At 37.5% G+C, this 57931-nt stretch overlaps 3 protein-coding genes across 3 annotated transcripts; 2 read left to right on the forward strand and 1 right to left on the reverse strand.

Annotated features, from left to right (window-relative positions):
* The first annotated feature begins 11037 nt into the window (after nt 1-11037).
* Nucleotides 11038-16280, forward strand: LOC140230703 (uncharacterized). The gene is made up of 4 exons (XM_072310844.1): nt 11038-11334; nt 11884-11982; nt 12541-12763; nt 13377-16280. Exons 1-4 carry the CDS (start codon nt 11038-11040, stop codon nt 15233-15235), a joined length of 2478 nt encoding a protein of 825 aa, XP_072166945.1. The 3' UTR covers nt 15236-16280.
* A 590-nt stretch (nt 16281-16870) lies between these two features.
* LOC140230345 (splicing factor Cactin-like) lies at nt 16871-35261 on the reverse strand. The gene is made up of 18 exons (XM_072310495.1): nt 35093-35261; nt 32646-32855; nt 31678-31801; nt 30866-30931; nt 30148-30228; nt 29413-29484; nt 28500-28562; nt 27810-27864; nt 27064-27155; nt 26165-26318; nt 25223-25366; nt 24491-24600; nt 23283-23533; nt 22494-22683; nt 21675-21830; nt 21046-21129; nt 20279-20392; nt 16871-19526 (listed from the first exon to the last, which is right to left on the reverse strand). The coding sequence occupies exons 1-18, from the start codon at nt 35203-35205 to the stop codon at nt 19401-19403; spliced, it is 2205 nt and encodes a 734-aa protein (XP_072166596.1). The 5' UTR covers nt 35206-35261; the 3' UTR covers nt 16871-19400.
* Nucleotides 35262-44639: 9378 nt separating this feature from the next.
* On the forward strand, nt 44640-50973 carry LOC140231330 (uncharacterized). The gene is made up of 2 exons (XM_072311485.1): nt 44640-44708; nt 50648-50973. The coding sequence occupies exons 1-2, from the start codon at nt 44675-44677 to the stop codon at nt 50971-50973; spliced, it is 360 nt and encodes a 119-aa protein (XP_072167586.1). The 5' UTR covers nt 44640-44674.
* Nucleotides 50974-57931: the final 6958 nt, after the last annotated feature.

The raw sequence follows: 57931 nt of genomic DNA on the forward strand, positions 1-57931 counted from the left end.
TTCACAAGCACCGGCACTCGATTTAAGTGATTTGAAGCAGATTTCTAGTAGGTAAAACTCAACTACCAATATTGGTACCAGTGCACGACCATCATACCACTTTATAGCCCGACCAGACGCTGTAAGTTCGCTGTGTCACGACGTACCTACGTACAGCAACTGGGTTGCGTATATGGGCATTTCCGTGAGTTGTGCGACATGACCACCAAAATTTTACCCACATATTTCAGGACAACTGATGATCTTACTTTGTTAGCCATAGTTTGAAGTGTGTGAAACCAACTTTACATTTAAGAAAAGTTCTCTTTTGTGCATTTTCATACCTTTTGAAACCAGAAAGCATTTTTTGACCTAAAAATCCCTAAAAATGCATTTTTGTTGCTCTTTGCAATTATTTTTTATATTTGAGGCTCAAATCAAACTTTGTTTGGTTTTACAAATCAAAAATATATTAATCTAGCAGTAAATAAAGTGGAGACCTCGATATAAGATATTACTTCGGACACCAGCGTGCTCTTACATAGCTCGAGAAGCTGCTGTAACGTGAGTTACCGAAACATGAACTTTTTAACCTAGCAATTTTACTATGCCCAACTGAGACATGGTATTTTGGATTATCAAATGACTATGCAGCACACATCCAAGAAATATGATGGGACTTATAGTCTTCGCTTCAAATTCTCATAACAGAGGTCTTAAAATTGTAACGTGAGTTACCATGTAACGTGAGTTACCACAATGTAATGTGAGTTACCGACATGATTTTTCTTTAATACCAAGAAATGATATGAAGGTTGTGATTGTAAGTAACCAATGAGTACATGATTACTGAACTCTTGTGGTCTATTTCCAGTAGATTGTTATTCTCTTGGTCTCTCTCTCTGTCACCAAACCAACTGGTCTACATGTACAATGTATTAATTACACATCACTTGTTCATCGTTAATGTTAACTTCCGAAAGAAACTGTTCCATATTTACTATTTAATATTACAGTGCATGTATACTGATCTGTTACGAAAGTTGTTAAAAGACAATTCCAGGCTTTCAAGCAGGATAACGTAAAAAAGTAGGAATAAAGTAGGAACAAAATCTTTCAAAAAGTAGGAAAAAGTAGGACATGAGAGGAAAAAAGTAGGGCATTAAAGAAAAAAAGTAGGAATAAATGAGGACATGTGCAGGCTTTTTGGAGTAGTTTTCGTCAATACTCACCAGAACTCTTGATGTTACATGTAAATCTTAATTTGTACTCACAACCCTGCTGCCTCAGCCTCACTATTGCTCCTGGGAGAGCCTGAAAAATACAACAAAGGCAGACGTTCGTTAGAACAATGTCAGGTAACAAGCACAAATGCATGTTCAACCGTACAGTCAGTATGAATCTTGATCACTTATTACAATACTTACATAGAAAAGACATAATTTTGTGATTGACATGAACACCTACCATATATATGTGATCCTGCATCGCAACACCAACAAAAAGTTGCCAAACATGGATTTTTAATTAAGAGCAGATTCTGAAAGAACAAACTTAAAGATGAAAATGATGTATATCTCGATTCAAATGGACTCTCCTAACCGATCCTAATATTGGAATGAAAGCACACACTCCGGAAAATGTGAACTGAGAAAAGGGGCTCCTGGAGTATAGCATTTATTCAAGCGCTCAATCTTTATCAAGCCGTGCTAGCTGTGCAATGAATGGAACAAATAACAGAATGTTAACCACTGGAGCTACAACAATGAAGAGATTATCAGATTAAGCTGTGCATGCTTTATTAACACATTCTGTAGGTGATCAATGCCAACTTTCAAAGCAGAAGCATCGTCCTTTGTAAAGTTATTGGAGTTGAAAGTTAAAAGTATGGACAGGGTTTTTAAGAAATGAAAAGATGACTATGAGAAACACCTAATCACATTATTCTACCAAAAAGTGCATGTTCCAGAAAAAAAAAAAAAAAAAACTGCTAAAAAACACAATTTCCTTTTCGTTTTATGATCCCAAACTTTATTATAATATATAAGAAGACTTGCCCTTTCAGAAAATATGAAAAACTCAAGACTGGCTGGATTGGCCCATATCATCTATTTTCAGTCCTAATACAAAATCAGTGCATGCGACTTTTTGTTAGTTTTGTGATGGACGGTCACATATCATCCCACAAAATATGACATAAACATTCCATGATGTGTAAGTTATACATTTATGCCAAAGGTATGTTATACACTTCCATAATTAAAAGATGGCATCTTTTATCTACATTCATTTGAATGTTTTGAAGTTGTGAAGATATGTGTTTCATTCCAAAATGTAAAGATTGGAAATAAGGATATTTGACAAAAGCAATTTTAAAAAAGATGACACTTTTATCTACATTCATTTGAAGTTGTGGAGATATGTTTCCTTTAAAAGTGTGGATATAATGGATATAAGGATAGAAGGATGTTTGACAAAGCTATTAAGTGATGCTCACAACAACTTAGTATGCTTTCAAGTTCCAGCTGAATGACCATGAGATAAGAAATATACTTACTTTCCAAGAGACTTTCAATTTCAAATGCATGTAAGCACTTAACATGTGTTCAAACATTTCAAAATAACAGGATAATGTAAACTACTTATATGTAGCACTCAGTATTAGTCTCTGAGAGAATGGAGCTACTAACAGTAGCTCCATGCTGAGAGCATGTGTTATCATATTACATTTCTAGCAAGACATGCATGAAGAATGGGTTGTCTCATGACAGTGAGGCCTTATGAAGTGAAATTATATCTTTCCAAGAGACTTTCAATTTCAAATACATGTAAGCACTTAACATGTGTTCAAACATTTCAAAATAACAGGATAATTTAAACTACTTATATGTAGCACTCAGTATTAGTCTCTGAGAGCATGTGTTATCATATTACATTTCTAGCAAGACATGCATGAAGAATGGGTTGTCTCATGACAGTGAGGCCTTACAAAGTGAAAGATCTACCAATGCATTGACATCTTTATTTTGCAAATCCTGGCCCACTACAAATCTACACACTCAGATACTGTGAGTTTATGGCACAGTGTCCACAACTCAATTTCAAGTGATATAGATTATCTTCATAATCATATGATATAGATGGAAACACAAGGCAAGCTCAATTTAAAACACTTAAACCAATAGAACACAAAATATCCAAAGAGAGAGAGAGAAAAAAAGTAAATACTTTACATTTCAGCATCAGGGAAATGTAGTATTCTTGCATGTAGAGTAACATAACACTGCAATATAACCAAATGACTCCACTTTACAAGATGTGAGGAGCATACATGTACATACTGCTTTTTGTTTCTCACTATCTGTAGTCTTACCGACTTTATAGGGAGCAAAAATGACTCTATTTTTTGATAATTTTCTGTAGATAACAAATAAATATGTTTTCATTTCTTTGGTGTTCTGTTGATGCTAGATTCCATCAATTCTTGAATCAACTTACATTTGTTAATTTAGAAAGAGGTGTAAAAAATAATCATTCTGTACTTTCCAATGACTTACTACTGTTTGCAATATTTGCCACATTTACTGGAGATAGTTTATAGCTCTTTACATTCAACTGTTTTTTCAGCTCATCATGACCCTTTTTGTTGAATACACATACAGCTATTTGACCTTTTCAAGAAGATTCTCCATTTTGCAATTATTCCAGGCACTTTTAAGTTCATTCAATATTCTTGAAATCAAACTTCTTCATATATTTTGAGAATATTACATCCTTCCGCCTTTGAAATTTTGCATGGTTGAGATTCTGCTTTTCATTCTCCAGATATTTTGCTGGCTCAGTATTTCAGCATGTTAATCTTATAAACTACTCTTTGCAAGATCTGGAAAATAAATAAACAGTGACTGTCATTATCATTTTAGTCCTTGCTAGCTTCTCTGATTTCTCTGGTTGTTTGAGAGCAAATACACTCTAGAAAAACTGTAAATTTACCATGCAGTTCCCATTCCCCCCCCCCCCCCTTAAATACAGTGTATTTGTGCCCTTTCAATTTTGATACTCTCCACTGTTCTGTTGGTTTTCACCTTCAACTTACAGTTTTGTATGTTGACACAATTGGCATACACATCCATCCATTCACTTTTTTCTTCTTTAAAAAGTTTCCCTGTCTCACATTTTACCAAGACTCTTTCAGACGGTTCAATATTTTGGATATATATGTCACTTCAAATGACTCATCACACTGTGACTACTTTCATTACGAGATTTCTGTTCTACCATTTTCTCACATCTTGTTCAAACTAGCTGGGTAATAAAAAGATGTTCAGCGTTAACTAAAATTTGCAAGATCTGTGGAATAAAAAGACATCATGGCTTCTACTTTTTCTGCAAGTTGTTTCCTCCAAACTTAACAAACTGTTCTTGGCGGTTCAACTTAAAACATCCACACACTTGCTCTTATTTGTGGAATATGCATTCATTATCTTTCCTAAATGCTCTAGATGGTTTTTCTCTCTACATATTCCTGATAGTTTGTAAGTGTCGTCAGGAAGTGAACTTCAAAGTCTCATGGTTTAAACTTCAATCAATCTTTAAACGTTACTGAATTATTATTTTTGTGTTCGTTTTCTGTGAAGTTCCTCCATTTCCTACTTTCTTTTAAGTTCTTCGAGGTAGAATGTCTCACCTATGATGCAATTCAACCTCTTAAACAATACTTGCAAGATGTATACACGCCATCAACTTTTAAGATTGTCCATAAAGAGGTTTCTGCTCTATTAGTCTTTATCTTTCACGATGGCTAAGTAATTACTGTTGTTCTCACTCCTTGTTAACAATTTGTGGGATCTGTTAATTAAACATTTCTTTTTTGTTCATCTGATCTTTCAGCAACTAACTTTCCTCAGCTGTTTACCTTCAGATGAATTAAGGTTTTTAGTAGTCATATCTACCATCTGCCCATGATTCAAATAGATATCACAAGTCATATGTCTCATGTTAAAGGTCCAGTTTACCTTTGGGAGCAGTGCTTTTGATTTAGCCTCAGTAATATGCAAGTTTCATACAAATGGGTCCCTACCAATCCATGCTTTCTTGGGAATAACTCATCCTCACATCAACCAGATCTAGTTTCTGTGGTGAAACCCTTACTTTTATATTAAGTTTTTCATATTGCAATCACTGTTAATTATTATCAAAACATATATTATTGAAGGATTTCAGGCAAAGGGGATCTGAAGGTGTCATTTCTTGTTTTGACATGACCTTTACGATTTACGTAGTAAACCATATTTTAGCAAAGGAAATTTCTGGTTTCTGAGGATTTGCATTCCAGCACATGCATTAGACATGATATGCTTGAACTCTACATCCATTAAAACTGGCTGTAGGCAGCATTTTTCCCTCAGTTGTATTCTTTGGAAGTCACATGTCAAATTCTACTTTTAAGTATATGGCAAGCTTACCTGGTAATTTTGAGCGATGATGAGAGCTTGTTGAGCGCTGCTCCAAGTCCTAGGCTGCAATATAAGTGGGATCAATCACATCTGCACAGGAGCAAAAACTGAGGCTGGCAGCAGTCTTGTGGTTGATTGGTTTGTGTTATCCCTCTTTCATGCTGAAGAGGCTCTCCCCACCAGTAAGAATCTGCAACTAGAGTCTACTCATCATTTCTGAATATAAACTATTCAAGTACCGGGTAGCCTTGCACATTTTTTTTTTTTTTTTTTTTTGGCGGGATTTTTCACCAAAAAAGTAGGAAAAAGTAGGAAAAAGTAGGATTTTGAGCAAAAAAGTAGGAAAAGTAGGGACAGCAGTAAAAAAAGTAGGAAAAAGTAGGAAAAGTAGGGCCACTTGAAAGCCTGCAATTCTTCTAAAGCTGCATGGACCTTGTTCCAGCAAATTATCAAAATTTTGTGATAACTATTAATAGCCTCCTGATTGGGATAGTCACTGCATGATTATTCTTGAAAAGTTTTTGTAATTCAAGTGATTACTATTTGACATTTCATAGTTTATACCTACCTATATAGACCAAAGCCATTGTTTATGAGGCTGAAACATTTACATGTATGAACAGAATTTTAAGATTGGAGCTCGCTTCCTGCTGTTTTTTCTGAGATTTTTGAGAACTGAACATTGTGAATTTGACACGCTTTTAAATGTGTTTTATACTATTCTACTCTGAGGTTTTAGCTATATTGTTGCAAAATCCTACAATGAAACTTTTCCATGTTTTCTGTAATTTACTTTGCATGCTGATCTATTACCAAAAACCTGTTGAATGTGAACCTCATTATCAGACATTTTCTTTAAGAGCTGGACAGTCATGTACAAAAATGTACCTTAAAGCAAACTATCAACATTTTGTGATATTAATAGTTAGCCTCCTGATCACAAAATATTTACTATTGATTCATGTTTTTCATTGGGATTTACTGCTTCAGTCTGCTTGATTACTCTAGAAGATACTGGTATACTTTTTACATGTATGTACAATTTAAATAATGGGTACTTGACATTTCATAGACCAAAACCATTGTTTTTTAAGGCTTAAACATTTATGAACATGTTTTATTAAACTGATCAATACTGGTAGCAGATAACTAAAATTTATCTGCAGTTTCTGTAATTCAATTCTAATTTCTGTACCAGTTTAGTATAAGAATTTGTAAACAAATCAAACATACAAACAATTGATTTTTGAGTAATTCAAACAATTATCAAATAATTGGAATATAAATTGCATTGTTTAAAAGTTAAAAGATTTATTGAAATATTCATTTCTGAACCTTTAAACTCTCCACAGACTACATGGACAGGTCTCTAGTCTCGTGACTCAGTGTATTAAATGGAATAGTTTATGGATGACTTGTTTTATCTAGATAGCCTGAAATCCATTTAGTAAAATAAAAAAAAAAAAAAACTCAAATCAAATTCTCAATCAAATCTTCAATTTCTGATGCATTTGTTAACTGGAAAAGAGTGTAATTTAATGAAATAGACTCTGTTTCATATCATTTTGTTGAATACAATTTTTGTCTCAGTACAAATGAAAGCTTGGAACACGACTCAATTAAAAATGAAATTTATCTTCAAGTTGGTATTCTAAATGTAAAGTTTCCTGCCTTTTGGTAATCTCATGGATAAAATGGGATTAATTACTGTCAGATCAATGTTCAAATCAATTTAGATTCTTTATTCATGGAGTTTGTTTGTGAAAAAAAGTTGTCTTGGTAAGTTTTCTTTGGATTATTAAGACAAAAAATCGTCTTGTGATCATGTGGACAAACTGTAACGTGAGTTATCGTAACGTGAGTTACCGCTTCACATGACGATACCTGGAGAATGTAAGACAATTTGAATTTTTACCATACTCGGTGATGTATGTTGTTAGTCCATGACTTTGACACAATAGACTTTAGGAAAGTCTCTCTGTTTCTTGTTTGAGGAAACTTTTGAATATAAGACATGCCAAATTTTTGCATGTCTAAATTATGTAACGTGAGTTACCAACATTTGTAGTGTTTTTTCTCATAGTTCTCATAAGAGTCTGTGGATGTAATGTTGCTGTGAGGTAGGATGGAGGTGCATGATACTCAGTCACATATAGTAACTCATATCACTAATTAGGTTTTAAGGATATTGATCTCAGCGACCTAATTTTGAGTTCAAAATGTAACGTGAGTTACCGCGGAAATGCCCATATACATACTGTAGTTAACCACTTTATTTCGGTACCAGTTTTACCAATGACAATGTGTCCAACTTCCTGAATTTACATGGAGATTGAGTCCTGTCTATTCACTACTGATAGTAGGCCCCTGGCTCAACACTACAGTGGCCCGGTGGCCCGGTGGCCCAGGGCCACCAAAAATGAAAGTCGGGTGACCAAATTTCAGAAAAGGGCAAATTTTTTGAAAAGTGTGTCAATAAATTTGTAACTTTTTGCGCCGGAAATGCATAATTGCATGCAGTGAGTGTGCGACTTATCAAAAATAAAATGGACTTTTATGAATGTTTTTTTTTTTGGGGGGGGGGCCACCAAAAATTTGAAATTGATGATTTTGGTGGCCCCATCGGGCCACCGAAAATTAAAGTTAGTGTCGAGCCTTGCCTAAAATATATTTGTTTTCATTATTTTAGGGCCTATGCCACCTGAAAGTGCCATCAATAAAGATTGTGAAAAATACCAATTAGTCTAGAATACTATTATTAGCAAGGGTTCTAACCATGGTAACGTTAGTAGTAAATTTGACTGTAGCATTAGTATTACATGTAATTTATTGGAAAATGTTTCTCCATTTTCTAAATGCTTCCACTTGTTTGGTTTCAACAACAAAATTAAACTTCACTGAGCTGAAAGTGAAAAAGAAGGGTTCACAACAACAGACGACAGAGCCTCTGCCTGCTGTCCTCTGTCAGAGGACAGCAGGCAGGGCTTACTCTACTTCACCAGTTCACTGTCACTAGTCCTAGGCTTATCATCATTTATCATATGCCTAGATCCTCATTCTACATGCTTCTTTTAGAATGGAATATAAATAAATTGAAGCAAACTTACTAACACTAAAATAGGTGTTACGACTTGAGTTCCAAGGCCAGGTCCAGAGCAGAGCAACCGGGCATTGCCATTGCAGACCGTGCATTATGCACCTCACAATCAAACGACTACGCACATACTGTATCATACACTCAGCTTCGCGTGCAGTGCTCTCAGTGTGGTAAAATATAAACACTACGTCATGACAAACGTGCACTTTGTTCCCCAGTTGAGTGCAAAGGTTACTCTGCCACACTCGGCACCCCATACAGCATTCATTGGCTTACCATAGATTCTTGTTGACGTTGATTATGTGAGAGATTGCGCAATGAAGTTCCCATGGTCCCATCACATCAAATCCAAGCCCGCGGAAACAGGTGAACGTGTGTCTGGGTCTGGCCTTGGGGGCGTTTTTTTTTAAGACGGCACAGATTGGGGCATGGCGCGTGTTAAACCTATGGGAAAAACGTTGGGTTAGGGTTTTTGGTTATGGTTATGGTTAGGGTTAGGGTTAGGATTGGTGTTAGGGTTAGGGTTAGTGTTAGGGTTAGGGTTTGATGGTTAGGGTTAGGATTAGGATTAGGGTTAGGTTTAGTGATAGGGTCCCCGATAGATTTTTAGTTTCCCCAATCTGTGCCGTCTAAAAAAAACACGCGGCCCGCCTGCTGTTAGCTGCCGCTGCGCTGCGGTCGCGAGAGCGCTAAATTATAGCACTGGCGTGTGCCTAGAATTCAATCCACTTTCACTTTGCACTCACTGGCTAGAAGAATCATTCTGCTCTCTCACTGCACTGCAGGAAGCTGAAGGGCTGCAAAAACATGTTACCGCGGTGTTTGCTGGCTGAGTGAGGCGTCTGATTTCTTTTGAAGGTGAGAGAAGATTTTGGCAATGCTGTCGACTAAATTTACCCCCATGCTACCCCCGGAGACCCGCCGCCAACACTGTACGTTGTACGTTGGGGCTGCTGGTCGCAGTTACCCCCATGCAGGCTTGGAAGTTGGATTTGATTGCCATTTATAAATTTATCTGATCATGCTGATTGACAGCTGATTGATGCACATGAATTTATATGATTTATATATAAATTTAACGTTTAATTTAGACCACAACACTCGAGTTACATTATCAGTGCAGGTCATCAGCTGTCAATGACCATTTGGCATTGTAATATCAATGACATTGTTTCTTGTCTCAGTCAAGAGTCTCATCGGCCGACCATTAATTTATATTAAATGGGTTAGTCAAATACCGGTTAGTGATTGGCTAAACACAGTCACGTGATGGAGGTACATTCGTTATGAACATTCTTCATTCTTCATTAATGATTGCGAACATTCTTCGTAATGTTCTCCCATGCAGGCCATGGGAAAACATTTTCACGTAACAATGACGGAAGGCCTAGGACCGCGCGCGCACAGTGCATTTGGCTCTGCGCGGCGATCAACTGGCGAGCGATCGAGTGCGTTGTGCTGCTTGTGGTTGACATTGACGTATTTGACGTACATTGTATTTGGCTAATCCATTTAATATGACAGATGATGACTTTCGTTGCCGGGAGCATGTACCAAACGTTCCACCCTCAGGGTTTGAAATGCTATTTCGGGAGGCTGTAAGTCCCTCGACTTTGTCTTGGCCTTGGGACTTATTTCAAACCCTTCGGGCGGAACATTCGGTATGTTCCCTCCCCCGCCAGTCATCATCTATATGATATAGAACTCTTTTTTTGCGGGGGGGAGGGGGGGGGGGGGGATAAAGGACTGTTTGTGTTCGTAGTTCTGCTCATGGTTGGATTTAGGGTCAGTTCCCCCCCCCCCCCCCCCCATGGAGGTCATGGTTTGTTTATTTGTTTGTTTGTTTGTTTGTTTGGGGGGAGGGGCGGTCAATGTTTCTCTTTTCCTTTCTTTCTTTCTTTTTTGGCAAAGCCAAAAGTGATGGGGTAGGGGCTCTACAGACAGCAGTCCCTATCTGCCCCTCCCCCTTCCCAGCCCCAAAGTAATAGGGTATCAATTATTCTTCATTCTTCATTCTACAAACAATTATCATCTTCAAACATATCTAAGAGTGTTTCTAGTACCGTGTTGAAATTGTAAATAATGTTGGTTGTGGAGAAACCTATTGTAAGCATTATTACTATTAGAATTTTATATATTCACATGTTATTCATCATTTGATTCACTGTATGTAGTCCCTGATGACTTAGATTTTGTACCAAATATGGCGTCTGTCTTCTTCTACAATTATTCAGTTGAGCATAAAACTGATTTATCAGCTGGAAAAAAATTTTTTTTCTTAAATATTTTTATGTATAAAGAGGATGATATATGATTTAAGCGAATTAGTAGAGAGTTAGGAGCTGTCATTGTTATTTTCTGTTCAGTACCAAAGTACATCTGTATGTATTTTGTTGCGTGAAGTGGAGAGTTACTGTCATGTTATTTTCTGTACAGTACCGGGTACATGTACTCTATTCCTGTGCTGAACCAGCAAGTATGACCTCTGCGAACCAGGATGAAGCCATGGCCAGCCTATGTACATCCCAGGAACTCCATGACAACCTGACCACAAAGCAATGTCTCTGCAAGTACAGAGAGCAGGACATTCTTGACCAAGTCAACCTTGAAATGGCCCAAGGGTTCCAGGCCACGTCACTGGGGTCAGAGGTCTACATGAGTGCACAGGTTTCAACCCAGAAGAGAGATGAAATTCTGTTGAGAGTTAGCTTCATGACCAACATAATGGAAGTTGGACAGTACTGCAAGAAAGTCTGTGAAGTTCAGGAAGCTCTTGGAAAAGATGAAAAGTTGCAGGATATTGTAAGAACAAATTACCTGTAATACACATTTGTAGATGGTCATATTTGGTGAAAACAAGACAGATTCCATGTGCTTGTCAATTATATGGTGTCCTGCTACAACTAGGAAAGACATTCTTAGGCATATATTATAACTGGTCTTCCTTTGTTAGATTCTGTTTGTTCCAGAAATATTGTTACTTAATTGTGTCCTATGTGGACTTTGGTCATTATCAAACCATTCTAGAAGAGCAGTTTAACCCATTTAGGGCTGGCTGACTTTGCTACAACACTCATTTCCCATAGACACATTCCAGAGTATACTCGAGACTTGTCTTCAACGGGTTAAGGCAGCTATTTCTTTGATGTTTAACTTCATGTGAATAGAGCTATCACTCTTCAGACTGTTGACAAATGTATTTTGTATCCTTCAACAATGCACCATTCAGATACTAGCAATAGGGCACAAAATATGGAGTTAATTTATATTTGATGAATGCAATGCTATTGTTCAATGTTCTGATCAGATGTTGACACTATCGACTGAACATTTTGCTTTCTAACTCCCTAGTGGGCACTGGTGTCTCTTCCGGATCAGCTGGTGGCATATTGTGCAATGAAATGCACCAGGGCTCTGCTGCTCTACCTGACCCAAACTGGTAGACATCATGTAAGTGCTCACAGCAGAAGAGATAGTCATATCACAAAATATTCTACACATTTTGTAAGCAGAGTGTTTAGCGATGGAGGACTTGAAGGCAATTTCATGAATGGCTAAATTCACAGGACTCAACAAATACATTGTACATGGATAGTATATTAGTAAATACATGACAAAATTACTATTTTTCAAGAAGCAGACATATTATTTTCTAAACTTGGTGACAGTGTGCATTGCATTTGTTTTATGTGAGTCGATACTTTGTTCAGTTAATTTGGCTTACTCTCAATAATAATCCACTTTGGACATTGCTTGCATTCTTCTTTTTTGTTATTGAATAGTAAAAGGTGTTTGCCTAATATCAGTCAGTGGCTTATACCATACTTCGTGCAAACCACAAGGGTCAGTGTCACAGATCCACCATCAATCCAGAGTATGAGTGAAATAGAAAACCTCACAAGGTTTTTACCTTGCTCCTGTGCAAAATTCATATTGGATTTTTTTACAAATGAGAATTACAACCCTCTCACACCTGAAACTCAAAATAAATTTTGCTTTGATTCTCAGGTTAGGAACTTCCTCTGTCATGTTCTTCACTGTATCCTTGAAAACAAAGGACATACCAACACCCCATCAGATGTCTACAGACACATCTTCACCTTTGACCTCTTCAGTGAGCTGTTACAGTTGACAGGGGATACTGAAGGCAGCTCCAGTGGATATTTGTCACCATGTATGACATCAGTAAATGCAGATTCATCTCTCAACTCTCAAACATTACAAAGTGAGAGTAAGTTTTTACAGAGTTTACTCTCTTGTAGGCCAGTGCTCTTTGAACTTGAAGGATTGGAAGAAAGTTTGATGCAGTACCAGGGGTAGTGAACCTTGTTTGCATGAAAATCATTGTCAAAAAACTTGATCAGTCAATACTTGTATTATGATATTGATGATGAGAGTGTCATGTCTTTATATCTCAAATAACTGTGGATATTAAATTTTTAAGGTCAGATACATCCTCTTGATTTTTTTTTTAAGTCCCTGGATATGCCTATTCTGTGTTGTTTGAAGGTTTGCCTGGATATGCCTACTTGCCAGTGACTCATTCAAGACACTTTTTGTATTTTTATTCTCTCTGAAGCCAAGTGTCAACAAATTGAATTAGTCTCTCCAGTCATAGACACACTGCCTTTTTGTCCCAGTATGTCCTGTGGTATTACAAAGCCTCAGAATTGTTTACATTAATATAATCAAATCGTTTTTGTGTCAAATAATGAAACACAGAAGCCAGTGAGAATCTCTGGCTGCATGTTAACAAGTAACAATTGTCTGATATGTTGTATTTAAGATCATTGGAACTCACATGCCCTCTATTTGTATTTTTGTCACTGTTCACCCCTGTCCAGGTATTGCAGAGACGTGTTGTTGTACTATCCGAGAAGGGATCCTTAGTCTGTGTGAGATGTTGAGCACATTCTTCAGTGCTTTTGCTCCGAGACAGGCTGTTGAGAGTCCTGCAGAAAACCTCCTTGCCTGGCTGCTTTCTGTGGAGCCCAGCTCGGTGCAGACTGTTTGCTTCTCCTACGCAAGACATCTCCATGTACTCACCAAGTATGTCTGTCACAAAGCTGACGATGACCAGATGTTCTTATATGTTTCATCACTGTTGCAGCCTCTGTGTGGGATCCTGACATCGGGTGGCTGCCGAGATGCTGCCTTTGTGAAGATGCTTCTCAGTACTGCCATCACATGTGTGGGTACCTGTGTGAAGAAACTGGTCCCAGGGCATCACATGCTAAGCCACGCCCAATTTGGCAGCATACCTGCAACACTGAATACCGTCATCATTGGCGTAGTTTCTGCAATACTTGAGCCTGCCTGTCTCCACAGTCTTCCTTATTTCGACGGTCATGTTGGATTTGGTGGTGCACAATTTGACGAAGATGCCAGAATACCCGGGGATCTGGCAGAATATTGCAAAGGGGATCGAACGTTGCTGAGGAGACTTGCAACTTTTGTAATTTTATGTGTTGAATATGCATCTCATTTAGTGCCAGATTATTGCAAAGATAGCGCTCGTCATCTCATACAACTGACAGCTTTCATCAGGGCAAAATTAAAGGCAGCTTCAGGGGCTTGTGCTGACAGTGAGGATCGTGATAACTGGATCTTCCTCTTGTTTGGGGACCAAGACGATGCACTGATTGCAACAATGCACAGTCTCCTCAAAATTCACTGTCGTCGAATGAAAGTCATACAGGCTACAGCTACGCAGGTGTGTGATGCCCAGCATCATACAAGAAACCATGGTCATGGAAGACAAAAGACAGAAGACACTGTGGTGGGGTCTGGTGATGATAAGTCAATGTTACATCCACACGCCATCTTCCTTTCTTTTTTGGATCACATCACCCACGATCACAGCATTCTCCTAGATCTGGTTATTTCCACCGAGACAGAATTTCTGGAGTACTTTGTCCGCTTCCTTCGATATGTGTCATCAGATTGGCAGGGTTTCACGGCGTTTCATGCATGCAGAAGGAAGATATCTGAGGAGCCGTGCAATGATCCAGCCAGTCATGACCTTCATTTTGATAAGGAGAAGGAAGAGGATGATGGGGAAGGGGATGATGAGGATGGAGATGAGGAGGATGAGAAAGATCACAAGGAGGAGACAATGGATACATTGGGTGGGCATATTTCACTAGAGGATAGATACAGCACAGACTTTTGTAGCTCTAGCAAGACGCTTGGTAAAGGAAAGGTTTTTCATGACAAAAATTTGATGGTGCCAAAAGCAGTGGACAAAGTGAATTCTCAGGGAAGTGATAGTGGCAGCTCAGCAGAGGAACATGATGTATATGGTGGCCTTGCAAAGAGGCAAAAAGTAGATGGATGTGTAAGTGACCCAGCACAGAAGACACAGTGGATGTGTTCACACAAAGAAACACTCAAAGAGCAAGAAGTGGGTGAAAAATCACATGAAGACAGTAGTGTGCATCATACCCCAACGTTAAACTTTCAAAATGTGGAGCAGCTGGACAGTTCGAAGAGCAATTTTGATTGCAGCAGCAGCTATTCTGATCAAGATGGGCAGTTTGCAAATTCCTCCCTCTGCACTTTAGATGACACGATGACTGTATTGATAAGGCTTCGATTAGCTGTAGAGAGGCTGGACTCAAAGGGACTCTTTCCATTTTCAGCAAAACCTCTGGTTAGGTTGCTGGTAAATGTTGAAGACCTGTATGAAAGTGGAAGTGCCTGAATAAAAAACTTTTCCAAGCTCTATAGCTTAGGTGACTTGACTCATTGCAGGAAGATACATTGTACATGCATATTTCATGCATTCCACATCATTGCTTGTAAATCCAGTGTGGTTCTTGACCAGAGGAAGACTGGCGCCAATGTATTTTCATATCCATGTTGATTCTTCAAATTCAAAAAAAAAAAAAGACACACAATGCACCCAAATCACAGGAAATGCTTAATAACTTACTGTATTTCCGATGCCTCAAGTTAATTTGAACCAAGTCAGCTATTGGGAAACGTTAATATCGAGGTCAGCTTTCATGTCGTCAAAACAACTTTTCACAGGCCTCTTAAATTCAGAAGCACAGCTCATATTGCCAAAACTATCTGAAACTGAAGATAGCCATTCAATGTTATGTTACCTACATTTTGTATCTTCAAAGAAATATGGAGCTAAAAAACAGTGTGTAAATGATTGTACATGTACAGTGCACTCCTGTTATAATGAAATGCTGTTATAATGAAACGATCATAGTTATAATGAAATGCTCCTAGTTATAATGAAATAACTCCTGTTATAATGAAACGATCATAGTTATAATGAAATGCTCCTTTCAGCAAAGCAAAAATTAATCAGATCAAAAGACTATAATCTATGTACATTTATTTACTTTAGTGTTCAGCTATGATGAAATTTCAATATAATGAAAGAAAGCCACCAATCTCAAAGACTTTGTTATAATGGGAGTGCACTGTAGAAATGTAGTTCCCAGAGTGCACATGAATATGCAGATAACATTTCATAGACAGAAGGCAACTTGTAGTTTCACTTCTCGCATTCGCTGTTCACCCTCTATGTCTCTATACCCGTACCCCCCCCCCCCCCACACACACACACACTCTTTTCTATGTACACTGTACTTCCTTACAATGTGCATGTGTGCATGAGCAAGTGAAATGAATATCCAGGCTGCATCATACAGGATATGACCTCTGCTTTGGTATTGTCAAACCAAAGGAACTGACATTTTTATGTAAAATACATTTTCTTACCCAAGTATGAAAGTACAAACTTGTACAGAGTTTACTTTGTGTTTGTTACTTGTAATATACTTGTAATTTTAAAGGGAGGTATAGTTTTTGTTGAGATGGGGCTTCAGGTTTACAACTTTTTTGTGAGATAATTACATGTATAAACCACTAACAAAATGTTAAAGGGCTTACAATTCTGAGAGGAATTCAGTCTATTTGATGAAAATTGGTTTTGAAATGGCCGAGATATCTAAAAACATAGCAGTTTTAATAATACATGTAGGTGGGATGGACCACTTTGTTTTACTTTGTTTTTCAAAACAATTTCCATCAAATAAACTTTGAATTCCTCTTAGAATTGTATGCTCTGTAACATTTCAAAAGTCATTTCTAATTATTTCACAAAGAGCCAAAATCTGAATCCCCATCTTAACCAAAACTATACCATCCCTTTAAATAATATTAGAGACTCAATGCCTCTGCACATTGTGTAGGCTTATACAACCATGCGTACATGACTGACTTGTCTATTAAAAAACAAAACAAGGAAACCCAAACTGCAAACACAGTTGATGTCTCTCTGGCAATACAAAATGAAATGAAATGGGAGAAATGTAAATACAGAACATACCCATGTTTTCATTTTATTAACAAAATTTCAATATTCACATATATTTTACATGTTAAAAGGCAACATGTAGTACAATTGAAGGGGTCGGTGCAATATAGTGCTAACCCACGCTTTTGTCAAAATTGAGTTACATGCATTTTCATAATCCTTAGCCTTCACTCTAACCTCTGTGAAAATATATTTGAATTCAACCTATAAGATGGTAAAAAATGCATGCATTCATGTTTTATTAATGTACAATGTATGGACTTTTCAAACATTCAACAGCGATTATCTCAAAATGACTATTGTGTGGGTTAGCACTATATTGCACCGACCCCTTCAATTGTAGCCTTTATATCCTGCAGTTTCACAGTGTTCATTCAGATTTTTCGTGGATGTACAAGGTAGATTGTAGCAACTGCCTAGAGGTGCCCAGACCTATTCTGAAATGTGAGGATACACATTCATTTTTCACATGTGAATATAAATGCAAGCTCCAATTTCCACAAAAGATACACAAAAAAACTGTAAAACCAGAAATGTTTGCATGCATTTTATTTTCGTGAACTATATGAGAGCCAAGATTCGTAATATTAAAATGCATGTGAAAGTTCGTCTACGCTCTATGCACTGAATGCCAGAGGCAATTCGCAAAAAATGCTGCAAAAAAGGCTGTCGGCTCCAAATCACAAACATTTCTCAATTTACGATACATTATTTGATGAACAACCTTGTTTTGAAATATAATGTGTTGTTCCAATGCCAAGTTCAATTGTATGTATATAAATGTTGTGAGAATACTTCCCCACCCCCTCCCAATAATTCATGTACTTGCAGCCTTATCTGTATAATCTGCAATGGGCTTTTTCTTCTTCTTTTTTTTTTTTACAACGCGACCATATTTTTCAAAAGCACACTGAAATTGCCTTTCACCACATAGTCTAAATACATTTTGAGTGAATTCATCATGAACAGTGAGGCTTGGAGCTCTTATAGCCCGAATTCACAAAGATGGTTTAAACTAATAAACCATGGTACAAAATGTGTACCATGGTATAGAATTAGCATGAACTAGGCATACCTTTGACATGCGCATATCAATGTGCATTTGCTACTGGACATCTGTTGGCATACACAATCTGTTAATCATATTCACGCAGAAGAAATATGCATACTCCATGGTTTGGTTTCAATTGTACCACCTTCATGAATTCGGGCCTGAAAGTTTGGCCGGCAGTGTGGGTTAAAATTGAATGAGAGTGTAGGTTGGGCTTTACATGGAACCTAACTTACATGAGGTACATGGAATACCTGGTAGGAAGAGACATTATGATGTTGAAAACCAGCAATTCTCTTTGCTATGCCCAACACAGGAACAGTTCAAAGGTGTAACACACATGAATATTCATACATGGGAAAATATGTTATGAGCTCTACAGTCATTGCCAAGTTACATACATATAGGCTGGAATGTCACAATGACATACACTGTACACTGTCCTACAAAATAAGATGGTTTATATTTAGATTGCACTGTCAACATATTTACTGTGTAGTGTTTATGATGCTGATTGGTCTGATAAGTTTCTATCAGACATAGATTGAGTAATAGCTTGTTCAAGAACCGATGCTCATTGTCCGGATACTACAAGCCCAAGAAAACTGTTGATATGAGTATACATGCTAATTTTGCTACCTACACAACTTGTGTGTGATTCATCCCAACTTCTTGGAAGTAAAGAGGTACATGTATGGTACATGTAGTTTGGTGGGCTTGGTGGTTACAAGCTTGGAATAAATGATGCTCCAAAACAAGGAAAGGTTACAATATGGGGTTTAAGAAGTTGTGTTTTTTCTTACTTCAGGGGCATCAGATACACCTTATTACAGGACATATTTTAGTAAACCCTCTAATCACATGATATGGATTACACTCCACTTCCCCTGTATTGGATTTTGCAGTCCACGTATGCAATGTTGGTTAGATTTTCCTGGCATTGGTGCCAGATGGTACCAAAAAAAAAAAAAAATGAAAATAAAAAATAAAAATCTCAATTAGCATAATGCAAAAAATCATAAAGACTGTAAATCTCAATGATATCTCGAGAATAAATTCATTAATTTTGGAGTTACAACTGATAAGATAGGCACAAAACTTAACAGACCTGACATCAATAGATATCAGTTAACACAAAAGTGTGTTGAACTGGCAAGGTTATTATCCCTGTCACATTGACCAGTACACAGCATCACTTCCTGAAGATGAACTGGATAATGTAAACACTTCAGACAAAGTCTTCGTAGAAACAATGCCATGAACAGAAGGAAACCCTGGCAGAATGCCACATGTTGCAAGGTCATAGTTTCTTTATGGCACCTCTTGAAGCAGAAATGCAGGTAAGAGCTGGGGACAAATTGCTGGAAGAAATGACACCAGTCTATTCATCTGGTGACCGATAGCAAACAGACCATCAGCCTGCCCAGAGTACCACTTTGGATGATATTCAGTCCACACAGACGGAGCAGTATCCTGACCTCATCGCCTGTAGCGGTATCTCTTGAAGCGGAACCAGAGCTGGAAGATGCTATTGGTGAACTGGCAGCGGAAACCATGGCGATGGGAGTATTCCCATTCTCTGTTGACGATCTTAAAGGCGATGTCCTGAATCGGAGGAAAGTGCAATCGAATAAAGAGTTTTATTAAGCATTATGTCTTTGGGACTTGTACAATTCACTGTTAATACATAAATTCTCATTTGAAGTTTACCACCAGGTAGACTGGAAAACATGAATTACCTTAAGCATTTACTGCATATGAAACTAGATTATTCTTGTATTTCTTTCTCCAAGATGGAACTATTGATAGCAGACTGAAGAGGAAGCTGCGAAACACATTTGTACTTTGACGATAATCCAAAATTTCAGAAAAACTGTTCCATGACTTCAGCCTATGTGCCACACATATGAATCCATAATAAGGTAACCATACTTGAGTAGCTCAGCTTGCATTTAGTATATGGAATTAGTGACAGCAACATATTAAAGTATGATAATCACAGTCATAGACATTCCTCGACCAGTAATGCATTGTAAAATATTTTCATACATAACAGATTAAACAAAGGATGTTCCTTTTGTGATTGCAATGATGTCCTGGTCACTGCATACATGAGATATGTCAGAATTTTTGTGTAATAATACACTGATGAGGGAAAGCACAATCTATGTTCCATGTCAACAGTTGCTAGTAATATTTCCACGAACATGAGATGATAAATCATTAGAGAATGTGCATATGCAGCTGCTAACACATTCAAATATACATGTACCCGCATTTACAAATGCAGGAAGATCTAACATTCAAAGCTGAAAGTGGCAATACATCTGTGGTGATCACTGTATCATTCATCATACCTCATATGGTGGGCCTGCATGGAACTTCAGAATGCCAAAGTCTGGATTGTCTGGGCACGGTGTGAGAATGTACTCCGGTGTTTTCCTCTTGTCAATCAGATCAGGAAAGAAAATCTGTACAGATATTCAACATTTCATGTCATTAGCATTCCATAGACACTGAAGTGAATGGACAATACACATGAATAATAACATGATGTCGGTACCGATGATATCTGTAACAGTCAAATATTGTTATTTCATCTAAGTCTAATGTTAGTTGCTTCTATAATGAAACCCAGGTCAATTCCTGAAATTAAAAGCAACCCTTTCTGAAATATGAGATCTTACAATGCACAACAGGAGAAAAAAATGAATGTGGATACTATATAAGTGTTGTCCTTACAATGTTCTTATAATCTATTCAAGTTTGTACGATAACTTATCTCATGATGAATGGTCACCAGAATTCATTACAGTCAACTTCGTCTATGACATATCCACTGGGACTGCAAGAAAATCCTTTTTTGTGACTTTCACAAGTTTCTACTTTACACGATAGCAAAACATGTAGCACACGTTTAACATATCAATCCTGGGGTAAAGTTTACTTTAACTTCAACATTTGTACAAGTTGTGCCTGGTCTTTGGTGTCACATACTGAGACAAAAATATTTACATCACTCATGCCTGACAGGACAGCATAGGACGACTTCCAATCAATCTGATGTGAGAAAAATTATGCAGTCAATTTAAAGCCACAAGGCCCAAGATGGAAGAGTACTCACATTGAACTTGTAGCCCTGAACAATCTTTGGTGGAGGGTTATCCATGTCGTAGTGAGTCTGGTTGTACTTATTCCACTCAAAACCCTGTCAAAGGAAAAGACAATATGAAATCAGAGTAAAAGATTGCCATTTCAATTGTAAAATATTTCTTGTTACACTGAAGTGAGTAGATGTCTCTTTCCATCTCCTCCAAGTTCCTTCTGCAAAAAAACAAGAGCTCCAGGAATAGTTGACTTCCTATAATTTCTGTATTGTCTCCTCTGATGTGGTGGGAGCAACAACTAAGACAAAAGAATATAAAAAAGATCACAAAACAAAACATTCTAATAATGTGTGATACAACCAGGATTTCAACAAAATGAAAAAGAGAAGAGGGAACCCTGTAATAAGGAGGACCTCAAAAATCATGACAATTACCTTGGTATATCCGGTTCCTCACTATATCAGGTAATACAAATAAAATATATAAAGAAATAATAAAGAGTTGAGACCTGCAAAATCACCTTATTATAGGGGGGCTCTTTTACATACAGCCTCTTTAAAATGAGGTTCAACTGTATTTCGCTTGCACGTAACATTATTGTAACCTACATAAGACACAGAGAGAAGAAAGAAATAGAAGCACTCACAGTGTGAACGCGATTGAAGAATCGCGGCTTGCGAGGGCGGTACTTGTCGGCCCACATGTATGGCTTCTGTTCAGTGGTGACCTCCACAGCAAAGGATGCCTCATCCTTCCCCATGTCTTCCTTTGCCTTCTTGATGAACTCGGTCTCAGCATCCGTCTGCAAAATGACACAAGTTATCGGATTAACAAAAGTTGACAGCTTAATTATGTCACTAGAGATTAACCAACGAAAAGCTTTGCCTTTTATCTCACATTCTCATTAAATGGAAACTATGTTTATGTCATGTCTATGACATGTCACAGTCAAGTTATCTTATGAAAGGCAAAAGCTTTCTATATCAAATGATCTGAAATGTTTCAAAACCTTCGATCAAACAATGTTTTCCCATCATTGGGTACCAGTTGCATATACACCCATTTGGTTTGGTGGTGTTCAGAAGTTATTACTAATTTTTGAAACTTAACTGTGTATTCTTGGCTGTTGCCTGACATGATCAAATCTTCATATTCATGGTAACATTCCTCTCTCATATCAAAATGCTGGGCAATACTTTCTAAAAAGTTAGGCAATGTACAAAAAGAGTTTCTTACGGCACTATAATTCATGAACCTAAAGTAAATGAAAAAAGCTGAAAAAAAATGGTTGTGCAGTACCCTTGTGTGTGTGTTCTAGTCAGCACAAGTCGCTACAAGGATACACACTCCAATAACATTATCTGACAGTATCACTATGAACTTATATACTTTTGCCATATCGCTGCTTTTATTTTCTTCATTTTCTTGTTCCATTTTCCTGTGTCCATAACACCTCTCTGCTCACCTCTGCTGTCCCTGTGCTGATGAGGAGCTTGCGAGCCTGCTCCAGCTTGAGTCTGTCTTCCTCGGGATCCTGGACGAAGACCTCGATGGAGAGATCCTTCTGCTCCAGGAGCCGTGGGCTGTAGCCACCCTGGTAGTACTCCATGTAGCTCTCCTCCGCCAGGTCCTCCTCCGTCAATATCGACTCTGGTCTGAATTCATATTTATGGGATAGAAGATGGTAATAATTATTAACATGAGACCCAGTAAGTCTAGTGCTCACAGAAGTGGCACACTTTGCGTTCTTGGCACTCTGCCTGGGGCACAGTATATCAAAAATCTTGAGATTTTGGGATTGCTGCAGGCATCTTAGGTAACATCCTCCAAAGTTTGGGTATTTGGACCCCACCCTGGGGGCCCCCTATGAGGTACCATCACCATTCGCACAAACAGTAAAGAGTTGACAGACATTGATCGGCCATACGATTTTAAGGTAACATGGTGTTTCATGGGTGGCCCAATTCATTCGCTGCCCACCGAGGTACATTAAAAAACATGAACAGCACAGGTGAATGAATATGTGCATCAAAGCTTAAGCTCATGGGTAACAGTCAATTTCAGCCAAGATTTTTCGGTTGTGTGTGTACTTAAAAAGAGGTCAGTAACAAAGCTATATAGATAATTTGTTACAGGGATTCTCATTTCCCAGCGAGGCCAGCCACAGATGACATGAGACAGGTGATATAGGAGAAAGAGCAACACATAGCTCAGATCAGTCAGAGGCCAACATAAATGCATCAACGATTCTTACTCCTCTTCTTTGGCAGCAGCCCCTCCTGCAGCCCCTCCTTCCTCTCCACCACCAACGGCGCCCTCTACCGCTTCCTGCAAACTTTGACCTTCTTCTGTCCTCTGTGATGGCCCTTCGTCGTCGTCGTCATCATCCGGTAGCTCTATCTCCGCGCCCTCTGCCGACGCCGGATTTGTCAGCTGAGTGGAGGGGTCCCACTCTGATGATGTCGCCCCAGCGGAGGGGAACAGGGGCTGGGCCTCCACCCCTTGCTGCCATGGAAAATGGAAGAAAATATCACAAGATGTTCAACTCGCTGAAGACTAGTCTGAGTCTCGGAGCAAGCTCTTCAGGTCACAACACAGAGTTGAGATCACTCAGGGCAACAATATCGGCAATGCACTGGAAAGCAATCCATATCTGTACACTATTTTTAGTTTCAGTCTCTGTGATCACACACGGTGTTCATTCATGGAGAAATTATTATGAAATGTTTATGACATATCTTTCCTGTGTCTCCTTCTTTCTCATGTGCTGTGCAGAAACATTTCGAGAGTGTACTTGCACATTTGTGGTTAGCTATCATGAGTTCTAAATAAAAGTCACAAGATATGAAAGGGTATATCCAGCTTTGTTAGATAAAAACATGGTGAACAGTACCCCTGGACTATCTGGCAGCACTGATGCCTTTGTTTGTTGGTTGGTTTGTCTTTGTTTTGTTCTTTCATTTGAAAATGAGATGGTGACTTTACTACCACTTGGGGTAGGCTGTTCAGGATGGGGGCTTTCTGCAAACTCTCAAGCTACAGATTCAGCCAGGTCATGGATTTCAGTCTCACGACAAATGCATTGTGAATTCTTGTCTCCATGTGCATGTAGGTGTGCATGTGTGTCTGTGCCTGTGCCTGCATCTGTGTCTGTGTCTGTGTCTGCATCTGTAGTCAGTGTCTGTGTCTGTGTCTGCATCTGTAGTCAGTGTCTGTGTCTGCATCTGTAGTCAGTGTCTGTGCCTGTGTCTGCATCTGTAGTCTGTGCCTGTGTCTGCATCTGTAGTCAGTGTCTGTGTCTGTAGTCAGTGTCTGTGTCTGTGTCTGTGTCTGCATCTGTAGTCTGTGTCTGTGTCTATACTTGCATCTGTAGCCTGTGTCTGTGTCTGTGCCTGTGTGTGTGTGTGTGTGTCAGTGCCTGTGTGTGTGTGTGTGTGTCAGTGTGTCCGTACGATACCTCACCTGTTGGCGAAGAGCAGCCAGCTTGCTCCTCAGCTTCTCCTGATGTAGTTCCCTCAGCCTGGCCCGGGCCATGTGAGCATCCAACTGTTGTTGGAGTGACTCCCAGTAACCTGTAGGATGAACAGCAGACTACATTAAAACTCCTCCCAAAACATGTCTATAGATACAGAATTCACCTGGAGGATGGCTACCCGGTATTTACTGTAAAAACCAGAAACATTCGCAGCAAGAAACTTTCAGGAATTGGAGCCAACAGTATTTTTCGTGACACAAAACTTTCATAAATTGTCACTGGCACTCACTACCCTGTGCACACAAAACCTTTTGCATGCATCTTACTTTTGCAAATTTTGCGTCCTCACGAAGTTCGTGAAAGTTTCATGCATGCAAAAAATTTCTGGTTTTACATTAATCAAAATCTCTCAAAATGTTTGCTTTCTCTTATTTACTTCTCTTACAACTCTTCATTCCATTGTATGAATTTGCTGTTCTTTCCATCCCGTTTCTATCATATCACACCTTTGGACTGAACATACAAATTGGAATTAATACCAGTTACATCAGCCTTAAAAACAGCATACGAATATCTATTCTATCTTCACATAAAATTGAAAACAGTAGAAAAGCCCAAAAATGACACTGCCCTGCTACAAGACATCACTATACAAAGTCAAACATTCCTATGCTTCAAACTTAAAATAGCATTTCACCCTTGCTGATAATTGTGTGTACCTATATCTAAGGCATTGCCACTCTGTATCCTGGCGACTATCTGAGCCTTCAGTGCCAGCAGCTGACCATGGGTCTTGTTCTTGAAGACATCCGCAACCTCTGAGCTGACCGAAGTATTGATGCCTTCACGTCTGTCAATGGCTTCTACGGAGTCACACATCCAGTACAAAATGAAAATAATGATGCAGTAAATCAAATAATGATCTAGACAGCAAAGATGACAGCAGAAATGAAATCATAAAATATGACAATAAAAATGTATACAGCATATGATCATAAGGAGCTGCCATGGCTCAGTGGACAAGACCACAGGTAATCAATCACGAGGTCCCTGGTTCAAGTCCCCTGGCAGCAGCATTTGTGACTGTGGGCAAAGCAAGTTATCCTTCTTTTCTAGTCCTTAGGAGAGGACATAAAGCCATCGGTCCTGTACGTTGCTTGCATAGAGATATTCATTGTTTCCTAATAGCAGTTATGCAAAACAAAATCATAATTCAAATATCACTGTCACATACGCAGGCGATACATCTTCTATGCTCTTCATCTTCTGTTGTCACTTTTCATATTGGTGACACAACATTTGCTCCTGCGACAATTGCTCCAGTTTTATTTTCTCCAAGGACTTAGGATTAGGGTTGTGACAGGGTTTTAGGTTTATTTTGATGTGAGGATTACGATTAGTGTGAGGGTTATGTCTGTGGGTAGGTTTTATGATTGCCTTAGCGCACAGATATTTCATGGGAACAATTGTCACAGGAGCAAATTTCATTGAACCTTCATATTACCATTTTCTTTGGGGGCTAATCCAGGCTACTATCTGTTTTCAATTAAACTCTGTCATTACTGTATTAACATGTAGTACAAACATAATGCCTACAGAACTTTGAGGTGGTGGTCCCGAGAAGTTAAAGACAGCAAGAAAAGGAATGACAGTCAACTTACCTTGCCCCTCTGGTGTGATCTTCTTCAGCTTTGTAAGCTCATCTTCAGCAATCACTGTGATGTCCTTCCAAAACTCTAAGTTTTTTCCCTCCTCCAACTCCACATACACTTTAATGTCCTCCAGCAAATCCTCAAGGTCAGTTATTGTCAGTCCCTACAAAAACAAAACAAAACAAGTTGACAAAAGAAACAAGTTTAACTTGCACAAGTTTCAAAGACAACAACAACAACAACTGAATATTACTAATGCTTGAAAATATAGAAATCAACTTTATGGCCCAAATTCACAAAGGTGATTTAAATCTAAACCATGGTCTACGCAAATTTCTTCTGCGCAAATACGATTGACAGATTGCGTACACCGACAGATGTTCAGTAACATACGCGCGTTGATTTGCTCATGTGAAGGTACGCCTACTTCACACTCAGTTTAGACCATAGTTTAAATTTGTACCATGGTCTAAGTTTAAACTACCTTCGAAAATTCAGGTCTATAAGTCTACACTACCTTGCTGACATAATTATATATATTTACCATGATAATTTGGGAACATGCATGAAATGAACAAAGAGAAGAAGAAGCAGGAAAAAGCTATGAAGAAGAAGATAAAGGAGGAGGAGGAGAAGGAGACAGAAACTAAAGAGGAAAAGAAATATGAAGAAGAGAAGATGAAGGATGAGAATAATGGAGACAAGGGATTCGTTTCATCAAGTCATCACATAAAAGTCTTACATAAATCGCAGAATGACCAAAGTCGCTCGTATGTAGCTATATGAGATTTTCAACATCCATTTCATGAAGCCTCTCATAGTGTGTCTTATGAGCAAAAAGTCTCTCATAAGACTTTCATGAAACAGACCCAAGGAAGAGAATAGGAGGAAGAAAGCCCGTCACAAACCTTGAGGACATTGTATGGCTCTTGCATCTCCAGTGATATATCCTCATCGTCTTCAGCGCTGATGTACTGACCCAGCAGATCAATAGGTTTGGCTAGACATAGGAGAGGTGTGATGAGCAAAGAATTAGCATTTAAGACAGCTTTTTTGCTTCTTTGTTATTTGTCAGTTCTGCCTTCTTTCCTTTCATTGTAACTTTCTTCCATTGACTATTTTGCTTAATCTCTTACATTAACACATATGTTATTATCATTGTTGCCATATTTTTCCTCTAAACTTGATATTTTTGATGACCATTTATCTGAATCTACTTTGAACCTGCCATTTTATTTGCCAAATCTATTAACAAAAGTTTGATGTATAATTTGCTTCCTGGTCTATTGCAGGAATCTTGCATGATACTTATTTGAGTAATTGCTATTGTTTGCACATCTTACCATAACTTTGTGTTACGAGTCTACTTGTAGCCTAAAAAATAATAATAATCTTTAAAAATGCTAAATATATGGTAATATACAATGAACATGAAAGGAACAAAACTTCATTACAACGAAGCAAAAATTAAGGTCCCAAAATTATTACCATTAAAGCCGTGGTGCAAACTTCCCTTCCGTTAAAACAAAATTTTGATACAATGACAGAAAACAGCCAGTCCTAAGGACTTGAAAAAATCTTGAAAACAAAAAATCATGTGCAATCATAGCAATGTAAGTGTGCATGCATAAAGAGTACTTTGCATCATGCTCACCTCGTCCATCTTTGATTCTCACTTTTGACCTCAGTTTGGCTTGATTTATGTGAAACTGCAAAATTAATATAAGATCAAACAAAAATAAGGAGTAACAACATAAATCAACTACAATTCTGCTTCTTCTTCTTCTTCTTCTGGTGCATTTTTACATACATTTTTCTACTTTGAAACATCTGAAAATGATCATCCTGGTTTTATTTTGTTTGAAGAAATTGTGTTCACTTTGAACAAGGTGTCGTATAAGGTCTTCTTTTCTTCATTCTAAAAATGACAAGGATTGCTATTCATTTTTAAAATCCTGTTTGTAGTAATAGAACATCAGAAAGCATTGTTTTAATATTTGCATGTCTAGAGCACGGTTACAAAGAATATTTTCAAAGGAAATAGAAAACTACTGACATTATTGAAAGATAAGAACCATCAAGCTTGCATGTTTGGCAAGGGCTCCTTGAATAGTGTGTATTTACGAATAATAGCTCAAGAAACAGGGCAATTATACCTTGGAAAGGCATTTGCAAAGAGTGCTGAAAAACAATGACTGTCATGCAAATGTAATAACATTGATAGTTAATACAGTCGATGACATGAGGGTAGGTGAAGGTTACACCATGAAATTGCTACTATAGAGCTTGTCATCCTCGTATCATTAGTGTTTAGTCTGAAATAAAAGAATAAGGAAATACGTACAGTGTCCTCTTGTCGCTCCCATTCCTTGAAATATTCCGCTTCCCTGGCCCTTTGTAGCTCCTCCTGCAGAACAATACACAAATTTAATCACAATTTGATGAGTGAATGCATCCTCAAACTTTTTCGTCAAGTATAATCTAAGTACAGTTTTCTGTCCAACCAATTCCATCCATGTCCCTCATTTATTTCCTGTTTCTAATAGGAAGATTTTCTCTAAATAGCACATACATGAAGGTGAGATGTATATCAAAATGGCTTGTTTGGACACAGAGCATATAATGATTGAGGAAATAAAGAGAGATATTCTATAAACTACAAAACATTGTGTTCATAATATGTTATCCCATGTTTCCAAATCTGCACTGGAGAATTACAGAATGCAGCAGTCTCAAGCAAGCACACCTGTATTGGTGAGTTAGGACTAGTTCATTAAATCCTTCAGAATGTGCAGATTTAAATTCCATGCACTACTATCCACTGAAAATCAATTGGAGCAGTTTCCCTGTATAATGTTATTTCTTTTATATATAACTCCATAGGACCTTTGAGCATTTACAGAATATTTCACAATTTTCAGTCGAATGAAGAAAATTTCATTATAATAACAGACTGTCAATATGCTTCCACTGGTCATACAGTCAATGGGCAAATGGATGCACTACACTGATTTGCTCTCAGCCTCATCAGAACATTAAATCAGTGCATTCATAAATATGTAAAACTCTTTCACATTTAAAATCTCAAAGGAGAAAGCAAGGTGGCAAGGACAAGTTTGACATAACCATACAGATTCATAACAAAGTGCAACAAAAAAAAAAAAAACTAAAGTGAAGCATATCATGGGCAGACTGAGATATCTAAATATACCAAATTTACTCAGGTCAAGATGAACTAATTTTTATGCAAGGCTTACCAATTCTTTGTCCCTCTGCTCTCTCTCCTTCTCTCTTTCAATTCTACGCTGTTTCACCTTTTGAAGTTCCAACTGTGGGTGAACAAAATATTTGAAAGAAACCATAAGTAGGCTGAATTACAACATCTTTAAAGTACTAGTGAAAGAATGCCAAGCAAAGAGTCACTCAAAGTATCTAGAAACATCTGAACATAGTGATGCATTAGATTGATTCCTGTAAGAATGCTCAAGTTTAAGATTTCACAGGCATTTACAGGTGGACCAACAATTGTAAATCAGCACTGCAGAATGAGATTAAAACTCTAGACTCAAAAGAATTAAAAAAGAAAAAAAAAATGCAATTACAATATTGCATTTATCTAACGCATTATGAAATAAGAGCTGTTTTATATGTTTAGTATTGCCACAATCGTTGCGACTTCATTTTTTCACAACTGATTTGATAACCCACTTCTATTTTTAGTGGGATGATACATGCGGAGTTTTGAGTGACAGGGATACCATTGTAAAAGGTGATACATTATTAAGACATATGTTATGAATATAACAGCAGACAATGTTTATCCCTGAAGATGTTTCTCAACCATTTTATCCATTATGTATGTATGAATTATGTATGTACCGGTATGTTTCCGGACCAATGACTTAATGTCTCCTACTACTCATGATCCTACAACCATCTCAACTAAAGGAGTCTGGAACAAATCCTACTGGCAATCACAAACCAAAACTTACCCGATTCTCAATTTGTTTTCGCTTCACCATTCTCTTCATACTGTCCGGGTCCACGTCACCAATGCCCAACTTTTCATTTTTCTGCAAAAAGATTAAATAGAGGAGCGCCACTGCTAATTGATGTTTCCAACATGGTTCACACCCATGAAGATGACATGTACACTTTTGGGAGACCATAGAACATATTAACACGCTTTCTCTTTTTTCACAAACATATAAAGTGTGACACATGTGAACTGGAGAAGGAAGTCCTATATACTTCGATCACACAATCTGCCACATTCTTATTTACAGTTCCTTTTCCTCTGTAGTCAATCCACACTAGTAGTCTTACAATATGCCTATTGCATGGTTTGTTACCTAAAAAAATTGAAAAATCATAGTTCACTTGTTTTAGAGAAAATACCAGAATGTTTCATCAGCCACCAGGAAAAGGACTTCAACACTTTCTCTTAAAATGCTGTTACAGTGGTTCATCTATGGTTTAACAAATCATATTCTATGTCTTCTATGTTCACAAAAATGGAATGCTTATCTTCGAACACAGTCATTGAAATTGCGAATCCCTGTAAAACAGTTCTGTGACTATCAACAAGAAACCTATCATGCGCTCGTTTGAGCTTCTCTAAAAACAATCTTTTGCATGCTATAAAGCACAGTAAATCTAAACTACAAACTTTGAGAGTGAATGTTTTATGATTTCAGGAGGAAGACTTACCTTCTGCCACACAAATGTATCTAGAAGATTTGGGTCACCAAATGGATTGTCTTCATTGGTATATCCCTGCAAATGAAAACGAGCAAGCAAATATACATGTAACTACCAGTAACCTCTAATTCAAAGACTGCCCCATTGTAGTCATGGACCATGACAACAAATTCATTTATTACATCAAGGAACAACTTCAACTATCAAATCCTTATAAACTACAGCATATAGGCACTAAGTAACACTGAATTCAAACCCATTCTATCATAGGGAGTATCAATAAACAATATCATCTTAACTACGCAGTAAAGACATCAGACTTTACAATATTTGTTATCAATCAAAGAAGTCACAAAACACAGAGATTAATTCAAAACAATTATCTGCATGCTAATGGCAATTCCAATGGCAAGTGTTGGGATCAAATTTAAGAAAAAAATGCTGAGCAGAAAATATGAAACCAAGAAAGGGTTATAACACTGTACTACACACTGCGTGTCCTCACAAACACAAGCCACAACAACAACAACAAAATGATAAAACTGTCCCATGCCTGAATAAAAAGAAAGGAGGGTGAATACTCTAGGGTGCAGAATCTTTATCAAGCCAATGTACTATCACAAATCTGCTAACGACGTAGTCTGGAAGCATAGAAGTACGGCCCTCACATTTGAACCTGCTAATAGTGAACCCAAAGTAAACGGCATGGACACCTCGCGGCCTGAAAATCTTCACAGTTTGCTATCATCATGCTAAGTGAAATAGTTTGGCTGGATTCTGGCTGCATAAAACCTAGCCTTTTTCACATGCATGCAACATACCATCATTTCTTCGTCCCATCCCATCTGTTCTTTCCTTTTTCTGTCCTTCAGCTGTTTTTTGGCCAGCCTCCTGGCTCGTTTCTCCTCCATCGTCTCTGTAGCCTTGATCAATGCTTTCTGGGTTCTGCAATTAACATTTGAATCATGACGAGAAGACAGTCATTCAAAGACAAATGTTGAATCATGGTGATGGGATTTGCAATACCTTTGTAACAATCCCATTTTCTGGTTGAATTAAATGGCATTGATTTACCGGTAAAGGTAATTTCCATTAAACAACAAGTACAATATTTCAATTCATGCAATGCTTGATTCATTGGCAGTGCAGAGTGGGAAGGTGCCGATGGTGTAGGTATGGATTTGGAGCAGTGAGTGGAGAATAGTAGTCGATTAGCTTAGGTTCTTTCAAACATATAGAATAGTGTCACACTGATGCTTTAAATTTTCCTTTCTACCCACAATAACATGTCATGATAACATCAATTTGTAAATGGTGTACATGTACATTACAGTATACCATATACCCTACTCTCACTGCATATAGTGCATTTACACACACACATATAGAGAATTGTAAGAGAGATCTGAAGACACACAAACTAAAAAGAAAAAATACAGGTATATATCATGCTCTACTGATTTCTTAGGCTATTTAGTACTTTTTAATCAAGATATGGGTTTTTCATGCAATGTATACTATGAATGCACTCACAACATTTTATCTATAGATACAACTTCTAGGCAAGCACAGAAGTCCAACCCTTCTGCAAAAGTTCATACACTTGTAGGTTTGGGGGATGAGACATCCTGTTGTAATTGTTCTTCTCCATAACTTTGTTCTTCTTTTGTGTGACTCCAAGTCAAATGCTACAAAGATCTATGCACCTACTGCACACATAACACAAATTAATAAAATAAGAACTAAATCAAACAAAGAACTAGGTCTACGGCCTTGTCTAGTAACTTACTTTTTGTCTATCACACCATCTGTTTTTGGCCTCACTACCTCCTGTTGTTTGGGTGAACGAGATCGGGAGCGAGACCTTCTCTTGTGCTTGTGCTTGTGGCTCTGGCGGTGTTTCCTGTCTCGAGATCTGGACCTAGATCTCTGTTTTGCCTTCTTTCTGCTGTGTCTCTGATGATCACGCTCATTGCCACTGCTGGGGGGCGAGGAGCTTCTGAAGGAAAAATGTAAATAAATAAAATTAAACTCTTGAAGTACATGACATATGATCAATTATAATAGTCTGAATAAGCTAATACTTATACTTGTACCCAATCCCAAACATCCAAATTCAACTTTGTTCAGTGTTAATGATGTCATGACTCATGTTTTGTTGCTCTTGGGGAGAGTGGGTTTGCATCAAAATTGTTTTTTTCACAATTGCACAAGAATGCGAATGTCACCAAAGACAGAAAGATCCGTCTGTCCGGAGGAGTCTTTAAATTTTTTTTTATGTTATAGCTCTCCTCCGGAGACAGACGGGAGGTTGTCATATACCTCACTGTAGGGAAGCTCTTAACCACTGTCTCTACTGAGAGTTGGGCGAGGTACTTCACCCTTCTCGATTGTGTCTAATTCACAGCCCTAGATTGGCAAATTTAAACCTGTATAGCAAAATCAACATTTCAAGAATGCATTGCACTCACCAGATTAATGAATTATCCAACATTTTGGTAGAATTTTCATGAAAAAAGACACAACTACCAGCCTGTTGATATGGTCGTAACAGCTCTTCAACATATGAATCTGCAGTGTTAGCCAATCACATGCGAGGTAGATTTCTACGTACAGTAATGTATTTTATTAAAACACCTACCTCACATGTGATTGGCTATGGCTAACAGATTCAAAATGGCGACTTACAGCTAGCAAACGGCGATGTTGCGACATGGATACAAATTTTTGCAATCCAACCTACAATGTCTAACGTTAGACTCTGGTTACTGTATTTCGACTGCACAAGTCAATGTGAGAAAGTTACCCCAAATATTGCTGCATAATGTGTCATGTCATGTCAAACTTGTTAGAATGTAAAAAAGCTGTATGAAATTGGGTTTATTGTCACGTTTGGTCTATGCGTTTCCGCTGGCAGAGCATCCGTAAAGGAGCCAGTATGATAGCCTTTGGTCTGTATTTACGGAGGGGATCCGTGAAGCCAGACGAGTCTCCACGGAACATATCCTCGACGACCAGATACAGACCGCTCTTTTGGTCAAATAAAATGTCACCACTGCACTGCACAGATTAAATATTATATTTAGTAAAATTTACAGAGGTCAGAGTGCATTTTATCTTGATTGAGCTTTATTTTTAAACAACAAATCGTTCTCGACAGGCCAGGTACAGGCTAACCCCGGGACGCTCCGTGTACACAGTTATACTGTGGGAGCGTCCTGAGTCAATAGAGTGCTATATCGGTAAGCTTGAAAAACATACACAGTCTGTCACAGATTTTCGCGCCTCCGTAAGTTTCAAATTTCACTAGAAAAAAACTTACTTTTATAGTATACATAAGATTCTTATCTAATTCGTACCATCCGTTCACCTTGTTCTTGTTCACACTGGTCCAATGATCTTGAAAAAACGTTTTTTTTTTACAGGTCCATCTCCTACTCCTAGCTCCCCATCCCATTCACCATTTTCGAAATCAGTATGCAGTACACTGCGCACGTAAATATTCATGTACAGGCGGAGTCGCAATGCTTTTAGCCTTCTGTCAAGGCCTGCGCGCGCGCGCACCCACCCAATAAGCAACGCAATATACAGCGAGAGGGTTTGCCACAACAGTATGATACGGCCTTGCCATAAAGCTACAGCTGTACAGATGAATTGACGGCCAGCGCATGCGCACAAATTTCAAATCCATTGACTGTATAACTAAGATGTCGTTCTCCCAAGTTCCTCTCGACCGAGTCGTATTTAACTCATCAATTCGAGCAGAAATGGAATATTGACAGAACCAAAAGTTGAACGCAGTCAGTCTTCAACATTATAACTTCACCTGTAAGTCTTCATATTACAGAATTTTTGCGATTTCATGTTGATATTTAGGCGCTACACTTCGCCTGTCATGATCAAGTCTGCTACAATGCGAAGCCCCAACACTGCGTGTGCTACTGTTGGGGCTGGTCGCAGAATAGGTACAGGCATGTCAGATAGAGAATTGTATTTCAGCCTGAAATCAATGAGGGAATTAGTTCTACTTACCGGCTGCCACTAGACCTAATTCACATTTGATAACGTTAACTGGGCGAAAATCACGGCAGCTAATAGTCGATAGTAATTTAATATCAAATGTGCACGTACAAATACAGTGTACGGGAATACTAACATAGATGAAAATACATGGGACTACACATTATACGTTCACGCTGAATCGGCTTTGAATATTTAGGATGTGTATGCACAAACCTTTGTCTATGCCGCTCGCGATATTTTTCACGATCTCGTTGCCTTTCACGGGACCTAGACGTAGACCTCGATCTAGATCTACTTCTTCGTCTTTTCTTGTCACTTCTCCCCATGATTAGCGAGACTTGGTCCGGGCTAGGCAAGTTCTCTTGAGGAAAGTCCGCGTTTGCAGCACATACGGTACGTGCACAGAACGTATACGTACATGTACGTACAGTACGTCAACACAACAGTAGTCGTAGGCAAATTGTAATAAGCGCACACACATGTACAATATTGCGCTCTTGGTACTGCGTGCGCTTCTTTCGGTCGCAGGCGAGCTAGCTAGCGCTGTAGTGCCTCGTCACGACGACGTCGTAGCTGATCAGTATGTGGGTTTACTGGATGCTGATCACGGACGGTTCGGTAATGATGGTGATCGTAACCAGGGGCGGATCCAGGAATTCCGTAAAGAGGGGGCGCGTTTACAAAATCAAAGGGGGGGGGGGGGCAGGCACGCACCCCTCCCCCATTTTTTTCTCTTTATTTCTTTTGTTTCAACAAGAAAAATAATAAAGGGGGGGGGGGGGGCGTGCGCCGGTTGCGGTCCTCCCTGGATCCGCCACTGGTAACTTCTGACCTAACCCACAACACTAACGGTGACCCGGTGGCCCGGGGCCACCAGAAATGAAAGTCGGGCCACCAAATTTCCAAAAAGGGCAAATTTGGTGGCCCGCCACGGGCCACCAAAATTTTTTGAAAAGTATGTCAATAAATTCATAACTTTTTGCGCCGGAAATTAGCAGTTAAATTTGTTTAAAGGATGGATGAAAAGAACTGAATGAGTGCCTGAGAATGAGTGTTGCAAGTTTGTTGAGATTTATTTATGAGTAGATATGTCCAGCTTCCAGTTCTTACTATCATAAAGCTTAAATATTTGACTCATTAAAAAAAAAAGACTTCTAATGTTTTTTATTGTGTTTTTTTTTTTTGGGGGGGGGGGGGAGGACACCAAATTTTTCTCTCGGGCCACCAAAAATTTGAAATTTAGGATTTTGGTGGCCCCATCGGGCCACCAAACAAAAAAGTTAGTGTCGAGCCATGCCTAACCTGATGATATCCATTATAATTCAAGCAACACTCAGTGTGAAACTCTTTGAACATTCTTACAGGATACAGTCTTCATCCACAAAACATCCCAATACCCAATCCAATTCAATTATTCAAGTCAAAATGGAGCATCTGCACTTTTAAAGGCATAATTTACCATGAATTTGCAGATGAAACAAAAACCTACCATTAGTGCTTTAAAATAGTTAGGGATAGAAACAACCACAGTAAAAAATTTGAATCCGTATAATTGATGTTAAGTATTGTTAAACACACAAAATGTGAACAATAGTAAAATGTTTCCAGTCTAAACCGTCTACAAATTACAGAGTCTCCGAGGAGTCGCAAGAAATTTAAACATGTTCGATTTTTGGGGAGACTTTTTCCAGTCTCCACGAAGTCTCCGCGACCAGTGGCGTATCTAGGGAAAACGGCGCCCGGGGCAAGCGCGAAAATTGCGCCCCTATAATTTCTGAAAAAGTGTTCAACCAGGCTAGCTTTTCCAGGCTAGCATGCCTGTACAGTTATGGGGCATTAAACTGCACATTACTTGAGTATGAGACCGTTCTGAAGCAAATAATTTTCACACAACAATAGATATATAATGTACTCTTAAATGAATCCCACAAGAATTGGAACAATCGTCCCCCAGCATTCCCACTGATTCCCACTGATCAGTTACTAACCAACCCCTTTAAAAGGGGGTCTTTTGAGGGTGATTTAAATGTAATAAATTTTGATAAACTTTGGCCAGCGAGCCGAAAATTTTTGTATTTCAGCTTACAAAACATGGAATTCTTGTCATTTTTGGTGATTAAATCTTACAATTCTAATCAAGATATAGTGACGGCCTTATAGAAAACGATGATACCAACAAACTGAGGACTTGAAAAAAAAAATACTCTAAATTAGTACGAGCGAGTGAGCCGAAATTTGTATATTTCCGCGTCATCGTTATTGTTCTTATCTTTTTTCTTCTTTTTTTTTGATAAATTTTGGCGAGCGAGCGCAGCGAGCGAGCGGAAAAATTTTTATATTTCAGCTTACAAAACATGGAATTCATGTTTTGTTTTTATCTCGTTTGATATGGTTTTGAGTGCCCCCCCCCCCCCCCCCCCTGGTCCGGGCGAGGTATTTTTTTTTTTTCTTCTTCTTCTTCTTCTTCGTCGTCGTCGTCGATTTTTTTTCCTTTTTTTTTTCGTCTTTTTCGTTTTTGGCGCCCCCAAGAGTGGCGCCCGGAGCACGTCTCGGCGACGTCTCAGAGACGTCGCCGAGACCTGCTGGAGACCAAAAAAACAGGTGAGAGGTCGCGGAGACGTCTCCGCGACTCTGTTTGACGCTGTTTGACCTACTTTAGAAACCACGTGACCCATCTGCGTGCTGACGTCCTGCCTAGATCAAGTCAGGTGATCCTGCAACGGCTCCATCATAATTACTATTTGAATTTTTTTTTACACCTGTCATTACTTCTACCATCATGCCACCCAAGGCCAGTGGGGGCCGCAAGAAGAAGGTTGATCAAGTTGTTGAGGAAACTGTGGCTGCTGAGGACGCATGCGATGCCAAATGGCCAAAGAGGCCAAACAATATCTCTGCAAAGAGGAGTATCAGCAAATGTTGGCGTACTTCTGGGAGGATCATGCTGAATTTTATGACAAATCCCACGAGAAATTCAAAGATATAGTCTACAAGAGAGTAGCTGTTGAATCCTTCCTTCTCGATAAGAAAAATATGTTTGAAGGGCATCCCCTACCTACATGTGAGTTTATAGTTAAATTCCATATACATTCATTTGCGTTACAATAAATAATTTGTGTGAAATATAGTATTCTTGAATGAAAAGTATAGTTATATGCATTCAATTTTATGTGTTACATAATACTATTTCAATAAAATGTAAATTCAACATAATCCATGCATGTAATAGGGCCAATAAATGTGAGCGTGCATCTCGAAACCAACCAAAAAGCGCCAGACATGATTTTTTTTTTCGTTGATCAAATTCTAAAAGGAGATTTTTAGCTTTGAAATGATGAGGTTCAGCGAAAACGGGAAGAGAACCCAAGCTTTCTATTCGTTCAAAGAACTTACTGCTTGAAGCATTGTGTTGGGAGCTGGTGTGCTAAAATAGGGCATATCCTCTATATAGAAACCATGTGAAGGGTTTATCAGATTAACCTGAAATTTATACGCTATTTAAACTCTCTCATATATAATGATATTCAAAACTTTTGGGGGTCATGGCTTTGTCTTTTCAAAAGTTAGTAGGATTCACAACAGGACAGTTACTGGAATCAGTCTATGTTGGCTTGTTTTCCCACTCATTTAGAAAACTTATCGTAGACTGAAAAATATGTCTCTCAAAAATCTGCTTAAAACTTTACTTCCCATTCGTGTTATATCCCCAAATTTCGCAATGTACAAGAAGAAATGTAATTTCTTTCTGAAAATATCGAAAACTAAAAATCAGACACGTTGATCAAAACCGCTATTTCTAGCTGCATTGCAGAACCAAGCTAGGCGATTTTCTTTTCTTCTTCTTCTTCTTCAACTGAAATCATAAAAGTCATAGATGACTTGGGAAGTGCTTCGATCTTTTCTCGTCTGTGTATCTTGGCAGGAGTATGTCGTTAGTATAGTGTGAACAAAAAATAAGACGATATAAAGTGATCGTCAACCAAAAGACAACTTTGATAAGCAATTCAATAGAAGGTCAGTTACTTCTCGTGCTGGCCTACGTGTACAGTGCACTCCCGTTATATGGAGCACGATAACGAAATTTCGGTTTCAACAAAGTAGAAGTTCAAACCCCAAAATTTATCAGCTATATATTTTGTTTCTTCGGTCACAGCTAAATTTCGATACAACGAAAGAAAGCTGTCGGGCCCAAGGATCGATCGACTACGTAATGGCAAGAGTCGATTGTATCTGGATCCCCCTCCCCCTCCTCCCCCCCCCCCCCCTAAAAATAATCACCTGTCACGAAAGCCACACTTTGTCATTTCCGACGTCGTCATTTTGCTGTCAGGGGTTCACCATGCAGGCAATGGTCTCCTTAAAGGGACATCCCACTCCATGTTTCAACCAGCTTTGATAAGTGACCTAAAACCACACCAATATAACCGTTCAAGTTTCATTTGAATTGCAAGTATAAAGGATAAGGAAACAATCACACCTCATAAAGCAGAAGAGTGTATGTCATCTCCTCATAAATTTTTTATTGACCTGCAAACAAATTTATAGTCATTGTCATTTTGTAATGATAATTATGCATGATAATATCGACCGCTTCGAGGGATATAGTTAAAACTAGTTGACCAAAGATATTTTCCCAACAGCGCTATATGCCCCTCGACTTTGTCTCGGGCCATATAGCACTGTCAGCAAACCACCAAGGGTAATAGTTTTAACCGTGATCCGACAATAACCATTTTTTTTACATCCCACTTAACTGAACATATTAATCCTAAATTAAAGAATTGAAATTAAGCAATGTCGTGCTTATACCGTTAGAGAAATCACGTGAAGTATATGATTTCGTATAGTGTGCAATTCGCGCGCAATATGATATACTTACATCTGACTGCCGTGAAACATGTGGGTATACAGCGAACACAATAGAAACTGCACCTTCAACCAATCAGGATTCACAAAATGAGATGTAGAAATTGAAATAGAAGATACAAAGAGTAGATATTTGGCATAAAGTTGTGGATATGTATGATAATATGTATTATACTTAAAATTGATGACTTTAAAGGAAACGTCGTGCTGTTTCATTATAGGAAATGAGCAATAAATATGTTTCCATGAAAAAAAAAGGAGAATTCTTAGGTGACAGGGTTTCACTGCTCATCTTATAATTTGCATATCATTCGTATGGTTATGAATGATTACTATTTTTTTTTCTCTTGGGAGCATGTGAAACTCTAAATTTGATACTTATATGCTCCGTCTGATTTTGATGATTTCTGCTGACTTCCACCTCTTCATCTACTGAGTTCCCTTTGTCTTTACACTAATTCTATCACAATCACACATGCTGAAATTGACTAATTTCAGTGAAACACACTCAAAAGGTGACAATGCTGCAAAATTTGGTAAACTAACCGCAATGCGCTCAATGTATCGAATAAACTTATAAATTGTAATTACGTAAATAATTTACTCCAATTTTAGTGAATATCCATGATAAGTTCAAGATTTGAATTATACGGCCGGGATCTTTAAGTGACAAATTTGCATCTGTTTGCCGGAGTAAAAAGTAATTCAGAGATCGACCACAAAATGTAGGGGGTATATCCTCTAGTAAAATGCAAGATTCGATTACAGGGACGTGAAGTATAGTGTTAATGATCAAGGAAGTGGCATGAGTTCTCAAAAATATGTGCTTAAAATGAATAAGGTAACCTGTAGCTGTGCGATGATAGTTGGGAAAGGGTACTATCGGGCTTTTATAAATATGTAGAACAAAATGATTTGAAGCATGTTATAATATTGGACGATTCTATACTGATTGCATCGTATAATCCAATGAAAGTTAAAAAGAATAACAAATTAAAAACATTTCAATGTAGGTTGAGTAAAAATGTACACCTGTGTATTATTAAACATCGCAGTGTAAAGAAAATGACTGCCGTTGCCATTGTTGTTGTAGTGGCGCACATCTGAACTTAAATTAAATTCCTACAACAATCAAGAATGATATGTCATTTCTATATAGCAGGCCTCTGGAGGGAACATTATCGAATATGAAAAGGGCAGGTTATTACCCGAGCAAGCGGGTTTGTAGCATGTTTAGTGTGGAGTCAATCAGTTGGCAAAGAAAGCTTTATTACGATTGCCGTCTTGGCAGCGAGGAAATTTATCAAGAGGAAGGAACACACCATGGAATACATTTTGCAGAATCATACAAACCGTGCGCTCGGTACAGAACTGATTTCTCATTACCAGTTAAGGTAAACCTTATACAGACTATGCATGCATGAAAACATCGCAAGCAAAAAAAAAAAAAAAAAAAAAGGTTTTAGAAAAATTCCAGTTGCGTGTGACAACGTGTTTTACCTGGAAACGTTCGAGTTGTTTAAAAAAAAAAAAATGACGATAAAGGCATCCTCATCGGGCTGGCTCGGTTCATTATAATTCATCGCGTAACTCAAATATTATAGTCACTGTACTTGAGCATTATATTCTTGGAATATGCCAGGAGAACTTCGAACGTACTGAATGTTGAAGGATTACTCTAAAAAAAAATCGAGTGAAAATATTCACTCTTGAAGGAGTGAATACAAAAAAGAGTGAATTTAGAGTGCAATTGGAATGAATTTTTTTGTGAGTGAAAATGTTAATTTTCACTCGTTTTAGAGTGGCCTCAGGGATCACTCCAAAATCTTCGAGTGATCCCTGAGGTCACTCCAAAATGAGTGAAAATGAACATTTTCACTCAAGATTCACTCCAATTTCACTTTAAATTCACTCTTTTTTGTGTGTGTATTCACTCCTTCAAGAGTGAATATTTTCACTCGATTTTTTTTACGAGAGTACGATTATACTGACGCTTGCATAATAGGCAATTGTCATATCTGGTCAGGGATGTATACTACATGCTGCTGTATAATTATGCGTATTCACATTGAGACCTATATTCAAAATGGATGTTAGGGGAAAGAGAGTCATTGCCAATAAGGTCAATCATTTTTTTTTTCATACAGAAAACAAAAATGGAACAATTATACCATGGCTGATGATTGAATCAATCTCACCAAGTTATAATTACATTGCTTTGTTTACTGTTTGTTGCATCGCTCGCATGGTATATTCGTTGGATCTTATAGAAACTGACGTGACACATATTCCTCATGACTTCTGTGGCTTAAAAGGGAAAAATATAAGTTTTGCATATATTAACGATTTTGCCGGCCAAAGTCCTTCCTGAGTGTCGATAGGCGTTGCCAGCGAGTCCGTTAATTCGCGATGGATTCAGAGCAACTGGCGAAGATATTCTTGGATGTATGCCTAACATATACCAGCACTCAGCTATAAAGTTATGCCTTTTACTGTTTTACCTCCTAGATGTTTGACGATGGTCATCTGCTCTTGATATAAGTTAAAATTGCTATGATGTATTTAAAGTTCTACGGCATGTCATCCTTAATCATCCTGTAAAAAAGGAACTCCGGTAATTGATATGATATCCTGAAAACACATTCAAGTTATCATTATCATTCTAATCCACACAAGGAGATACTCATGTAATTAATTGTGGGATGCATGACCTAGCGAAATCAACTTTAAGCAAAAACCCACTTTTTATGATATACATTCCGCTAAGTTGCAATATTTTTATTAGAATGTACTGTAACAAGTTATGTAAGTTTGTCAATTAATGCCATTGTATTTTGAAATCATTTAAGAGGAGTGGCTGAATTCAAATGTTTCTCTAAACATGCAAGTATCACAAGTTTGTCCACATCTATCAATATTGTATCATCAAAGCAAAAATATGGAATGCGTTATACAGCATTAAAGAGCATCACAACGTTCTGTCTATTGAATATAAAAGAAAGTAATTCCCACTCTTGCATGTAAACATTCGATATTTTTTCGTCACAAACAACTGAATCCAGAGTAGATACAATTCAATTAATTTTATTTCCACACATCTGATAAAACATAATTATATAGGTCCACATATATAAATATATATATATATATATATATATATATATATATATATATATATATATATATACATGTTTCAAAGCATATGTACAAGCATAATGAGTATTACGAACATGTGCTAAACAGAGGCTATACCTAAAACGGAGTCTACCTAAAATAAATATAGTATATTTAGAAAGTGGAGGAGCCAGTATAGGCTAAGAACAACCTTCCAAGATTAATCTTTTAAAAAAGAAAAGATAAATTCAACGTATGATCATAATCACAACAAAATACACATCACAGAAAAAGAAAGACTGAAAAGGAAGACGCTACAAGGTATAAAAGAACGTGCAAATGGAAAAAAGACGAGGCAAGTTATGACATTAGACAATAATAATACATAATAATATACCATGCCAGACAATAATATGTGTGCGTGTGTGTGTTTAGTTAACAGCATAATTATTCATACCCTTGAACATTTTTAGTGTTTTTTTCCCTGTACCATATGAATGACAAAATGAACGTACTTGATGGATGATCGAGTGACTGATCTAGAGAGTCTGGAAAGCTTTAAAAATAGATATCCCCTGATATTTATTTTTTATACTTTTGTCATGCAAATGAGATAACACTGGAAATATCATAATTTGTACGTATGCATTTTATGAGAAATTGACATATTAAAGAAATAAGGTCATGAATAATGTTGTAGACATCTATACACGTATAAAATCTGCTTTCAGAGAGTCTCAACAAAAGATGTGCTTTGATTAAACCCGTCATCAATCTGGAATATCATAATTTTTCTTGGAAATGTCATTCGCCACAAACTTGTGCATATTGGCGTGTGAATATCAATATCCTTCAATGAAAGGAAATACCCTTTGTGTCATCAATAGAGCTATTTCCATAAGTGACTGAAATTGTTTTCAAATTATTAACACGACATTGTAGACTTTCTCGTTACATTTCGCCCAAGATATCATTTTTCTGTTATCTACTCATGCAGGAGTTAAAGGGATGGTATAGTTTTGGTTCAGATGAGGGTGTAGCTTTTTAACTTTTTGCAAGATAAGTAGAAACAGTTAATGAAATATTAAAGCACACATGCAAGAGGAATTCAAAATCTATTTGATGAAAATTGATTTGGAAATGGCTGAGTTATCCAAAAAGTAAAACAAAGCAAACCTGTAATGAAAGGTTTGGTCCCACATTTTACTAGGATGGCTTTATTTGGATATCTCAGTCATTTCAAGACCAACTTTCATCAAATAGACTTTGTATGCTCTTTCATATTTTATATTAGGTTTCTCATTATCTCACAAAAAGTTGTAAACCTTAAGCCCCATCTCAACCAAATCTATTTAAGCAGGCAGAATTCCAGTTTTAGCACTTTGGAGTGGATTATATTTCTTATATATCATCATGAAAACACATGCAAACTTTTGAAATGACTAATAATTTGAGGCTTTTGAGAGGGGGGCAAGAACCGGATATGACGTCACAAATCACGTGGTGGACCTTGACCTGCTTATAGCCACAGATCGCTTGCATAACCAACGGATATTCTATATCTAAGCTAACTAGGAGAGAGGTTCACCAAGCGGCTGTGGTGGTCAACAAGTGTTAGCGACATTTATGCCGTATGTCATCGAATCTCATGAGACGTAAATATTCGTGGTGAGGACGGGCAAGATAGGAGCCAGCTATATATAAAGACTAGTGGATCATTTTTGAAGCTCACTTCCTTGGTACTTGCGTTAAGATACGGACATTTTCGTTTCTCTGCAACTTTACCCGTCCACGGTCAATAATTCCATCTCAAATATGAAGGCATTCCTGGCATTTGTCTGCATCTTTGGTAAGTTGTTTAGCATCCCTTACTTGGACTGATTTGTGCTTGAATATTTTTTTAAGTATTTTTATATTATATCTCTTTATCCGATGTTAAAACTCCGCAGGTCATCTTTGCGTGAGAAATTAGTCCATATATACATGGTCGTTCAGATTTAGCAATGACAAGCTTATGAAAGAGATTAGTTGTCTGTTTTTAAACTCTTTGATAACTTTTGAAATTTATTTTGAATCGTCCTTATACTGCGGAACACTCAGTCACAATATGATGCAGAATTTATCCAAACATGACGGTTTCCCATCCCATTGTGTGTAATTTTGAGCTATGATGCTCTTATTTGACGTTATTGATGAAATGCCGTTAAAACGTTTTCACCGTTTTTGTATCATACTATTTATGGCCACTATCAAACTCAAGTTTCCCCTTCAGATGGCAATCTCCTGCATTTCTTTGTAATGATTTGCTTTATTTTTTTTCTTTTGGATGATTAGTGAATTGTATTGTATGATAAGTATACGTAATATTTCTAAATACATAATTATTTTTGTAAAGATTTGTTTGTGATGTCATATTTATCATCTGAAAAAATTGAATAATCAGATCAAATCCGGTAGCGATGACAACGTGCAGATCTAAGTAACGTACCATGATACTATAAAAGTTGTATCTTCTTTTGACCATTGATGCTACACATCTAGTACAACGAAGGCGATGTCTTAAAAATCGAGAGAGGAGCTGCAAAATTGCCAAAAGTAATAAAATTCAATATGCAAACAGAGTCAGTCAATGGAAGTTCGCTAAATACAGAAGGTTAAGTAACGGGTTATGTACATGTTGATAGGCCACACATAACAATTACAGCTCGAAAACATCACTTTGGAGCTCGCAACCCTTCTCATGACTTTTGGGCATGTTCCCGCATCTCAAATATATTAATTTGAGTGCATCAAACATTTCATGAAAAGACGTGAAGCGATTGCACTGCATATTCTCACTTTCCTAGAGCATTAACAAAAGAGCACTTGATTTACCTCTTTTAGAAAGCAGGCAAATTATTACTCTTGAGATAATACCAGTAACAAGTCGAGGGAATGCATTCTTTTCATTTTCAAAAAGAAATTCTATGGAATTTTTGTAATATTTTCGTTATATCATTCTCCGTAAGTGACGGCACAAACTGTATCTTCTCATTCAGCTATGGCAACACCGAAACTTCAAAAATTCACAACTTTTGAACGGGTTATCCGATTTTCCTCAAACTTTCGCTGATGTGTTTACTCATTCCACATAATTTATAGGGATTGCTTTTTTTGTGGTTTCATTCCCCTTCAAGCCATCATGACAGCATTGTATGAAGTTTGAAGGCCCCTTATTAGGTGTCAGTACTGTAAGAGTGTCTGTATAATGTTATAGAAAACAATGAAAATGTGTATTTTTCAAAGTTAACAACTGTAAATTTGAAATCGATATGGGTGATTTCTCTCTTCCTCTTTTCCCTTTATCTTATATAATTATTGTGTAAGAGTTTGACTTCAAGCATGGGTGGAATGACAGTGATATAGAGAAGGTGTGCTTCTCCCGTCATATCATTTTCATGCAATATTCGTGCTGTACCTATTACAATATTTTTTATCGTTAATTAGTTAAAAATACGTGCAACATATCCAAGTACCTATAGACAATGGTGCCTGCATGCTTTGATTAATAGAAGGATGGCATTTATTTCGTGTAAAGATATCACATCTAAAATATCACAGTAATAAATGGCATATATAGGTGGAATATAACAGGAATTAATCAACTGATTTTCAATCTCCGGCAGTATGTTTCTAATATCGAACCTCTGACATTTTTACCTGATGGCAACATTAGGTACATGAATCTTTCTTTAACTGGAACTATTGCTGAAAACATCAAACACTTTGTGAACAGATATGGTGACAATTTTTTTTTTAAATCCTAGCAACTTTATTAAAAGGAACATTCATGTACAAGGTACTAAAAATATAGCTCTCGGCATAACTAGATTAGCAAAAACCTTGATGTAAATGTGTAGGAGGTTGTATGAGTAAGAAGAGGTAGACGTATACATAATTTTAGTTTTAGTGCATTTCCGACATGCAGCTTATAAGCACTGCCAAGTCCCCGAAGCAACGGGGGGGGGGGGGGGGGGGGAGGAATACCTGGGGAAAGGAAGCAAAGGGTATCGTGCAGGGAAGGGAACAATGCCGACTAAAAGTTGAGCTCATAAGCAAAAATAGCATTATAAATTTCTAAATAGCACGACAGAAGGACGATACGGGCAATATCCGAATGTGAGCCCAAGCCAAAATCAAAGTAGGCAGCTTATTAAAACGGACGTAAACCAAAACAGTGCCTGAGCGTGTAGTCAGCAGAAACGGCAGAGATAGGGCAGATCCTTCTGGCTGTTTTTTTTTTTCTTTAAATTCTATCATGGTAAACAAGTGGCACGAGATGAGCATGACGTGTCGTAAACTCGTCCTGTAATAGACGTCCACGAAATTTTTTGTTGGCACGCGTAATAGAGGTGGCGTAAATATAGAATCCAAAGTCTGAAAAGAGGCAGCTAAAAGGCAGCTTCAAAATACTGTTGCCTATGGCTACATGATTGAGCTAAAAAGAAAAAGTGACAAATAGCACCATGCTGTCAACAGGTGGCCTACGATACAAGAGTTCTCTTTGCCCTTTTGCTGTTTCTCGGCTCGGCTCCTCCTCTCGTTTCCTTTCTTCTTTCCTCTATCTTATCTCCATTTCTTTTTCCTATATTTGCTATCATGCGATTATGAACTTTAGCATTCTGTCCCCAGGTCTTCCAGAAATAGAAAATGACGTCATGATCATATCAAAATTCCCGGATGATAATTATGAACTATAAAGCTAGGGTGATGATTACATTCTCTATTACGAGTGTCTTCACTCGACATGATAGACCGTATACAGTGCATACAAACCGTGTGCGTGTGTGTGTGTATCTTTTTCCCCCGAACAAGACTGTGTACTTTTTGTACCAAAACTATTTAGACGTATTTTTCAATATCAATAATGAAGTGAACAACAACACAAAATGCATGTTTTAGTGAAAAGAATGCAAATTATAATGTATACTAAGCATAATGTGAATTATGTAAATAACATTATAAAGTACATGTAGAGCGATTGAGAGCTATAGAGATAGATAATAGGCCTACATACATGACAAAATCACACCTTTTCTTCACATTATTATAAAAGGTATTCGACTTCTTAAGAATAGAGACTCCTGTTGTACCAAAATTGCTTGTCGCAGTTTATGTTTAGATTGTAAAAGCTGGTACAAGCTGCGGTGACCAAAAAACCGCTGCCTACATGCGTCACCTGTTGACGGGATCAAAGTAATGGCTAACGGTGTAGCCTATAGTGTCATCCTGACAGCTAATTAGCCTAAGCCTAATCAAACTTCTCGACCTCCGTAAATTCAATATGATGAGATTATAATATGGCCTTTTCCATTATTGGCGCTCAAGCCTAAATGCTCCCGTGACATGGAACTTCTGTGGCTAAGTGGATGAGACTACTGAATCTCATCCCTGAGGTCACTGATTCGAGTCCCAAGCTGCCAGCGGCTGTTGTTATCCCTAATAGGCAAGGCACCTGTCCTTATCGCCTATAGTCTTGGTTTCAGTGGTTTCAATGGCGTTGGTTTCGTAGTCTTTTGTTAAAGTCGCTTGCTCAAAACCATGTTAGACATTTACAAGTGTTTCCTCAGTACAAAATAAGTTAAAACACAAAGCCAGACACATTATACTAAAGAAGCTGTACCGAAGACTGTTTGAGCTTTCACTATTTTTTTAACAGTAAGGAATTTTAGAACTAACCTCCGATTGCCTGTGACCAAGTTTGTAATTTACTGATTTATAAAAATGTGAGTTTAAGCGTTTCCATTTACGTTACCTCAGTGGTTGCTATCAAAATCTCCCACGCACCTACAGGCATATTAATGTCCACATTTTAAAGGTTATCGAACTGTGCTTATGTACACCATATATTTGCATTAAACAGTCTTCTTTCTCATACTTGGTAACTGGCTAAATAGCTGCATTATATGATGAATGTATATTTTCTTTGTATGATGGTGCATCATCATAGATGACAAAAGAAAAGTACCCCAAAATTACTATGTATATATAGACCTTATTGTATTTGATATTATATGGATTGATTAAAACTAAAAAAATAGAATGATAAAAATAATTATCATAGAATATCAGGCTAGTGCAGAAATTGGTGACCTGATTTCAGCTCCCTCAAACCTGCGATACGATGCGACAGAGAAGTGGGGCCTCATGTGGCCTCATTTTCGATTAAGGGTTTTAAACCACAGGAAATCCTGAGTTAACCACATAATACCTAGATCCCCTATGCACTGCCACTGGACAGCAACAGGTTGACAACTTGGAAAGAGGAAATACTGATGATACAAGATTTTAAAGTGTGTAAATCCCTGTTAAGATGTTGATAAACAGAAGTATTTCACATAAACTACAATATAAATTTTCCACATGTTGTTTAATGAGTGGAAGAATTTTCTGTCATCGTAACTCTACAACATATAATTTTGCATGATAAATTTTGCTTTAAATGATTTCACGAGCTCAGTTTATACGTACGTTTGCATCTGGAGGTTAAATAACATATACAATATACCAATATGGCAGACATTGCCCTTTGAATCGCCACCAAAATTACTGGTCTGTAATTTATCCGTGTGAAACAACTAAAATATCCCTGTCCCCTCCCACTTTATGTATTATAGTTACTGTCACCATGGTGTGGGCGATGAAAAATTTTGTCAAACTTCCGGAGCAAGCATGCATCAAGTCCACTAAATCAATTAGCTTGACAGCCTACCCCTCTTGTCACAACTTGCAGAACTTGTAGACGTCAAGAAAAATAGCACAAATGGAAAGGAAGAAGCTCATAGTCGCTCTCATTTATAGCTTGATTTCTCGTACACGATGCATGATAGTGGTTTAATGAATCAAAACCTCCTAGAAAGTGTTTGTATCATTTTCTTCAACTTTTTGACACGTTGCATTTTCCTTGAAGACGCGCTGTCACTACTTTTGATACAACGTATTACACGTTCTGACAGGATGATTACCTGTTTTGTCCTAGTAGTCACAAGATACCAAGGGCATTGATTTATCATACTATCCGTTGACCTCGTTGAAAGGGGAAGTTAAGTCATTCATGCTTAATGTGTGAAAGCAAAATAATGAAGGGGAAATGATCAATAACCACATGACCAAATCTTTTATTTTAAAGGGGTTTTCACGTCAGACGCCCTTCTTTGTTCCATGTGCTCATGTGCAACGAATGTTATTTCTGTTACCAGTAATACTAGTAATGATTTTATCTGCCTATAACTTACGAACTAACTACCTGACGATGCCATTGTCTTCTCTGAAAGCATAATCGTCGTCAGAACTTATGTATAGTACAATTATCTTAAAGGAAGCGTATAATTTTGGTTGAGACCTAACTTCAGATTTCTAATATTTTTTGGTGAGATAATGAGAAACCTCTCATGAAATATGAAAGAGCATGTGATTCGAAGGGGGATTCAACATTTATTTGATGCAAATTGGTTTTAAAATCAACGAAAAAGAGCATTCCTAATAAAAAGCGGGACCCACCTTTTATTAGGATCGCTTTGTTTTACTTTGTTTTTGGATGTATCAGCAATTCCAAAATCGATTTTCATCTCATAAACTTTGAATTCCTCTTAAAATGGTATGCTCTGTACTATCAATTTTAATGAGTGGTTTCTTGGTATCTCACAAAAAGTTAAAAGCCCAAATCTCATCTCCACCAATACTATACATGAAATCCCTTTAATTGTCTTCTAAATCTCTTCCGATCTTGTATTCACTCTCCCCTTACAGCATCAATGGCTCTCCTTGAGGCCCAATCCAACGGAGGCTCCTCCGGAGAGATGTCGTCCGCAAATATGGGGAACGGTCTTGACCAGGGTGGCCAGATGAACGGCAACAATTTCTTCGGCAACGACAACGAAGAATCCGACAACGACGTCGAGAACGACTTCAACAGCGATGGTGCCGGCATGCCCAACCTCTTCGGGAATGGCGCCAGCGGTCTGACGGACAAAGGTGCCGTTGGGAACGGAGCCAAGGCAGGCATCGCCATTGCAGTCATCGCACTAGTAGCTGTCGTAGCAGGAGGAATATTCTACTTCGTCAAACGGCGTTGATGTCACTTCTGTGTCCATAATTTTCTTATTTTATCATAATATTGCAGATGCCTTTGGACTGGTTCACGATGTCAGCTATATTCTTTTCTCAATCTCTACCTTCAACTTGCTTCCACAGACGAAAGGAAAGCTATCAACTTCAAGACCTAGGAAAAAATTATAAAACTATTGACCGACAACGGACTCCGGTACTACAGTGACTACGAACTCTCGTTGAGTTGTATTCAGTAATGTGTTGAACTTTCGAACGGCAGGAACTATTCCTTAATATGTTCCTTAATCCATCCTAACTTGATAACATTGTACGCCTTAGGCATGATATAGCATGTACAACTGTGAAATTAAAACCTATGAACCATGTTTGAAGTTGTTTTTCTATATTGATTTATGCTGAAAAAAAAAGTTTCAAGATAAAACGCCATTTTTAATCAAAGGAAAACCGACAGAAAAAAAAAAATAATATGACTCGTAACTTGGCCGATCATCTGACGGTACGTACTTGTAGGTAGTTCGTTATCTCTATTCACTGTAGATATGACACTCGTCAGCGAAGTTTGATTTTGAAGGGATTTTTACAGCTTTAACTCCAAACGATCAAGAATTTTATTTGGAATCGACAAATGATTATCACAATCTTGGGAGTATGCGGAAGGTGTTACAGCAAGTAATCTTCCTGAGAAGCGATCGTTTACTTGCCTCAAACAATGTCAAAATGATATATTTTTCAATTTTTCGTAGCATCCACTTTAGTAAAGCGTCAATAATTTTCTTTCATGGTAAAGAATGTTATTTAAGTAAAAACTATACGTGCAGGTCACGGTTCGTGATGTTATATTTTACTGTTTTTTCATGGGGATTCATTTTACCCCCATTTGCACTGGATTTCCTTCAAGTCATTCGTATATCACTTTTGTCTGTTACGATAGCATGCACCGACTTCCACAGAAACTATTATTGAAAAAAAAAATGGGAATAAATGTAAGCTTTCTCGGGCATCATGTGCAACTTGTGATATATTTGTACATTCTATTGTAAGATATTTTGAAATACATATTGTTTATCAAAAAATATAATTCGTTCTCTTTGCGCTTGTTTGAATTCTTGTTACATTACAATAATTATGATTTATATACTGTATCTTAAATCGAAGACGCCCGCTTTGACAGACATTAAAAAGTGTCTACTTCCAGGGTAGTGCGTCAGACTTATCCTGTGATCTCGGACAACATAGAGAACATACAAGATGATACATGCTTTCATGTTGTGGTATGTGGTGTTGTTAGGGCTATATGAAACCTGTTTTGTCAATGCTGCTTGGGACTCTTTGTGGGAGAAAACGACTCCTCTTTTCCCCTTCGTCTTTATGACGAATTTGTTTTTGTTTCTTGGTTGGTTGTGGTTTTTTGTTTTGGGGGGTTTTGGTGTTTTGTGTGGGTTTTTTTTTGTGTGTGTGTTTTTGTTTTTGTTTTTGTTTTTGTGGGTTTTTTTTTTTGGGGGGGGGGGTCTATGACGTTTTATATCCTTGGCACGTTGATCGTGTACTTTGTCCATTATATCCCATTAGATGTACGTCTGTCTTCAAGCTATTTCTGTATTTCGTCCAGCAGGCTGGCACGCGTGCTCATTCTCTTATTTCTCTCTTCTCTCTTTTCTTCTACATTTCCCTGTATACATACCCTTAACGAGCTCTCGCCCCCGCAGTGCCTCGGGATGTTATGAATCATAAGAGTAAATACCAAATTGACCAAGCCATCTGTTAAACTGTAAAATTTGTTAGGATCCAACATGAGCATGGGTATATAGGGAAAGCCTAAACCCATCACGGGCGTCACTCTTCCTAGCTCTCAACGGATGGTACTGCAAGTTAGGTAATCATTTTGATTCGCTCTTTCCTCTTCTTCTATATATAGGTCACTTTGCCGGGCAAAGCTGACAGATCGCATATGTGTCCTACAGATTTGGATATTCATTCCCTTGACTCAATGAGGAATGGGAGATCGTTACATAAGTCTTCCCCAAAAGACCCGATCGAAAGCACGAACTCTGTGTCATCAGATTGATTCTGCATCTTTTATAGGAATCTTGAGAAGAAACAACAACAACAACAACAACACGAAAACTTGAACTGCACTTTCCCCTGTACTTTTTTTTTTCCGACATGGCTTCACTAATAAGAGATTAGCAAAGATGATGAGCAATCACAAGGGTTTGTGTCTCAATGAGAAATGCAATCACAAGGGTTTGTGTCTCAATGGGAAATTCAAACCCAGGTCATTTAGATTTAAATCAATGGCACTTAAATGAAACAATTACATTCATATTCCATTTAACATTCAATGAATAAGAAAACTGGAAAGCTAGGTTGAATTTTAAAGTTACACTAATCTGTTTCAGTACAAGTTGAATTTTTGTATTATCATTCCACGATTATTGTATTATCATTATACAAGTAAACCGGCTAATTGAAGGAGGTATCACAGACTTCATTGCTTGGACACTGAATAGAGCGTCATCGACACAACTCACAAAGTGGGTAACTAGAACTGATAGCTGTTAATATGACAAAATTTTGCTGGTGAAATTTCACATTCAGATGATTAGGATTAGGATTAGGATTATTAGACTGTCGGAGTAAAAGAAGCGTGGAGAGCGATACTACAGTGCAGCAGAGTGTGAGAGGAAGAGAGAGAGAGAGCGAGAGATGGAGACGGAGATAGACTACTTATGATGATGGTGATGAGGAGGAGGAAGAAGAAGAAGAGGAGGAGGAGGAGGAGAATGACAATGACGATGATGAGGATGATGATGATGATGATGATGATGATGACGATGATGATGTTGATGTTGACGTCGAAGAAAAGGAAATTTTGTCTGTGTGTATGCTCAAGAGGTGGCTAGTGGTCAATGTCTTTCACCTTTCAAAATCATGCATTTACCATCATTTTGAAGTGCTAATAGTGATGATGGTGTTACCAGGTAACTGCAAACCAAGTTATGATTTAATTCCATACCAATAAATCTACTTTTAAAAATGCATCACAGATTGTTGATCGTACCTATAGTGTTAATGAAACTCAGGCTGTTTTAACATTAGGCACGCTGATTAACTTTCTAATTCATATCCCGGTCATGCCGGTGTTTGGTGATGTGTCATGTTTTTAAGATTTTGTAGTTATCATATTGTCGGCGCAAGTGACGGTCCATCGATCCTCTGTCGCGGCTTCGCGATAGACATCAGAGACCCACCATGTGCGAAAGACATTGCTGAGGCAGTTCCTGTTTCAAATTGACGCATTACGTTAGCGATTATAACACAATAAACGAACAAGGGCCAGTTAATGTTCATAATGTGGTTTACACCATCGTCAGTCCAAGTAATTACAGTCACTATGGCAGCGGCAAGGGAGCAGCCAAGCATCATGAGTGTTTAAGTCGTTGGCCTGGCAACGGCATCGGTGAAAGTGATTAACTACCTTAAGCGTCATTGGGCAAGTGTTGGGTTTGGTTAGCAAGAAAGGCTTGCTGCAGAATAATTTCTTTTCAGTACACGCTAGCAGCTTTATTATGTATCTTATAAGTTCATAAACTCATTCAACAATGTGTGTTTCTTTATTTTCACATCCGAACCACATGATAGTACAGGAAATGAAAAATGCAATGAAATAACGAACACAACTCAATTTGAATAAAACAGGGCTGCCCAAATTTAGGTGTATCGATGAAATGAGCAGCTTTTATTTCTTTGGTGTCTCATTCGATTTATAACCATATGTATCAATTAACAAGAAATACAGATATCTAGAAAATTTATACATAATTTCATAATAATGAGTTAGTGATTTGAATTGTGTTTACTCCTAAAATCCGAAATGTGCGTGAAGACTTATCATTACTTTTTTTTTACAAAAAAAGAAAGAATTACACTACTAAATTCAGTCATTTCATTCTAACCTATATATAAAAACAGCTCCGAGAAGACTAGTGCACTGTGCATTTACAAACGTATGCCTGTCCAATGTAATTCAAAAAACGAACTAAGATGAACACAGAACAACAACAAAAAAGACGACTCAAGTACTAAGTATATGTAAAATCATGCGTAATAACAACACTGATCTCTTTCTAGAAAACAGCCAAAACACATGATGTATAACTTTAATTTCAAAATATACAATCTATAATAATTATGACTTCATAATTCATTCTTAATATACTTATGTCAAAAGCCTTAAGAAATTACTTAACATGTATTTTGTCAGATTAATCTATAGTTATAATGCCATAATGACAAAATACCATGCAGGTTGATACTGGTAACCTTCAGCGTTTGTTGTTGTTGTTGTTGTTGCTGCTGCTGTTGTTCCGAGACGACCTTTTTGTTTTCGTAAGAATACACAAAAAAAAAAAAAAAAAAAAAAAAAAACACTGATGGACCCGTATCAGCCAGAAAGTGTAACAGGTCGTTTTACAATAAATCAGATGATGATAAAACACAATTCACGATATAATTTATTACTACTGACTATCAAATATTGATCAACTTTTTACTTTCGAAAGTATGGATTGTATGAATTCAAACTTTCTTTGTTTGGCACTCTAAGAAAACAAATAATCCCGTGATATCTTAGAAAGAGATGCTTTAACGCTTCATCTAGACCTATCTATCAGACATATAGACGTGAAAATACTTTCAACCCTTTTGGTGAAAGAAAAGCAAAAATAGAGTGAAAGAAAGTGTGGTGGTCACTGGCAATATTGCGAATAATTTGTTAGAGAGCATCCTTAATTGTTCCTCCTATCAGTATGACCTGTTATTTGAGTTGAACGTTAAGTCTTCAATTTTACGTATATAAGATGGCACAATTACTAATTATCTGGATTTCACGTGATGCATAACCCTCTTCTGTCGGTTGGAAGCGTGGAACTCATCTCATTATTAGTATAATTGCAGCATCCAGCAGTTTTCGTGTATATACATGCAACATTTTTGACATTTCTGATGTCACGCAAACGAAAGCTTTATCCTAAAGGGAAAAATATATCGAGGACATTCTGATTGTACAAGCCTAACCCCTCCTTTGCAGCGTGATGCACTGCTTCCTGTGAATGCTTATTGATATAGCAGGGAGGTGGACAGTCGTGAAAGAGAGAACTTACACCTCCCTGTTGATAGGAACGTAAGTGGCACAATAGTTGACTCACAGGTGAAACAACTATTCAAGAATCTAGAAATCTGAGCGATTTGTTTTTCTACTCCATGGAGCCTAAATTACGCCTTCCTTGACAGGCCATCGCATTCATAAAGATAAGGAAACATCCAAGCGTATTTCATATTTATATTCAGGGGGCGTCATCCCAGTGATACGATCCATTAGTGACGTGAAGTATGATGCTGATGACAAATCAAAATTCAACTACATGCCTGCGCACAAAGAAAACTTCATGGTGTCTCTATGTTTTCGTAAGACCGCGGGATTCTTCTTCAAAAGACTTCACGAATGTCTTCCTTTAGCTCACAAACGGTTTAAGTTGCTCGTTCTCATTATTTATTTCCTCAATCGTCGTCTCTTTTTTATTTCAAAAATGAAATTTTTGACATGACATGAAATGAAATACTTACTAGAATTTTATATACAAATAAAATGGTGAACAGAATTGGGTTGATTGAAAGAAAAGAATGTTCGTTTTGTAATGTGTACGTCGAAACTTTAATACATTTTTGAGTGAGTGTCAATCTGTTGATAGATTGTGGGTTAAAGTAAGACTGGATGGATTAAAGTTAATGCTGGTTTAGAAATAACATTTACGATAAAAAAAACAACTATCGATTTTGGGGATATTAACAATTCATCATTGAATTGTATTATTATGCTTGTGAGATATGAAAGTATGCCTGTAAAATAAAATTGATAATACCTCGTTCATAATTTATGTATAGATATAGCATAAAGGAAATTATACTAAGGAAAAATTATTGCAAGAAATAATCATAAGCTGCAAGTGTTTCAGAACAAGGTGTCTGTTCAAACACCTTTGCTTGATATGTATGATATGATGGTCTGAGTCACAATATTTCATTGCCTGTTTTTCAAAGTACTTTGTTTGAAATATTATTATGTATTGTTTGTTTAGATGTTTGATGTAGAATGATAAATATCCCAGGGGGAAAAAATGTCCCTTTGATTTCTTTATAAGTTATATAATCACAAAGTACATAATTTACACTTGATATTTTGATTGAACAATTTTAATGATAGGGCTGTCAATTAATATTGCGTATTATGTCTTTGTTTATCAGTTTTGTTGTTTTATGTCTGCATTTTGATTGCATATTTCAAACACAAACAGAATCATTCATGACATGATCATTAAATAACATGACATGATTACTATGGATGCGTTATCGAACATCAAGGTACATATGTCATGCAATCTGATTTAACGAAATAAGGAACTAATACGATTTTATGCCTTACAAGTAATAGGGCCTGTTGATGATATTTTCATGTAGGCCTAATTGTGTTATTAATCGATTGGTAAATGTTCACTGAAAAAAAAAAAGAAAGAAGAAAAAAGAACAAATCTTCCTTGATGAATTTTGATAAACAATGAAGGCCTACATGTAATCGAAAAGGGGGGACTATCCCAGTTTGGATAATGTAGAATTTGCCATTAGTCTTTTTGGGGCGCCCTTTTCCACTTATTTTTCATTTGTTTTGATTTGTTTTATGTTGTTTTGTTTTGCTTTGCTTTGCTTTGCTTTGCTTTGCTTTGCTTTTGCTCTGCTTTGATTTGATTTGCTTTGATTTGATTGGATTTTTTTTGCTTTACTTTGCTTTGTTTTTTGTTTTGTTTATGTTTTTTATTCTATTTGCTGTTTGTTTTTTGTTGTTTGGATTTGTTGTTGTTGTTTTGTTTGTTTGTTTGTTTGTTTGTTTGTTTGTTTGTTTGTTTGTCT

The sequence above is a fragment of the Diadema setosum genome, chromosome 7, assembly GCF_964275005.1.
Source record: "Diadema setosum chromosome 7, eeDiaSeto1, whole genome shotgun sequence".
Classification (NCBI taxonomy): domain Eukaryota; kingdom Metazoa; phylum Echinodermata; class Echinoidea; order Diadematoida; family Diadematidae; genus Diadema; species Diadema setosum.

Excerpts from the sequence above, each read along its gene's own strand:
- LOC140230703 (XM_072310844.1), top strand. The coding sequence starts at position 11,038 with ATGGCCAGCCTATGTACATCCCAGGAACTCCATGACAACCTGACCACA. Across the intron at positions 11,983-12,540 it reads CCCAAACTGGTAGACATCAT|GTTAGGAACTTCCTCTGTCA; the intron begins GTAAGTGCTCAC and ends TTTGATTCTCAG. Across the intron at positions 12,764-13,376 it reads TCAAACATTACAAAGTGAGA|GTATTGCAGAGACGTGTTGT; the intron begins GTAAGTTTTTAC and ends ACCCCTGTCCAG.
- LOC140230345 (XM_072310495.1), bottom strand. The coding sequence starts at position 35,205 with ATGGGGAGAAGTGACAAGAAAAGACGAAGAAGTAGATCTAGATCGAGG. Across the intron at positions 22,684-23,282 it reads GCTGCTGCCAAAGAAGAGGA|ACCAGAGTCGATATTGACGG; the intron begins GTAAGAATCGTT and ends ATATGAATTCAG. Across the intron at positions 21,831-22,493 it reads TCAGCACAGGGACAGCAGAG|ACGGATGCTGAGACCGAGTT; the intron begins GTGAGCAGAGAG and ends GTCATTTTGCAG.
- LOC140231330 (XM_072311485.1), top strand. The coding sequence starts at position 44,675 with ATGAAGGCATTCCTGGCATTTGTCTGCATCTTTG. Across the intron at positions 44,709-50,647 it reads GGCATTTGTCTGCATCTTTG|CATCAATGGCTCTCCTTGAG; the intron begins GTAAGTTGTTTA and ends CTCCCCTTACAG.